This window comes from Phocoena sinus, chromosome 1 (assembly GCF_008692025.1).
Source record: "Phocoena sinus isolate mPhoSin1 chromosome 1, mPhoSin1.pri, whole genome shotgun sequence".
NCBI classification, from domain to species: Eukaryota; Metazoa; Chordata; class Mammalia; order Artiodactyla; family Phocoenidae; genus Phocoena; species Phocoena sinus.
In genome coordinates this window covers 23,355,459-23,427,547 of record NC_045763.1, presented here as the reverse complement: position 1 = coordinate 23,427,547, position 72,089 = coordinate 23,355,459, and the positions used below count along the sequence as shown (strand labels likewise).

Below are 72,089 nucleotides of genomic sequence, written 5' to 3'. Positions count from 1 at the left end.
GACCAGGCAGGCCCAGGCCCAGGGCAGGTAGCAGCTGCCTAAACACCCACCAAGCCTGGCACAGAAGAGCCTGAGCTCAGGGTATATATCCTGGTGGGGGGAGGAGGGTAAAACATTTACTGGCTGATAACAGAGTTTATTCCCACAGGCAAGTGTTGTCAAGGAGAAGGGCAGGTGCCTGAGATGGGTGACAGGGCTTGATACGGTCCCAGGTGAGGTTGGGGGAGCCTTCTTGAAGGAGGTGACATTTGATCGGAGACTGAAGGATGCAGTGAGGTAAGTAGAGGCAGAGGTGTGGCAGGCAGAAGGAGCAGCGTGGATGTCCTCTCCTGAGGTGGGAGGGGTAGGGCCGGTCTAAGGAGCTGAAGGAAGACCCCCAGGCTGCTACCCAGAAAGGGAAGCAGGAGGGCTTTATTTGAGGCTGGGAGGGTAGCCAGAGCCTGGGGTGGAGGCTTAGGCCCTCCTCGGAAATCCTGTACAGCTTGAAGGTATCTGTGGGATGGGACGAGGGGCTGAGTCTCAGCCCTGGAAGGTCTGGGGTCTCAGGAGAAGGAGCAAAGCAGCAGCTCAGATGCTGAAATCTAGAACAATAAGGATAAGAGCAAATCCTCACACACCACGTACTACTACAGGCCAGGTCGGTGCTACATGTACTCACTTAATCCTTACAACAACCCAATGAGGCGTGGTGTCCTATTGTTCCTATTGAACAGATGAGAAAACTGAGGCACAGGGAGACTGAGCAGCTTGACCAGGGTCACACAGCTAAGAAAGTGGTGGAGCTGGGCTTCAAACACAGATCATGTCACTGCAAAGCTTGTGCTCTTACCCACTATCCTCGCCTGCCTTGTTATTTGACAGTCATTCAACAAGCATTCATTAATCATATAACACAAGCAGACACTGCCCTTGGTGCTGAGGATATGGCAAGGGACAAGAGACACCTGATCTTGGTCTCTTGGCACTGACGCTTCAGCTGGGCAAAGAAGTAGAGCAGCAAATGTCAGATAGCAATAGAGGCTGTGATGCAAATAAAACAGGGCAATGCAATAGAAATTATGGCTGGGTAGGGTATGGGGGCAAAGTTGGGTGAGTGAATGGAGAGTCCCCAGAGGAGGTGACATTTGTGCCAAGACCTCAATGCCATGAATGGATGAGGAAGAAGAGCGCCTCCCAGGGAGAGGAAACAGCAAGTGCAAAGGCCCTGAGACAGGAGTGAGTTCCGTGTATTTGAGAAGCTGAACAAAGGTCAGTGTGGTGGAAACAGGGTGAGTGAGGGACAGAGGGCAGAGGATGAGATCCGAGGGGCAGGCAGGGCAGATCTGGTTGGGTCTCAGGGGCCACATGTGTTGCTGTCCTCTGTGTGCACTCCAGATTCACCCTCACCCTCCTCCCCTGCTCTGTACCTGGAACACTGACCTGCAGGGGCAACACCAACAGGGCCCTGCACCCTCCTGGGCCCCAGCTTCTTTTGGGTCCTGGAGGTAACAGAGGAGACCGGGGGAGGAGGAGAGAGGTCAGGTGTTCATTCGCAGTTCTTCCCGCTAAGCCATGTTTGGCAGTGGCTGCATCTCTCTCCTGTAGCCCCAGCTCCATCAGGTAGCCCCTCTCCCATGGCTGCAGCTCTCTCTGGAGTCTGATAACCACCCCTCCTTTGGCCCCGTCAGCACTGAGATGGACACAGCTCCCCACTGTTGCTCATCCCAGGGGCCCCACCATCCCTTGTTGGTTTCCTGTATCCTGTCTATACCTTGGTGAATCATTCCTCCATCAAGCTCCCTTCAATCACCCTCCCTCATTAGTCATTTGCTCCCTGAAAAGACCATACTTGGTTCTCCATGATGAGTTCAGATTTTATGTGAAGTTCAATGGGGAAGCCACTAGTGAGGGGATAGACTTATTCTGACTCACTTTTAGAAAGATTCCCCCATGGCTGCTGTGGAAATGGATGAGAAGAGGAGGCAAGGATGGATGGGGGGCACATTAGGGTCCAGGCAGATTTAATGAAGTTGGTCCAAGGTGGACACATTAGAGACAGGACCCCGGCCAGACAGGACCAGTTGCATCATCTACTGAACCCATGGCTCCCAAGCTCCTTGCCCAGTGTCCTGAAATCCCCAGTGAAGGGGAACTGGAGGGTGTAGAACCAAGGACCCTGCTGAGTCTGGGGCAGGGGCAGGGGAGCTCAGTGTGGGAGTGCCCCCTGGGGCCAGCCCTCTAGGATTTAAGAAGGAAGGCAGGAGTGGGGGCATGAGTGGGAGCCAGGAGCTGCTCTGGGCCTTGAGGAAGAGCTGCCTTGAGCTGGGATGTCAGGAAGCCTGTATATTCCTGCAGCTCCATGCAGCGTGCATCTAGACAAGGGACCATTAAGGCACTAAACCAGCAGCCATAAGCCTCATTTTTTCTCTCCATCTAATTGTTTCAGTCTTGGGAAGGGGGGACAGCATGGGGCAGGGCAGTGATGCAACTGACCCTCCATCATCTCCTAATGAGCAGAACCCAGATGCATCTCAGACTCTAGCAAAGGTCCCTGGTCCTAACCTGCATCTTTCCCTCTATGCTCCGTCCCTGGACGACAGGAAGTGGAAGTGTTGGGGGATCTTTGGTTGGTGCAAAAGCCAGGAAGGTCAGGTGTCTTTTCCCAACTGGTCAGTTTTGTGTTTAGGCGGGATGTGCTGTGGGGCACTGACCAAGTCACTTAATCTCTGTGAGCCTTACTTACCTCATCTGGGAAATGGGATAATACTTGCATCACAGGGCTGATGTGAACCCTGAGTGAGGTAACCCCGGTGCTGTGCCTGGCCCTCAGCTGGGGCCCATGTGGGTGAGCCCCGTCCCTACTGCGGAGAGCTTAGCACTAAAGATGCTCCTAAAATGCAGCCCCTGTACCATTCTCCCTTCAACATCCCCATGTCTGCCTTCGTCCCCCATCTGGACAGTCAAGGCATTGGGTGGATGGTCACCAAGGCCCTTTTCAGCTTGGACAATATGGGGCCCTTTATTTCTTTTTGGTTTTTTTGGGGTTTTGGGGTTTTTTTGCGGTACGCGGGCCTCTCACTGTTGTGGCCTCTCCCGTTGCGGAGCACAGGCTCCGGACACGCAGGCTCAGCAGCCATGGCTCACGGGCCCAGCCGCTCTGCGGCGTGTGGGATCTTCCCAGGCCGGGGCACGAACCCATGTCCCCTGCATCGGCAGGCGGACTCCCAACCACTGCGCCACCAGGGAAGCGAGCCCCTTATTTCTTTACCTAGCAAGAGCCTCGCAGCCTGAGCCCTAAACCGCTGCACCCCCGGCCTCAGGAGCCTGTCGAGGGCATTCAGGAGACCCTGAAACCTCCCCTGCTGGGCCCCTACAGCTGCAGGCAGGAGAAGACAGCCCCGCTGAGTAAGGACCCGCTGTGTCCAGGTCCTGGGCTCACAGGGAAGCCCTCTTCCCGCTGAGGTCACATGCCTGTCGGCAGGAGGGAGCAGAAACCACAGGGACGGACCCTGGGCCCCCAGGCACCCCTGGGAGCAGGGCGCTCACCCGGAGACCCAGGAATAGACACACTGGGTGCCTGCGTGAATGCTGGGTGGCGGCGGCAGCTCTGGCCCTGCAGCCTGTCAGCACCGGGAACAATTAGAATCCTGAAAAAGCCCTCATTATTTCTCCCAGGGCCGAGGCACCCTTTGGAAAAAGGAATGTTTCCTGCCAGATCGTCCCCTGAAGATGAGCTTGTCACAGGCTATTGTGTAAATCCGCGTTTGCCCCATTTGAAAAGACGTGACTTAGCCACTTGACTGGCCTTAAGGCTCCTTCTCCAAACCCTCAAAATGCGGCAGAGAGTCACCCCCTGGGCTCTGAGCCCCTCTTCCTCATGCTGCACAGGAACTGGGACACTTTAGGACACAGGTTTGTCCTCAAGGAGACAACCTGGGATGCCAGACAAAGGCCCAATGTCAAGTTCACTCATGGCACCACCAGGCTTATTGAGGCCCTACTGTGTGCCAGCCCAGATGGGGGTGAGGGTGCAGCAGCGAACAGACGAGGTCCCTGCCCCCAGGATCCAACGTCTGGAGTGGGGAGGCAGGAAGGAACAGGTAGACCATCATCCACGAGTATCCCAGGTGGGAAGAGGCTGGAAGAAGGTAAACAGGGTGACGTTATAGAGTCTCGCTCTGGTGTGGACGATGAACTGTGCCCGTCAGATGGGCAGGTCAGTGAAGGTCTTTCTTTTTTTTTTTTTTTTTTTTGTGGTACGCGGGCCTCTCACCGCTGTGGCCTCCCCCGTTGCGGAGCACAGGCTCCGGACGCGCAGGCTCAGCGGCCATGGCTCATGGGCCCAGCCACTCTGCGGCATGTGGAATCCTCCCGGACCGGGGCACGAACCCATGTCCCCTGCATCGGCAGGCGGACTCCCAACCACTGCGCCACCAGGGAAGCCCAAGTGAAGGTCTTTCTGAGAAGGGAATCCAAGATGAGACGTCAGTGAGAGGATGGAGGACAGAGTGGTTAGTCCTGCCTGTGGGAAGGGGAAGGCTCTAGGGAGGAGAAGACATCTGGTCTACTCTTAATGGATGCTTAGAATGGCACCAAGTGGGAGAGAGGAAGAGAATCCAGACATGGAGACAGGAGCAGAGGCCCAGAGCAGTGCAGGTTCACAATATGTTGGGGAAGCATTTATTGTGGCCAGAAGTGGGGCTGGAAGTGTCCTGAGGGCTGCACGAGACAGACCTCAAATCTGTGCTAAAGAGATGGGATGCTATCCTGAGGCAAGGGACTCTTCGGACGTGTTTATCAGCGAGCGAGTCCCACCTCTGAAGCGGATACACTCTGTGGCTTCTAAGGTCCCTTCCGGTTCTAAATCTCCATGAGCCAGAAGGGCAAAGACTTTAGTTGAATGAACATTGAATGCTAATAGACTTGTACGCAAATAATCTTGAGTGTCTGGGGTTCCCAGAGACCAGAGCTGGTGGGCAAGACCCAAGCCTCAGTAACCAAGGCTCTCTTGCATGGGGACCTCACACAGATGGACACAGCCGAGGGCAGGGACTCCCACCCTCCTCCAAACAGCCTCTCCACTCAGCTCTATGGCCCAGAAGCGCCAGCAGCACCTGGACCGCCCACTGCCCCTCACCCAGCACCCTCGGGAGCAGCCCGCAAGGCCTGCCCCAAATAACCGGCCCCAAACCAGGTCAACCTCCCTCCCCTTCTATTTTAGATCAACCCAGTCAGGCTCCCCTTGGGGAGCAGCAGACTCTCATTTCTCTCCCGGGCTCACTAAATTGGTAAGACCCTGTGCCTGGCCCAGCAAGCAACAGAGGGAAAAGTTTCCCAGAATTTCAGGCCCTTTGATGGAGAAAGTCTGCTTAATACATAATTGAGAGGTACCTCGGCTTCCCGAGAACAATGCCAAGCAGTGAAGGTGTCCGTCCCAGTTCCCCCAGCAAAGTGGAGCTTCTGAGCACTCCAGCAGAGGTGAGGAAAAGCCTTTACTTAAGGATGAGTCAGGAAAGGCAAGAGGGCTGGGGTGGAGAGAGGCTGGAGGCACCAGGACAGGGTAGGGGCAGGGAGGGGGCTGCTTCAGGGAAGGATGCAACCAGGTAGACCACACTCAGACGGAGGTAGAAGAGCCATTTAGGCAGCATAACGCAGGTCAGAAGCCCAGCTCATCCTTTCTTCCAAATGGCCAGATGCATGGAGAGGACAGGGTGGAAAGACACCACCAGGCTTACCGTGGCCCAGAGGAAAGAGACCTTGCCCTGCCCAGCATCCATTCATCAATCCCTAGAGAAGAGCTCTGATTGGCCTGGCTTGAGCCATGTGCCTATCCCTGCACCAATCACAGTAGCCACTTGGGTTGGGTACTGTGATTGGTCACTTCTGAGTCACATGCCCCTTCCTTTGTCGGGAGGGAGGTGGTTGATTGACAACCAGTCCAGAACCACAGAGAGTGGGGAAGGGGCAAACAAGAAGGAAATGAAAGGCTGTTAGCAGAAGGATGGAGAGAGGAGGGAGTGTTGCTGGGCACTTGACCAGATACTCAAATCCTTTCATGATCTGGCCCCAGGCTACCTGTCCAGCCCCTTCCAGACACACTCCTCCTGCACTGTGTACTCACCTGAATATTTGCAGGGTCCTCGTGCCACACTCTCTGTCACCTTACCTCCATGCCTTGGCCGTGTGTTCCCTCTGCCTCTGATTGCTTCCCTTCCACCACCTGCACAGAAAACACTCACTTCTTTAAGTTTCAGGTGTCACCTCCTCTGCTAAACCTTCAGTTCTGCCTCCTGACAAACTGCTCCATTCCCACCACACCCTGTAAAACTGTGATGATGCTCATGATGGCGACAATGACTATGAAGAGGAGGATGCGATGTTTTCTGGTTGGTCTGCCTCTGCTCCCACTCCAACTCGACTTGAGAACAGAGATTTCACCTTATTATCCTCTATTTTCCTCGTTCTTGCTCATTATTGGGCACATGGTAGCCGTCAGTGGATGTCTTTGGAAGGAATCAATTAATGAATCAATTGCAGTTATCGGCAGAACTGGTCCTTTGCACACCTGGGAAGGGCAGCTGCTCTCCATGTGCTGTGGGTTAAGGGGTTTGTGGGAGATATCCTTGTCCCAGATCATATTCCCAGTAGACACCCTGGAGAAGTCTCTTCTCTCTGACCTTGGTTTCCTCATCTGTGAAATGAAGGGCTGGGCTCCTCAGCCTTTAGCTCTGCTTCCAGTCCTGTGAGTCATTGAAAGGAACCTCCTTGGGAAACACAGGGCCAAGCTGGGGGCCCCTGGACATCCAGGAGGGCCCGGGGAGACTGACTTTCTGGGGAGCATAGGGCAAGGGGCCAAGACAAGAGAATTTTCCAAGTGCATAAAAGAAATTTTGTGGAACTTACAGTTTTACTAATATTAGACTACTGTCAGATATTTCCAAAACTCAAAAAAAAAAAAGGAATTCTGAGTCTTGAATTAGCCTTTGCATTTTAAAGGGGAAATTTAGACATGTCTTTGAAAATACAAGAAAATGTCACTAACACAAGCTGATCATAATTCCAGGGAAGGAACAAAATATATTTTGTGAAGCCATTTAATATTATAAAAAGGACTGGAAGTAAGAGTATTTACCCTACTAAAATTAGCAAATTGTTTTCAAGCCTCTTAGTCACAAATTCTTGGGTTTGGAAAGGACCTCAAGATTCTCTCACTGGTCTCCTCTCTCTCCTCCCACTCATGTTATCTGTAGCCAGGTGAGCTCTCAGAAGTAGGGAAAGGTTATAAAGGACGTACTGTGTGCTAGCGACTGAGCTAAACACTTTTAATCCTTGCAATTCTATTTCTGCTTCTCTGACCTCATCTCCTACTGCTCTCCCCTCCCTCATTCTGCTCCGGCCACACTGGCCTTTCCTCAGGGCCTAGAACATAGCCAGCTAGTGTGCACCTCCAGCCCTTTACACATGCTGTTCCCTCTGCCTGGAGCTCTCTGCCCCCTGATCTCCACATGACTGGATCCTTCTTATTGTTAAGTCCTGAGTCCAAATATCATCTCCCTCGAGAAGCCCTCCCTGATCATCTGATCATGCATTTCCGTCCTCCTGTCCCACAGCATCCCCTGTTCAAGCACATCACCCTCAGTTACTACCTGCATCGCCTTCATCATGGTCTGAAGTCAATCTACTTATTGAGATACTTGTATATTTACCTGCTTCCCCTTCCAGAATGTGAGTTCCTGCAGGGTGGAGCCCTTGTCTATCTTTTTCATGGTTGTATTCCCAGTGCCCAGAACAGTGATTGTCACAGTGCTGGGATTCCATAACCGTGTGTTCAGTGAGTGGATGAATAAATGATTGAAGGGTTTCCATTTCCCCAAACCCTAACCTTGCCCATGGTGCTTTCCAATAAACGCTTATTAAACTAACAAATGGATGTAGGAAGTAGAGTAGACCCAAATAACTCAGAATATATCATGATCCAGGCATGAGTTTATCTCTACTTCATCAACAAGTTTTCCTGAGTCATTTGAAAGATTGTAAAAGGCATATCTGTCCTATTTTTGAAAGTTCCTCGTTTTCCAGCTATCTGTATTCACAAATTCATCACCTGAATAGGATTTCAGTGATCACATAGACCATGGCTAATTTAACAGATGAAAGAACTGACACTCAGAAAGAGGGACGAGGGTTCAGCAAGATTATATGTGTCAGATGAAGACCCAGGTAAAGAAGCCAGCTCTCTCCATCCTGCCCTTTCCACGTCTAAAACACTCAAGAGGTGATGTCAGTCACTAAAATTAGAACAGCATTTCTGGAGGCCCTCTAAGAATAATAATAATAAAAAAATAGTAGTAGCTATAATTTCTTGAGTGTTTTCTTCAGTGGAGAGTGTAGTAAACACTTTAATTTTTCACAACAGCCCTAGGAGGGGTGGGTACTGTTATCATCCCCATTTTTCAGATGAGGAGACGGAGGCACAGAGAGAGGAAGTAGTCTGCATACTGTCACATAGAGGATAGATGGTGGAGCCAAGGCATTCTGGCAAAGTGCCTCAAAAGCATCTGTCTTGACAAGTCCACCCCTGGATACTTCTCTTAAGGAAATGATCATGGTCCAGGGAATGATGCATATTTAAAATGAGTGACCCTCTCTGGTGTGCCCCCTTTACATGGACTTCAAGGCTGCCCATGAGGAGAGGGAAGGAGTGAGCCTCACGGCCTATCACTGGGGGAGACCTTTGTGAGGAGGGCCAAGCTCCTCCCCCTGCAACACCCCTCCCCCCAAGACAGGGACTCTTGGGGGAGATCCTGGCACACTTTCTATCATCTCACTCACCTGGACTCATTTATGGAGACATTAAGACACACTAAACGCTGAGTTCACTGAGATCTCTCCATCCTACAGTTTCAACTGAAAATTATATCTCTCGCTTTCTTTTTTTCCTTCTCCTTCATGTCAAATGGGTCTTTTCTAGAAGCACTGAATGGAAATAAAGGGGCTTAGAGGATAATTTTATCCCATTTAAATGTAACCTGCAGCGAGTGGGAGTAAACAGACCCACTTGGCAGCCACACCTCATCCCCCTTCTCCCTCCAGGCCCCTGCCTTCCTGCCCCCACTTCCCACCTCCTCAAAGGTGCCCTGGGAGCTCCTGATACAGGGAGGATTCAGGCCTTCACTGGGGCCCTTGCCAAGGCCTGCCTTCCAGAAGTCCAGTTCCCATATTCACCTCGTGTGAGGCAGGTTGCCAGTGAAAGGCTGTGGTCTTCTGGAAAAGTAAAGGGAGGAGTCTCCTGGGGAGAAAGAAGGAGCCCCTCAAGCCTTGGCCTGGGATGACTTTGCCAACACTCCGCTCCCACTCTCAACCTCCCCTCCCGCTGCTACATCCCCAAGCAGGACTTCCAGATAAAATACAGGGCATCCAGTTACATTTGAATTCCAGATGAACAATGGATTTCTTTTTTATGATGAGTATATCTCAAGCAGAATTAATTGAACCATTCTGTGTAGGAAAACAGAGAGTTGTTAAGGACAGGAGCTCTGAAGACCTGAGCTGGCTTGACATTGATTCCCAGTTGCAGTGCTTATGTTGTGTGTCACTGATAATTTCTCTAAGTCTTAGACGTTATCTATAAAATGGATTTATTACTAGTACGTATCTCATGGGATGGCTGGGAAAATTATTTTTAAAAGTCTAACTCCTGTACCTGGATCTCAATAAATGTATTAATTGAATAAAAAACAGTTAAAAACAGAATAGGTATATCCTAAATATTGTATGGGTCATACTCATACTAAAAAAATATTCATTGTTTAACTGACATTCAAATGTAATGAAGAGTCCGTCTTACAGTTTTATTTGCTAAATCTGGCAATCCAACCTTTGAGCCACCTCAGAGGAAGCAGGCCACAAAACTCTTTGGTCTCCAGAATAGATTTCAAACTCCTTAACCTGGCATTACAAGTCTGGCCTTGGGCAAAGTCTGCAGACTCATTGCCTGCCCCTACTTTTCCATCCCCCGCCCCCATCCATCACCGTCCACCTCAAGCTCCTTCTTGCTTCCTTCCACAGTTCTGTGCCTTTGCCTACACTATTTCCCCTGCCCAGGCCACCTCCACACACCTGCCCACGCTCAGCTTTGCCTCTTGGCCAGTGCTGCAGAGTCACCTCCTACAAGGTATCCGGCTGCAAACACGGCACGTGCAGGCAGGTAAACGGAATCTAGGAAACAACAGATCAGACCTCCTGGCGTAGGTTCATTGTAGACTGTGGCTGATGATGCAGCTCGTCAGCTCTGCCGGTGGAGCATGAACGCAGCCTTAGACAGTACAGGAGAGGATGAGTGGGGCCGTGTTCCAATAAAACTTTATTTGCAAAAACAGACTGTGGGGTCAGATGTGGCCTGTGGGCTGTGGTTTGCTGATCCCTGGCCTAGACCGTTGGGCACCCTCAGGGCCAGCTGAAGGAAACTGTGTTCTTTCCCCTGCCATCCATAAAATCTCTTTCTGCCACTGATTTATAGAGGGATCGAGAAACAGGCTGCCTTTCCTTCCCCAGGTCTCAGGGGGCCCACATCTAAGATGAGGTCGTTGGGCCCTCAGGATCTTCCCCAAATCGGAGTTGATGACCTGGTCCTGCCAGAGAACACCTGTCTCCGAAGTGGTAGATGCCTTTCTCCCTGCCTCCTTTCCCAGAACTCCCCACCACCTGGCCAACAGGTTGCAAGATAAGACACCCATTTCTTATTCTGTCCACTTCCACCCTTAAGGACTAGGGCTTCTGACTTCCAGGGACTCCAGAACCTCTGGCAACCCTCCACCTCTGGCGCCTCCTCAGTCACTTAGCTGGATGGAATACCCCAGAACAGGAGCACTGATTCAACCACCCACCAACTCCCCTCCTGCAAATAAATAGGTGCTAACTCACTGCGAGTTGCCAAGGGCCCTCATCACAGGGAGCTTGCACATAACCGGAAATATCTTTAACACCCTATTGATGGTTCCCCACCCAACCCCCCCCATTGCTCTGTGACAAAGTTGAAACAGTGAAAGGCATCGATTTTCCAGGTCCGAGCTGTGAGCCCAAGATCAAAGCAGGGAAGAGGTGGGAGGGACACGGTACAAGAGGGCATGTTTTACAATGAAATGATGGTTATCATTGACCTGGGGGCGCTTCTTCTGTGCCGCCACGGCAGACAGCTCTCTGAGTAACTGCAGGTTTGTGTTTCATAGGATACTTTAGTCAAAAGATCAATGATACTCTCAGAACGGCTCTGTCAGTCCACAGGGGTGGATGAGCCTGGTGAGAAGCCTGCAAAGATCCAGCTAAACTTGGCAGCTGCTGACAGACACTGGATTTGCAATCATAGCCAATCGATTTCCAAAGTGATGCTGAATCCAAGTGACTCTCATCAGCCTCCGTGTTGTGTCTTTGTGGAGGGGGGCCTTTCATAATGAAGTGGGTCCCTCTCTGGGGAAATGGAGTTTTTAAAGGCAGGCTTGGGTTTGGCAGAGTGAGGGGGTAGGAGAAGGTGGTCAGCAGGTTGGGAGCTGTACATGCTCTTTTAACCCAAAGCTTGGTTGTCAGGCTCTGGGGCTCATAAGGAAGAGCAGAGGGGTGCAGGTGGCAAGAGAGAGCTCAGCTTCTGACCAGCTGAGTGAACTCCGGCATCAACTTTTCTGGCCTCCATCTTCCTCATCTGGAAAATGGTACCTTATTCATTGGTGCTGTCCAATGGTACCTCATCACGGGGTTGTTCTGAGAATTCAGTGATCGAATTGGTGCAGAGCGATTGGCAGGGCGCCTGGCACAGAGGAACAGCTCACTATCCAGAGGCTGTCATCGATGCCTCTTACTAAGCAAGCACCCTCAGCCCCACACACTGTACCTTGTATTTTCCTCACCCACCTGGATGTGACCCCTCCAGACCCTCCTGGGTTCTGAGGCTCTTGGTGGCCTGTGGCACTGCCTGCACCCCAGCATTCATCCCGGCCTCTCCACTGCTCTGCCAATTTCCTGATCGTTTTGAGGAACACCACGGTTCAGGGAGAAGAGGATTGGGCTTTGAGCCAGACAAACCTGGATTCCAGTCCCAGCCCAGTCGCTTCCAAGCTCTGTGATCACTCTCAACTCATTTACCTGCTGAATCTCAGACTCTTGGGATAATTATGTCCACAGACCCCTGGGATTGAATGGGAGGAAAATCAGCACGGTCACCCTGCCAAAGCCGTAAGCCCCCTGGGGTGGTGTGCAGGGTGGGAGGTGGTATGAAGGGGGAGGTGGGGGCAGGATCACCACCCTTCACAACCCCCTGGTGCCTGGGGTAGTCATACGTTCTGCAAAATATTTTCACGTCTCTCCCTTCCAGGTGTGTGATGGTATTGAACTTCCTGTCCCCTGTGGCTCAGTGAGACCATGTGACTTGTTCTGGTCAATGAGCTGTGTGAACGAAGTAATGCATGTCATTCCCCTGCTGAGCATTTAATGGCTAGTGTAAACCCACCAGGACTCTCTCCATCTCTGGCTTGATAGCTACTTTGTCACCTGCGGTCCGTGAATGGCCCTGATGAGCAGAGCAACCTCACCCAACTCACGACGGGCAGGTAGGATTAGCAAGAAATAAACACGTGGGGTTTTATATGTGGAATCCAAAAAAATAAAACAACAAAATGTGTGTAACAAATGTACCTAACAAAACAGAAACAGATTCACAGCTATAGAGAATAACTAGTGGTTACCAGTGGGGAGAGGGAAGGGGGGAGGGGAAAGATAGAGGTACGGGATTAAGAGACACTCTACTATATGTAAATTAAATAAGCAACAGGGATATATTGAACAGCACAGGGAAATATAACAATTATTTTGTAATAACTTTAAATGGAGTATAATCTATAAAAATACTGAATCACTATGTTGTAACCTGAAACTAATACAATATTGTAAATCAACTATACTTCAATTTCAAAATAAACTAATAAAGAAACAAATAACTAAAATATCAGTAACATATATATATATATATATTTTTTTTTTTTTTTTTTTTTTTTTTTTTTTAAGCCACTGGGGACTGTTTGCTACTAAGTAAAGCCTCACCTATGCTGACTGATACAGTACTCCCACAGGCAAGGCCTCAAACTAGGTGTCCTCCATGATTGGCTATTGAATTACATGCACAAGCTGCCCCTCTGATGCTGCTCCAGTAGGGCCAGGGATGGGGGCAGCAGTGACTGGAGGCATTGGTCTAACCATTGAGAAGAAGGGACAGTGATGATCAAGTCCCTCCCCCCCACCCCACCCCCACTGTGGAGACTGTCAGAGTCCTGGTAAAGGTGGCCCTAAGTGACACAAAGCATCTGGGTTGGCAAATCAAAGCCAGAGCCCTTTAACCACAGAGGCCATAATTCAGGGCAGAACAGCCACCCAGGCTGCAGCCAGCACAGGAGCTCAGCCCATCCATCCTCAAAACAGCCTGAAGGTGACATAGAGCTTTGGGCTCCTGGTTTCTGGCCACCAGAACCGAGGACAAGTTTGTTCTTGCTCCTCTGTTTTCCCCTTACAGAAGTCAGACTCAGAGGACTCCCCCTGCTCAGGAGTTCAGAACAAGGGCTCTAGTCAGTTGTTGACGCCAGGCGCTGCCTAGCTGTGTGACCTTGGACAAGTCCCTTTGCGTCTCTGAGTTACATTGCTCTCAGCTGGAAAACAGAGATAACTAAACTGGCCTCTTGGAGTTGGGGGCAGTTAGGAGGACTAGAGGAGATCTTTGTAGAGGGCTTAGTATAGGGCCAGCACAGGGAAGCATTCAGTACCTGGGAGTCACAGCTGAATAGATGCCATCCTCTGTGCTCAGGGAGGCCAGGAACAAGGAAGGATATGACAGTCCAGCTTCTTAAATAGTTATTTATTTTTTTTACATGTTGGAATGGTTTAGTAGAAAAGTTCAGAGAATAATGAGTACCACAAAAGAGGCAGCCGGTGATACAGCACCACTGTTAAAGCACAGACCTGGGACATGGGAATGACGTCAAACCTTGGTCATGGGAATGCTGTGAGGGTGACATGAGGGGTGACATGCACAGTGCGAGAAGAGGGGCTGGCTCACGGTAAGAGCACACAGACATCAGTTTTGTAGAACTGCAGTTATTAAATCTTACCTATTTTTATCGATGACCTGGAGGGTGACTAGAGGCATAATGAGGACTGAGGATGGGAAGGGTTGCAGCACCCTGTCTTTAAACCTGAGAAGAGAGGCATCCATGGGCGGAGCCAAGGCCACTTGCAGGTGTCTCTGGCTGTCCCGGAGAGACACACAAATACATCCTGTCCTATGGGGCTCAGGAGAAAAGCTGAAACAAAAGAGGGCAAGCTGGGACAAAGTAAGAGAGTGGCACGGACATATATACACTACCAAATGTAAAATAGATAGCTAACGGGAAGCAGCCGCATAGCACAGGGAGATCAGCTCGGTGCTTTGTGACAGCCTGGAGGGGTGGGATAGGGAGGGTGGGAGGGAGGGAGACGAAAGAGGGAAGAGATATGGGAACATATGTATATGTATAACTGATTCACTGTGTTATAAAGCAGAAACTAACACACAATTGTAAAGCAATTATACTCCAATAAAGATGTTAAAATGTTTTAATTTAATTTAATTTTTAAAATAAATAAATAAATAAAATAAAACAAAAGAGTGGGGCTGAAGGGGGCCAGGTTCAGCCCACCACATGGAAGAGCTTTCTGAAATCCACAAGTTCTCTGACTGCTGAGCCCAAGCTTCCTGGCTTTGCATCCAAGGCCCCGCAGGATCAGGCCTCCTCTCCAGCATCCTCTCCCAGCCAGCCCTTTGCCTCCAGCCCCAGGGACCCACCTGCAAGTCCCTCCCCTCGCCTGCCTTTGCCCCTGCTGTTCACCCAACTGGAACCCCCTCTCCCTTCATGCCTGCCTGGTGAACAGCGCTCAGGGCTCTCCAGGACCCAGCTCAGAGAGCCCCTCCTCTCCAAGTCCACCTCCCCAGGCACTGGAGGGGCTCCGTAAATGCTCCGTGTTATTATTTTTAATCTGTTAGCTCCAGGCTCTGCCACTTCCTGGCTGTGCATTCTCACGTAAGTGACTCAGCCCCCCTGAAATGCTACTTCACGGGGATGCTGCGGAGAGAGTCAAGTCCACATGTGGAGCTCTTGGGCCAGCGCTTGGAGACACTGGGGTCCACTGAAAGAAAACCTCTCCGCAGCCTCCCAGGGCCTGAGGGGCCTGCAGGGCACGAGGCATTTATTTGCAAGAGAGATGGTTGGTTATTCCAGAAAGGAAGTGGGGGAGGGAAAAAGAAATTACATCCCTCCCGCCCAACTTTGTAAGCATTATTGATTGGAGGCAGAAGTCACCAGCGTTGCAGGTTCATTGATTGACTGGGCTGGGCTGGGCTCTTCAGGGTAATGGGAGCTGCTTACACAATCAGTTCTGTCCCTGCCCTCCTGGCACATTGATTGTGGATTAAAGGTGCTGCGCCCCACCCCCTTTTCCAGGAGGGATGCAGGGGCAGAGGCCAGGGGACCCACAGAGGAGGGAGCAGCAGTAAAGAAAAGGAACTCCCTGCCCCCGTAGCTTCCATTCTCTCCATTACAGTGACGTTTTCATATTTCATGAGTGAATTTCCTCTCTCTAGATCTGTTCTTTGAGGCCAAGAAATGGATCCGCTTCCTTGGGACACAGCCTTGTGCCTGGCACAGAGTAGGCCCATATATGTTTCGTAAATAAAGTCTTTGAGCTCCCCTTTGCCTGGAACCTCACACTCCTGGAACATTCAGACTCTAAATATCAGAGTTGATGAAGGAGATGCTGAGACCCAGAGAGAGGGAACAACTCTCCCAAAGCTGCACAAGCTCTCAGCGCATCCAGGACTGATTCTCCGCGCAGGGCCTCTTCCAGCTCCTGTTCACATCCGCTGGGCATGTCTGAGGCTGCAGAACGGTCACTTTACGAGAATGTAAAGAATTTATTTTCCCCGAAAAATAAGTGACTGAAGAAGATACCCAAATGCTTATAAATGTGCTAAAACCACCTTATCAGCACATCAACTGCAGAAGCATACAGGGGAAGAAGGCCCCCGCCCGCCAGGCAACAACAGGCCCATTCAGTGTGCCCTTGATGGCACCAGCTCTATAGGCACCCACTAAAACCCAGCGGGAAATTCTGTGCACAAGGGCAGCCGGACCCCCAGAAAGTGAGTTTCAGATGGCTTCACTATTCCAACTTCACAGCAGAAAGAGCAGAAGACAAAATCTACATTGTCATATAAAAGTACCAACCAACCTAGCACCTTGCACAGAAAATCACAAACTACTTTTACTTGTCTAAGGGGGAAAGCTGGCTACTTCTCATGGAGAATTCGATGGGTTCTGACAAAGAAAAGAAAATGTGGTATAGAACAAGAAGGAGAAAAAGCATATCATTTATTGCGGTCCTACTGTGTGTGACACAGAGACGGGCACTTTTAACTCATTTTCTAAATTCACCCACAAACCCTGTGGAACGGGTATTATTATTCCCAAAGCCCAGATCTGCACCTGCTCCACAAATATCTGCTGACATCAAACACCCACTGTTGGACCTGTTCAATTCACCTGATGGCAGAACAGAGCCACTCTACCCAGTGGCACCCATCAGCCAAGCATGACAGTGTCTGTTTCAGCAGCTACCTGCTTTCTCAGCTCTGTATCCCAGCATCTGGGGGCAGGCACTGAGGTTTCTCTCTCTCTCTCTCTCTCTCTCTCTCTCCCTCACTCAGTCTGGACATCTCTTCTCTGCCTCTCACCCTGGCCCTCCTTCACCTCTACGCCCTCCTTTCTCTCCCCCTTCCCTCCTTCCCTTCCTTGCCAATGTTTATTTTCAGAACCTCAAAATCCTTCCCAAGCCTCTGACATTTACTCTTTAGAATTAGAAAAGTTTCCAGTTCTCTTTCCCAGAGCAAAACTGGTGGATAAGGTTTCCCCAGGGATCTTGCCTGCCCTTCTGGAGGTGAAGTTCTGGAGGCAGAGGTGGCTTATGTCAGCCCAGCACCGATTGTGTCAACCAGCAGTTATTAGGCACCCACTGTGCACCAAGCCCTTCTCGTGAACATTCAATCCATTCAATCCATTTAAGAAGCCTGTGGGGCTGGCATTACCATCTGCACGTGCAGGATAAATGAACCGAGGCTTAGAGCAGTTAGATAACAAGTCTAAGGGGCAGGGAGAGGAAGGAGGAGGAAGAAGAAGGGTGGGGAGGGGGAGTAACAGATCACCAGAATGAGCCGGTGGTGAGGGCTCTACACACACTAACTCATTTATCCTCAAAACAACGGCATGAGATACATATTATCATGATCTCCAGTTTATAGATGAAGAAACCGAGGTGCTAAGAAATTAAGTAACTCGTTCAGGGCCACGGCCACGCCAAGATTTTGACCAGGGTAGCCTGGCTTCAAAGTTGGGGTCTTAACCACTGCACGGCACAGCCTCCCTGCAGGACTGTTAATGGGCTCAATCAAGGTCAGCCTCACCTGCAGAGCTGAGTGGCTTCCTTTGGTAGGAGAGGAAGAACCCTGGAATATTCCTAAGCAGGGAGGGGGCTGGCATGGTCAGGGCTGTGCCTGAGACACAGCACATGGCAACTGGGTGACGGTAGGTCTGGGGCAGGGCAGTGGGGAGGACTGGGTAGTGTCCAGGCAGGGCCGGTGAAGACCTGATACAGGCAGGGCAGTGTGGAATTGGGGGGAGGGGGGCGGGGCTCTGAGATGCCCATTCATCTCCCCTTGGCCATTTGCCTTTGTGCCTGCGAGCATGGGGTGGGGCCTTGTTGACGGTATACAGCCTGGATCTGAAAGTGTGCCTGCCTGGGTAGGCGTCCTTTCACAGTGCTCCTTGCCTCACAAAGGAAGCAGCCAGTGCCAGACTCTGCAAACCCTCCCCGTTGTTGGGCCACAGGAACAGGCCTGGCTACACGGAGGGCGTCTCAGCCAGCTCTGCTCAAGATGGATGAAAGCACCTCAGCTGCGGCCCTGCCACAATGGGATTCCGTGGGGATCCAGCAGGAGTCAGGGACACAGCCTGTCTCCATTGGGTTGTGTTCTGGGCATTTGGCAGAAAAGCTGGTTGACTCCAGGTAAGATGGATGGAACCATGCCTCACAGGGTAACTGACTTTGCCAGAGAAGGAAACAGGCAAGGAGACAAACCATCCATCACCTGCTTTTCCATTTGAGGGATGGAGGGAAGCAGAGAGTAGAGCCGGGCTCTGGAGAGAGCAGAGGTTACTCTGCTCCGCGGCCAGTGTGGAGGGCAGCAGTGCACTGGCATCCTTCCTCATTGGCATCCACTGGGGAACACCAGGGAGGCTCTGATTTGCTAAGACCAATAGGGACCATCAGACCAGTGATATCCCTTTCCTCGGCCCCCATATGGCCCACTTAGCTGTTCTGCTGGACCCAGCTGTCTTTCTTTTCAGGCCTTGCCTCAACTCTAAACCCATCATCAAAGGAATGAAAAATAAACCACCCCGGCACTCGAGATCTCCATTCCACGGTCCCAAGAGTCCCGACCTGTCCTCTGGGCTGCAGCCAAATCAGAGACTTTGTTTGTTGATTTTTCCATTCATTCATGACCATTAATTGAGTATCTGCTATGTCCTGGGCTCCGGCTGTTGGTGTTAGGGGTGCAGAAGTGACAAGACAGGCACGACTGCCCCTGCCTGTGGAGGATACAGATGTTATACAAGTAAAAACTGTCCCCTACTATAAACTTCCCGCCTCTGAGCATTTGCACTTGCTGTGCCCTTTGACTAATTCATCCAGCTATTGATCCATCACCTACGTCTGTAATTCTGGACACAGGACTGCAATTGGGAAAACTGAGGCCAGGGCCAGAACAGAGACACTGTCCAAGTCCTGGATCCCCATATCTCAGCGATGGCGCCACCATCCCCAGGCGTGAAACCTACACTCCATCCTTTATCCCTCCCTTTCCCTCACCCTCCCTCGAAATCCATCACCAAGGCCTGTTGACTCTAAATCCTGAATTCCCCTAAAAGCCACTCCCATGTCCTCTGCCTCAGTTCTGCCCCTGCGCTTTCTCCCAGTGCACTGGGCCAGCCTCCCTCCCGGTCTTGCCGCCTTCCATCTTTCCTTCTCCAATCCAGCCCACACTGGGAGCCAGAGGGCCCTTTCAAATGCATGAGTGTGACCATGTGGTCACATGGTCCTTCTGCTAAAAAGCATTCAGTAGCCACCCTGCAGGGACACAGCAGGCTTCCCAAAGTCCCCCACGTGGCACTGAGCCTACCCAGGACCCAGCTCCCATTCACCTCTCTGCCTTGGGGTCTCCTCTCTCCCCATCACAGGATATACCCTAACCACACAAACTACTGGAGGTCCCCAGGGCTCAGCTTCTCTCCCCTGGGCCTCTGCACATGCTGTCTCCTCTGCCTGGTGCACTTTGCCCCTTCCCACTGGTCATTTACTTTTTCAAGGCCGTGCACAGGTTATCACCTCCTCTGGGTTAAATCTGCCCCACGTTCTCAGAGCTCTGACACTGCCAGCCAGCAGGCGGCTTTCCTCCCTGCGGTGATTTAGGGCCCAGGCTCCTTCCACCTCATGGTTCCGCCTTCCTCCAAGGCCTCAAATTGCTCTGCTTCCAGCTTGCAGAGGGGAAAGAGAGAGTGGAGAAGACACACCTGCTTCTTAATCACCTCAGCCAGAAGTGACAATCACATCACTTCTTCCAACCCACTGGTGAGAGCTGATCCTATGGCTCCACCTACATGCAGGGGGTGCTGGGAAAGGTAGTCCCAGGCAGCCCCTTCCCAGCAATGTCTCTACACAGCCCCTCACATGCATCGCCACCTTGTCATCATCTCTGCATTAGTTTACTAGGGCTGCTGTAACAAGATACAACAAACTGGGTGGCTTAGAACAACAGAAATTTACTTCTCACAGTTCTGGAGGCCAGAACTCTGTATCAAGGTGTCAGCAGGGCCGTGCTGCCTCAGAAGGCTCTGGAGGAGGACCTGGTCCTGAGGCCTCCGCAGGCTCGGGCGTTCCTTGGCTCACAGCCATCTTCTCCCTGTGCCTCCTGACATCGTCTCCTGTGTCTGTCTCTGTGTCCAAATTTCCCCTTTTTATAAGGACACCAGTCATACTGGACAAGGACCCACCCTAACAATTCCATTTAACTTGATTACCTCTGGCAAGATCCAGTTTCCAAGCAAGGTTACATTCTGAGGAATTGGGGGTAGGACTTGCATGTATCTTTTTGGAGAAACACAATTCAACTTACAGCAATCATCAGCTCGCTTCATCTGCAACACCTGGACCATTTTTACCACCACCATCGTCTACATCTGGGGGCCTGCAGGAGGGTGGAGTAGGCTGTCAAGAGGCTTTGAGGCAGACAGAAGTGGATTCAAGCCCTTCTTTCCAAGGGAGCAACAATCAGCAGGAGACCAGCCCACTGAGGGGCGGGGCGGAGAAGCAGGAAAGTGCTGGGAATGGACCGCTCCAAACGGCATCCCAGCTGGTCTTTAAGGCTGCAGGTTCTGAAACGTGATGCACAGAAAGAAAACAGACTCAACTGAAATGGAAATGCCTTATGATGGGCAAGAGGGGGAGGAAATGGAAACTGTGCTTCCTTTCAGGAAATGTTTTATGTCACTCCTGAAAGGAGATCTCCTAATAAAAGCAGCCCTGATGCTAATTGAGACAATGGAGATGAGAGAGCATGGAGCCCCCGGGGAAAGATGCCAACAGTAACTGTGGTCACAGTAAAGCTTGTCTGCTCTGGACACAGCCCAGAGAAGAGGGTCTGGCGCTGACGATGGGGAGCCTGGAAGGAGCTGGGAGCCCCAGTGGCACTGACTTGCCGAGTGACCCTGGGGAGGTCACATAAGGACTCCTCCCTCCCCACCCACCTCCAGCAGCCACAATGGCCTGCAACCTCCTTCGGGGTCAGAAGGTCAAAGGCCATGGGCAGGCCAAGTACTCTGCAGGGGAAGAAGAGGCTCTGGGTTTAGCTACGCCGCGCGGGAGCCTGGGAGGCATTCAGATACTCCATCTGCACAGGCATGAGTTACAGATTCACCACTTTCCTGCAGGAGCCGGGCCAGAGGGGGGCCCCAGGGCCCAGTGCTCACCCCTGACCTTGCCACCTGGCAGGCAGCTTTCATTCCTCCTGGGCAGAGGTTCAGGGCCCAGGGATGAGGGCAGCCCCCTCCTGCCTCTCAGGAGCTGACCATCCCTGTGCAGGACAGACGGTGGCAAGTCTGTGGGGTCATTCAGAGGTGGATTGGGGGAAGGTGAGGACAGGAGACTCACAGCCCTGCAGGAATCACCCTGGGCTATTTCTTCATGTAGGGCAGCCCATCTAAGCCTCATAGCAAACCACAGTGGCCCCATTTTGCAGATGAGGAAACTGAGGTCGGAGGGATATGCCCAAGTCACACAGCAGGAGAGTGGTAGAGCTGAGGCTTGAACCCAGGCCTCCTGGCTCCAGAGCTGGTGGCTTGCCCAGCCTCACACTGAAGCTCTTTACAAGTGGGCATCTCCCCTCTAGCCCCTGTGCCCCATCACTCATCTCTACGTCCCTGTTGTGCTGATTCCCATACCCCAGACTAAGGAACCCCTTCATCAGCCTCCTCTGGGAAGCTCATTAAAGATGCAGGTTCCTGGACCCCATCCACAGCTGCTGTATCAGCATCTCTGGCGCTAGGGGGCCTGAACCTGCAGTTTCGTAAAAACTTCCCTGGGGAGTTATGTCCAAGGAGTACTGCCCCAAGCCCTAAGTGCCACTCTCTCTGTGCCTTTGGGCCTGGGGGGCAGACACCGTGTTAAATGCTTTACATCTAGTGATTCAGCCAAACCTCACTGCAACCTATGAGGTCTCCACCATTATGTCCCCATTCTATGTCCCTAGAGAGTTGACCTCAGTGCCTGGCATATAGGTGTCACTCAAAACACACCTCTTGACGAACTCGCTTCATATATGTGAACTCATTTAAGGCCCAACAGGAGTATGAAGTGGATTTAGTTCCCATTTCACAGAAAGGGAGACTGAGGCTCAGAGAGGTTAAGCGATTGGAAGAGATAGGGTCAGGATTCAACAGGGCCAGAGCTGGCTGGTTTGCAGAGCACTGTCCAGGGCAAACTGGGCTCTCTCCCTCCCCCCGCGCACTGAGTGGCAGCAAGGGCTGGGCGAAGGGAGAATTGATCCTATGGCCCAGTGGCTTTGCTGAGGCCTGAGGCCAGGAGCCACAGGGTGCCAGCTGGGCAAGGAGTCCAGTTGAACCCAGAGAGGCTATTTTCATGTCCCGTGTGTGCTCAGAAGCTGTAACTGCGCTGTCTGCTTCCATCACTGGTTTATCCCCCAGAACGCCCCCAACCCAAGCTAGAAGCACTGGAGGCAGGGCGGCCTGAGTCCCTGCCACAGGGTCTCCCTCCAGGCCTGACCTGGTTGTGCCTGACCTCTGGGGAGGGGCGCTGTCCACTGCCCTGTGCTGAGCGGCTCACCTGATCAGAAGGTCCCTTCTCCTGAGCTGAACTCCGCCGCCTGGTGGTTCCCCTTGAAGATCCCAGCTCCACATCCAGGGACGACACAGAACAAGCGGAATCACCCACCCGACAGCCTTCACACAGCATCAACCACGGCAATAGCGCCGGCAACAAGAGCTATTTACTGAGTGCTCACCACCTACCAGGCGCCACACAAAGGGATTCACTCGGATCATCTCATGACAACCTGTGAGGTGGGGGCAGTTACTGACCAACTGTGCACATGGGGACTGAGGCTCATTGAGGCAGAAGATCCTGCAACATGAGTGCTCGAGAAATAGTTCGCTCGCCCCCTTTCCCCTCCCTTGCATCCTGCTGAAACCTTGCTGGTGGCCCTTTCTGAACTCTGCTAAAATCCTAGAATAGCCCTCAGGCTGTCAATTCAACCAAATCTGTAACCTCATCCACCCCTGGATTCTCTTCACGTGAAATAATGTATGTCATTATGATGCGAGCCACTTTGATTGGGGTTTTATTGATTTGGAGTCTGAGCAATATTATAGACACAAGTTTCACGATAATGCAAAGGGCTGACATGACTGTTAGAAGAGATTATCAATGAAGTAGACACAGAGCCAGGAGACGGAGACACCGGGGTAATTCTGACCTCTTGCGCCAATGCCCCCTGCTGTCTGCATTCCCTTTCACAGCTCTCCGAGCACATTTTGCTCTGGACAACCCCACTCACCCTTTACAGGTGATGCTCAGAGAGGTGAGGTCACCTAAGGTGACTCAGCTAGTGAGGGGCAGAGCCTGGGAGTGGACCCACTTTGGTGACAAATAGGGAGCATTTCCCTGCACCATGGTCCTCAACTGGGCCCATATTGCTGGTCCAATTAGATCGGTTCAGTCTAATTGTGTGGATTACAGAATGACAATGCCAGTTGAATGCACTCATCAGACAAGCCCCTGCTTCTCCCTTAAATAAGAGAAAGTGAGAGGTGGAAACTGAGGCAAATGCTTTTGGACAAGAGGGCAGTGGCTCCTACTTTAAGAGTCAGTAGGAAAATTGGAAGGGGGAGATGGTGATGCCTTCATTACCCCAACTATTAATATTACATCATTCGTGGTCACTGACCACAGGCCATGGTACAGGTGAGGTGGACTAAACTTCTACCCAAGCCCCTAGCCAGCTGTAAGCCCACCCCTTCCCTCTATTCGAGAGAGCATGGGAACACAAGGGAACAGGCAAGGGAGACAGAGTTAATGCTGCTCCCAAGATCACCCACTCAGACCTTCCTGGAATGGGTTGAGCGGTTTCCCCAAATAGGAAGTGCTTTGGCTCTCTGTGTCCTGAAAGGATTGATCTTTCCCTGTTTATGCTGAGGCTCAAAGGGCCAAGTTTAATCCAGAGAAGCCTTTACACTTGGTTATTAGACAAGAGTGAGGTCAACAAGGGCTAATGGGGACTCTTTCCATCCAGGCACATGGTCACTGCAGCCGCCAAGAAAAGGGTGTTCGCAGCCAAGGTCTGTCCGGGACTCGGGCCTCAACACCAGCGGCGGGAACCAGGGGCGTCACCGCAGCCAGTGTTCTGCTCTGGATTCTTTCTTTCCCTCACAGACTGCAGTGAATCTGGCTCTGACATAAGCGAATCCAGATGTGTGGGAGCGCAGTTGGTTGAAGACAGCAAAAGAATCGCAGTGGCCTCAGCTCTCTCCGGAAGTGGAGGATGTTTTAGGAGACTGCCTGACTAGGGCTCACACTTCCCTGTTCAAATGCCTCCAAAGGCTTCCTGCAGCCCTGACTGGAGAGACAGCCTGGGCCAGTGTTGCCCCAGCCCCACCTTACCCCGCTCCCCTCACTTTATCTGCTCCAGCCACATTTGCCTCCTGGTCATGCTAACCTGCCCACCCCAGAGCCTTTGCACATGCTGTTCTTTTTGCCTAGAATGATTTTTTCTTCCCACTTACCTGAGAAACTCGCATTCATCACTTGCTCAAGACAGCCTTCCCTGACCCTTTACTAGAGCTATAACTGTACATAGATGATTTACTTTTTATACTGTCTGCTCCCACTGTAGTCTAAGCTCCAGGAGGGCAGGAACCATATCTGATTCTTCTCTCTCTTGTATCCCCAACCCCTAGCACAGATCCTGTCACAGAGCAAGTAGCCAGTAAGTACTGAGTGAGTGAGTGAGTGAGTGTGTGAATAAACAAGGAGTTTCAGCAGTGGTCACCATAGCTGTATAAGGCTCTGTCAGTGTAAACGTTACCTAATTATCCAAATGTTCAGGGGGGTCTCCCTAGTTTGAGGGATCCCAGAGCTAAGCGATGATCCAGAAGGCGCTTTGAGAGATCCAAATTAAGGCAACAAAAGAACCACGCGTCAGTGTCAAGTTTGAGAAACATGGAGTGGAAAGCAGGTCTTGGGGGAGGGAAAGAAGGTGGAGAGGACAGAATGGACCCAGCTCCTTCCTCTCCCACTACCAGCTCCACCCCAACTCCCAGAAACACCCCTCATCGACATGCCTGAGTGGGACGGGTCTGCCAGTGCCCCCCAGCATATTCTCCCATCTTCCTTTAATAACTGAACCTCAAATTTCGGCTTTGTCCCTGGCTGCTCAGACTACATCCCCCAAGGCTAAGAAAACCTTTGCCTCAGCCCATTACTGCCGCCTTGACTCGGACACAGTCAGCCCACAGAACAAGGGAAAGGGAAGGAAGGAAAATGTATGGCACCACTGATGGGGATGATAGTTATGAATGGGTGGATGTCCAGCCACACACCCATCGCACCCGCCGATTGAAGCCTCGGGCAGGCAGGCTCAGGGGCCGAGTGTCCTCCTCACTGCAGGGCTCGCTCTGGCCCCCAACACCAGTCCTAGTGGAGTCATCAAATAAATCCAACATTAAGAAAAGGGGGGACTCAGCAGACACTTTCCTGAAATTCAATGGTAATAAAAGAGAAAAATGAACCCGCTCGCTCTAGACAACCAGTGCCAGAAAAGTAATTATCCCACTTTCTGGTCTTCTGCGAGGATGCCGGTGGCAGAGGCACCTGCCCAGGTAATTCATCAGCCTCAGGTTTATGGACTCCCTGGGAGCCTAATGTACAAAGACTCCTCTCCAGCTCACTTGAAACCATGCTATGTACATTTTGTCAAGATTATTGCTCTTCTCTGCCATCCCTGAGTGGGGAGGCAGCCACCATAATGGGTGGCACAAGTGAATATCGATTTGCCAGCACCAACCCTGAAGAAAAATCACTACAAATGAGCCAGTTGTTGCCAACTGCCCAAGCCCTCCGCCGTGGAGGGCCGTGGTTTCCCCGTGAGTCACTAAGCTGCCGCTGTCACACCAGGCAGACAGAGAGCCCAGCTGCGTGATCATAGGGGAATAAGGTGTTGTATAGAAAGTACCTCAGTTTCCTCATCTGTGGAATGGGAATCACAGCACGTGCTGATGAGGGCTCTCATCTTCTTTATTGCTTAAAAGAGTTTTTAAGATGAGCATATATTTCTTTTGTATGGAGAAAACTAAGCACAACGAAACATAGATAAAATGAGGGTGTAGTACATACCCCCCCGATATGCAGTGAGAGCTGAATTAGATGATACTCACGGCGCCCACCGCACAGGGCTGGGCAGGTGCTAAGCGCACAATGCCTGGGGCTGCCAGGCCGCTCTGATGACTGTGGCGGATGCTGGATGTGCCTGTCGCAAATCAAGGCTATTGGCAGGGTGCTGCCTTTGACACTGGACAGGGAGGGTGACTTCTCTGATTCATCCATCAAATAAGAAAGACACTGGCTTCCAGCCTAGAGGCAGGGACATGGACTGCAGACCTTCTCATGCCATTTCCAGTCCCTGAAACCCCTGTCTGAGTCAACGAGGGGTTGGTGACCTTTGATGTCAACCCTTCAGGAGAACAAGACATGACCGCCGGGGTCTCTTCACTTTTCCATGGTCCAAAGCCTTCACTCACCTGATCACTCATTCATCCATTCAGGTGCCCAGAAGCACTTATTTAACACTTTATAAGCCATACCCTGGTCCTCCGGGAGCTCTAAGCCTGGTGGGTGAGGAATACAGGAGCAGGAGAGTCTGGTGCAGTCGGGAGGGCTGGCTGCAGGGATGTGTGGGACCTGGGGGAGCTCCGAGCAGGGCTTGTGTGAATCTGCCTGGGGAGGTCGGGCAAGCTTCACAGAGTGACATTGAACTAAGTGGAGGCGGGGAGTTTGTTGGGATGTCATGGTGGGAAGGGCACACCAGACAGAGGGAACAGCATGTGCAGAGGTTCAGAGGCTGGGAAGCATTTGGCCTGTTCAAGGAGGAGCACACGGTCTGGAATGGCTGGAGGATGGGCTGTAACTTTAAGGGGTGGAGCAGAGGTGAGAGATGAGGCTGGAGAGGCTGGTGCCTGGCAGACAGTTATGTCACCTCTCAGAGCCTCAGTTTCCTCATCTGTAAAATAAAGGCAATAACAGCTCCATCTTCATAGAGTTAAATGAGAAGCATAGCATTGTGCGAAGCACACAGTAGGCCCTCATAGTTGGTCCCCATCACTGGTCTGACAGGTATTGAGCTCCCCCTCAGCTCCTCTCAGGTCCTCCCTCTGGCTGCCCTGTCTCCCCATCCTGGAACCCACCCCTGCTTGTGCCCCAGGCCTGATGTCGCCCCAAGGTTCTGAGTAGTTCTAGCCCAGCTCCAGGCTAGGCCACAAGCTCAGCACCTGGCACAGGGCGGGCATTTGTGCACGTGGGTGAGCAGTCCTGTCGGGACAGCGTCCTCCTCCCACTGCCCAGAGCTGCCCATGCCTCAGCCACTGCCCTTTTCTGTGGCCAACCCCACCCCCTGCCCTCCCACACCACACCCCTCTCCCCGCCCAGGGCACCATCCCAGCCTGCAGCCCTGCTCATGGTTCCTGGGACCCACATATGGGATCTGCTACATCCCAAAGGCCCCTATGAAGGGCACACCCATGAGATCCACTTCCTGTGGCTCTCACCTTTCTAAACTCTCTTGTCTGACAGGACAGCCTTGTCATCTCTCTGGGGCCTCCAATGTTAACTGTACTCTGAGCTGCAATCAGCTGGTCTGGGCTTGGGGAAACCTGGGTCTTCTGAAGGCAGGCTGGGGGCACAGACATGCCAAAGTGAAGCCCTCCTGATTTCCTGATTCTGCCCGGTCTTAGAATGAGGTCATTTCCAGGAAAAAGAAACTGAGAGAAAGAATTAACAGCCAGACTGGTAAAACTAAAACATAAACATATGGCCATTCACAATAACATCATAAATAAGAAAATACTTAGGAATACATTTAACAAATGAAGGGCAAGATTGTGCACTGAACACTATGAAACATGGCTGAGATCAATTAAAGAACATCTAAATAAATGGAGAGATATTTCATGTTCATGGGCTACAAGACTCCATATTGTCAAGTTGGCAATTCTCCCCAAGTGGACCTACATATTAAATGCAATCCTTATAAAAATCTCAGCAAGCTTTTTTTTTAATAGAAATTGACAAACTGACTCTAAAATTTATATGGAAATTCTAAGGACAGAGAATAGACCAAACTATTCGGAAAAAGAACGAAGTTGGAGGACTGATACTACCTGACCTTGAAACATATTATAAAGCCATAATAATCAAGATAGTGTGGCATTGGTGCAAGATAGATATATAGATCAAAGAAAAGAAACTGAGTCCTAAAGTAAGCCATTAAATTTTTTTTTTTTTCAGTACGCGGGCCTCTCACTGTTGTGGCCTCTCCCACTGCGGAGCACAGACTCCAGACGTGCAAGCTCAGCGGCCATGGCTCATGGGCCCAGCCGCTCCACAGCATGTGGGATCTTCCCAGACCGAGGCACGAACCCGTGTCCCCCCGCATCAGCAGGCGGACTCTCAACCGCTGCGCCACCAGGGAAGCCCTAGTAAGCCATTAAATTTATGGTGAATTGTTTTTTAACTAAGGTCCAAAGACAATTCAATGTCTTGTTGAATTGTCAAGGCATGTTTGACCATTTGTTCAAACTTGTCAACTAATGATGCTGGGGCAGTTGGCTACCCACGTGAACTTAAACCCTCACCTCATTCCATACACAAAAATTAACCCCAAATGGATTAAAGACTTAAATATAAGAGCTAAAACCATAAAACTCCCAGAAGAAAACAAAGGAATACATCTTCATGACGTTGTGTTAGGCGAAGAATTTTTCGCCTTTTTGGAAGAGACCAAAAAGAAGATCTATAAAAGAAAAAAAAATCAGCAAATTTACTTTATCAAAATTTTAAAAATTTGTTTCAAAGGACACCATTCAGAAAATGAAAAGACAAGCCCACAGACTGGGAGGAAATATTTGTAAATCGCATACTGATTAAGGTATTGTATCCAAAATATATCAAGAACACTTATAATTCAATAATAATAAGACAAACAACTCAATTTAAAAATAGGCTAAAGACTTGTGTAGACATTTCACCAAAGAAAATATATGGACGGCTAATTAGCTCATAAAAACATGCTTAACATATTCAACTAGTGAGATTAGTCATTAGGTAAATGCAAACTAAAACCAGCAGTGAGATACCAATTCACACCCACTTAAAGAAGTAGAGAGGGCTTCCCTGGTGGCGCGGTGGTTGAGAGTCCGCCTGCCGATGCAGGGGACACGGGTTCGTGCCCCGGTCCGGGAAGATCCCACATGCCGCGGAGCGGCTGGGCCCGTGAGCCATGGCCGCTGAGCCTGCGCGTCCGGAGCCTGTGCTCCACAACGAGAGAGGCCACAGCAGTGAGAGGCCCGCGTACCGCAAAAAAAAAAAAAAAAAAAAAAAAAAAAAAAAAGAAGTAGAGAAATAGAAACTCTCTCATACTGCAGGTAGAAATGTAAAATAGTATAATTACTCTCGGGAAACAGTATGGCAGTTTCTTAAAAAGCTAAACATAAACTTACCATAATACCCAGCAATTCCATTCCCAGGAATCTCCCTAAAAGAAATAAAAAACCTATGTTCACAAAAAGATTCAGATGCAGACGTTCACAGCAGCATTATTCATGACAACCAAAATGCAGAACAGCCCAAACGTCCATCAAATTTGAGTGGATACATAAATGTGCGTATCCATCCAGTGGATACCACTCAGCAATAAAAAGGAAGAGCTACTGACACATATTACACATGAATGACCTCGAATATATTATGCAAAGAAGCCAGATGCAAAAGACTACATACAGTAAGACTCCCTTTATATGAAGAGTCCACAAAAGGCAAACTTACAGAGACAGAAATCAGACCTCGAATGCCTGGGACATTATGTGTGTTTGGAGGGGAGGGGAAGGTGGGGATTAACTGTAAGCAATCATATCTTTAGAAGGGGAAAACAGTGACAGCCCTTGCTGAACCAGAATTACTATCAAAATTCAAAAAGCTGATCATCGTTTAGCCACAAGCCAATCCTATTTAAATCAGGACTGTCCAACAGAAATATTCTAGCAGCCATTCATCATCTGAATTCTGGTATATGAGATCAGTTTAGATACGGTATGCATAAAAAGGCCATAGACATTTCTGTGCCGTAATAAATAGGGCAGTAGCCATCTGTTACTCATTAGTAGCTTTTCTGAGAGAAGTTACTAAGTCTACGCTTTCTGCCTTCTTAATGCCAGTGAAGATTACTTTTGTTCCAGGGATGTACTACTTAGGATTCTCCAAATAGTCCCCAGTGATGCCTTTGTTCTTTTATTTTTTTTTTGATAATTTCTTCTTTATTTGTTGGCTGTAACTCTTCTACAAGGAAGAAACCTCTGTTCAGCTGTTTGTTTACTCTGAATTACAATTTTCACAGGAATGGCAGGAGACACACACGATTCTGCTTACTTTAGCAATGTTTAAATCAGAACCTCAACAGATTTCTCTTTTTTTTTTGGTATGCGGGCCTCTCACTGCTGTGGCCTCTCCCGTTGCGGAGCACAGGCTCCGGACGCGCAGGCTCAGCGGCCATGGCTCACGGGCCCAGCCACTCTGCGGCATGTGAGATCTTCCTAGACCGGGGCACGAACCCGCGTCCCCTGCATCGGCAGGTGGACTCTCAACCACTGCGCCACCAGGGAAGCCCCATGCCTTTGTTCTTGATGACATCTGTGTAAGAGAATCCAGGGTCCTGAACTGTTTTTCGCCCAAATAGAGCATGGAGGTTTGGTCCAGTCTTGTGCTTGCCTCCCTTTTCCACGGTAGGGCACTGGACACACTGCTGAAAAATCGTCTTGCCCCTCTCCACATCACCCACTTTGAAATTGTTCCTTTGTCATATGTGATACGAAAGTTCCAATACAAGTTGGATGTCCACTTTCTCCGCAACTCTTGAAGTTTACTAAAAATCACTGAATCATATTCTTAAAATGGGTGAATTTTATTATAACTTATATGTCAATAAAACTATTTAAAAGAAACAACTACATGAGAATGCCCCACAGAGCTGGCTAAATGAGGAAGACAATAGGTGATGAACACAGTTCTCTGCCAGCTCCCATTTCCTTCTGAGAAAAGAAGAGGGAGCTGGAGAGTGGTCTTAGTGTTTTGGACCAGTCTTAGCAGGAACAACTCCCACAACTCTTAGAATAAAGGCCCAACTCCATCCTGGCCAGGCCTTGCCCTCTCCAGCATCAGTTCCCAACACTCTTCAATGCCTTATGTCCTCCCCAAATACACTGGCCTTCTTTCAAGACTTAATATTGATGTAGTCCTTCTCACCTCAGGGCCCCTGCATGTGCTATCACCCCTACAGAAACACATTTCACTTTCTGCCTAGGTACCTTCTACTCAATCTTGAGACCTCAGCTCCATTGTCTCTTCCTTGCGGAAGCCTTCCTTGATTTCCTGAGCTTGGTCAAATTCCTCTATGAATTGGTATCATAGACCCTTTCTCCCTATATAATTTATCCCAGTAGCAACTTTTTATTTATTTGTGATATCATGACTCATGTTAGACCAGTCACCATGAAGATAGGAAACATGTCTAATTTGCTCACCATTGTATCCCAGGGCCCAGCACAGTGCCTGCCACATAGTAGATGCTCAGTTAATTGTTAATGACTTGCTGAAAGTTAAAATTCCAAACTTCTTAAGATCAGGGGGTTGTAGTATTCAAAACTTCTGTCATTTTGAGATATGACAACTCAATACATTATGCAATTATTATGTTCCTGAAACATTTCATGTGCCAGAGAGCAAAAAAATCTACAAAAAACTAGTAAAACCTGACCTTGAAGTTTATGGTTTCATCATTTAAGGAGCTTTTTTCTCTTCTCTAGCCAGGCTGAACAAGAAAACAGGAGAGAATGTACAAATTACCAATATCAGAAATGAAAAAATGGTCATCAGTACTGATCCCATGGACATCAAAAAGATACTAAGGGAATAATAAGGGAACAACTTTATGCACACAAATTTGATAACTTAGCTGAAATGGACCAGCTCCTTGAAAGACACAAACTACCAACACTCACAGAAAGGCAAATAGATAACCTGCATAGCCCTTCAGCTATTAAAGAAATCAAATCAATAATTCTTTTAAAGTCTTCCAAAAAAGCAAACAACAGATGGTTTTGCTGGTGAATTCTACCAAACATTTAAAGAAGAAATATTGCCAATTCTCTACAAACTTTTCCAAAAAATAGAAACAGAGGGAACACATCTTAATTCATCCTATGAAGTCAATAGTATCCCAATACCTAAAAAAAAGACATTATAACAAAAGAAAAGTACAGATCAATATCTCTTACGAACAGACACAAAAATTATCAAGAAAGTATTAGCGAATCAAATCTGACAACATATAACAAGGATGAATATGTCAAACAAGTGGATTTTATTCCAGGTTTATGGGCTAGAAGACTCTGTATTGTCAAGAACTGTTAACATTTGAAAATGCAAGGATAGTTCAACATTTGAAAATCAGTCAGTGTAATCCACCATAGCAAAAGGCTAAAGAAGAAAAATCATATCAATTGATGCAGTAAAAGCATTTAACAAAATCTAATACCTATTCATCATCATTCAAAAAAAAACAAACACAGAAACCTCTCAGCAAACTAGGAATAGAGGAAAACTTATTCAACACAATAAAGAACATCTACAAAAAACCTACAGCCAACATCATATCAATACTTAATCATGAGATTAGGATCAAGAATAAAGTAAGGATATCTTCTTTCTTATCACTCCTATTCAACATCATACTGGAAATCCTAACTAGTGCAATGAGACATGAAAAAAAATTAAAAGCGTATATATCACTGTCTTCATTCATAGTTGGCATGGTTTTTTACAGAAAATCACCAAAATTCTGCAAAAAAAAAAAACCTAAAATAAGTATAGCAAGGCCACAGGATACAAGGTTAATATACAAAAGTCTGTTGCTTTTCTACATACCAGCAATGAACAAATGGAATTTGAATTTTTTAAATATCACTTACAATAGCACCAAAAAACCAAAGAACTTAGGTATATATATAACAAAATATGTTCAGGATCTATATACTAAAAAACAGAGATAAAAGAAATTTTTGCAGGTCTAAGTAGAAGAGACAGTCCATATTCATGAACTGAGGTTCAATATTGTTAAGACATCAATTCTTTTCAACTTGACATATAGACTCAATGCAATACCAGTCAAAATCCCAGTAAGTTATTTTGTAGATATCAACAAGCTGATTTATGTGGAAATATAATACTGAAAAAGAACAGAGTTGGAAGACTCACATTATCCAATTTCAAGATTAACTATAAAGCTACAGTTTTCAAGACAATGAAAGTTAGACACTTAGATCAGTGGAACAGAATAGAGAGCCCCAAAATAGACCCACATAAAAATAGTCAACTGGTTTTTTACAAAAGGGCGTGGCAAGTCAATGGAAAAATAATAGTGTTTGCAACAAATGGTGCTGGAATAATTGTATAACTATTTGCAAAAACAAATGAACCCAGGCACAGACCTTAACATCTTTCACAAAAATTAACACAAAATTGATCATAGACCTAAATGTAAAATGCAAACTATAAAATTTCTAGAAGAAAACATAGGAGAAAATCTAGGTGACTTTGGCAGCTGTTCCCCCTGCCATCCCTCAGCTACCCTTCTGTGTATAGTTATGCCCCTTCTGGCTGCCCCACCAGCCTGAGAGATGTTGAAGATAAACACAGCCAGACATTAGTTACAGCAGTGAAAACAGAATTTATTCAATAACTACTGACACTAAGGGCAAGAGCTGAGCTCTACCCCAATCTGTGCAGAGGTGATTGAGTGTTTTAAAGGGAGAATGATGAGGAAGAGAGGCAATGGCAGGGTCTCGAGCAGAGTCAGGAAAGTGAAAAATTACAAAGAGTGGGAAGGAAGATTGGTCCACGTAAAACCCATCTGGGTTTGCTAAGTGGCACTCACTGAGTTAGGCTCCTGCCCTCCCATGAAGGTTGGGAGACAGCAGCCATATCTTCAGGTGTTGGCTGGAAGAAACAAAACTTCTTTGGGCATCCTTGAGCTTCGTCAGGCAGGCTCTTTAAGAGGGGCTAAGGACATCCTAGGGATGTGGCCTTGAGCTGTTAGAAACTGTTAGTGTTTTGTTCAATTCTTTAGAGCTAAGGTTAGGCTTAGTCAAACGGAGGGTTCAGAGGAACCAGGCTAGTGTCCAATCAAGGAAAGAATTTTTGTCAGAAACCAGGGGCATTTATTCATTGTTTTGTTACATTTCCTGTGGCATCAGCTGCCCAGGTAAGTTCTTCTTAAAAGCCTTCTCTGTAAGAGAGTTGACAGTGTCAGTTTCCCTTGGAACATGGATCTTATTCATCTCTGTCCCCCCACAGTGCCAAGCACAGCACCCAGCTCTTAGTAAGAACATGGGAAAATACTGGTTGAATTGGACAGAACTTGAAACAGAAATTGAGAAGGTTTTTAAGGGTTGCATTGGAGCATAAAAGAAACGGGTTTATAAATCAAAATCATTTTCTGTAGCTCTCTGGAGAGTGTAGCATTTCAAGGAAGGCTCTGGAAATCTTTTTCGTAAAGCGTGGAATTGCTTTCTATTAGAAATAGTTCTTGCTTGTAAGGGTGTTTCACACACACGCATGAGCTTGCGTGCACAAATTATAGAGATAATATATGATTTTTGGTAGAAAGAAAGAGAGGGAGAAGAAGGAGGTAGGTAGGAAGAAAGAAAGGGAAGAAGGGAGGCTGGAGGCCAGGAAGGTAGGGAGGAAGGAATGAATAGACACCTGGATGTATAAGCTTAGAGTTCAGGGAGAGGTCCAGGTTGAGATGTACATTTGGGAGCCATCAGCATATGAATGGCATGTAAAGGCCACAAGTCTGGTGAAGTCCCCAAGGGGGTGAGGGAGGATAAGGAGAAGAGAACCAACGGCAGAACTCTAGAATAACTCAAGGGTTACAGGTTGAGAAGCCAAGAAAGAACGAGCAAAGGAGATGGAGGAGGAGTAACCAGGGAAGCAGGGAAAACCAAGAGAGGGTGGGATCCCAGAGCGGAGAGGAGGGAAGGTTTGAGAGCCATGAGCAACTATTCCAAATACTGATAGGTCAAATGTCATTGAAAGTTGACCATTGGATTTATCGGTGCATAGGTAATTGATGACCTTGACAAGGGCAGTTACGGTGGAGTATGAAGGGATGAAATCCAATTCGAGTGCAGTGAAAAGAAACTAGGAGGAGGGGAATTAAAGATAGTAATAATCGTGACTTTTGTTTTATTGTAAAGGGAAACAAAAGTAGCAGAAGAGGTTGAATATTGACTTGTTTTTATTTGGGGAGGATTAGAGAATTAATGGTGTGTTTGTACACTAATTGGAATGATCCAGAAGAGATGGGGACATTACTGATGTAGGCAAAAAGGGAAGGGATCTCAGGCACAAATGGCTTGGATAAGGGACATAGAGTTCATGTAATGAGAGGGCCTCAATGCATGAGGAATTTTCCTGAGAGTCTCCCACACAGGCACATATCCTTCCAGATACTCACTTATCTGTATACAAACCAAGATGATTAGAATCTTTATAATGCTATTTGTATTTTTCATCAGTCTACTTTCTTTATTCAAAAACACATCATGGGGCTTCCCTGGTGGCGCAGTGGTTGAGAGTCCGCCTGCCGATGCAGGGGACACGGGTTCGTGTCCCGGTCCGGGAAGATCCCGCGTGCCGTGGAGCGGCTGGGCCCGTGAGCCATGGCCGCTGAGCCTGCGAGTCCGGAGCCTGTGCTCTGCAGCGGGAAAGGCCGCAACAGTGAGAGGCCCGCATACAGCAAAAAACCAAACCAAAACAAAACAAAAACACATCATGGACATTCTCCCAAGTCAGATCATAGAGGCCAAATTCAATCATTTTAATGGCTGCTCCGTACTCAGTGGTATGGATGTGCCATAATTTAAGTAACCAGTCTCCTACTGATAGACATTTAGATTTCTCCAATTTTGCTATTACAAATAACATTGTAGTGAAGGTCCTTACATAGCTTTGTACTCTAGCGTATTTCAGAATGATCAACTCCTAGCAGTTAAATTGCTGAGACAAAGGACATGTGCATTTTGAATTTTATTTTATTTTTTATTTATTTATTTATTTTCTTTTTTTTTTTTTGCGGTACGCGGGCCTCTCACTCTTGTGGCCTCTCCCGTTGCGGAGCACAGGCTCCGGACGTGCAGGCTCAGCGGCCATGACTCACGGGCCCAGCCGCTCCGCGGCATGTGGGATCCTCCCAGACGGGGGCACGAACCCATGTTCCCTGCAGTGGCAGGCGGACTCTCAATCACTGCGCCACCAGGGAAGCCCTGCATTTTGAATTTTGATGGACACTACCCAACTGTCTTCCGCTAAGGTTACCCCAGTGAATATCCCACCAGCAGGGTGTGAGAGAGGGAGTGTAACGCCAGGGGGTTGGTCTGAGTTTGGACTTTCCACAGCAGACCTGCTCAAGGTAGTTCAGGCTGAAAGCATGTCTGTGTCAGAACCAGAAGCGATAAACAATTGGCCTCTCATCTTCAGCCTGCAGGAATGTGCTGACCCCAGCTGGTCTGGGGAGCTGGAGAAGCGGAGAATTGGGATGGCGAGAGAGGAGAGAGCAGACAACGCGGGGCCGGAGGGCAGATCTGGGGAGCTGCAGGGAGCCGCGCTCTAGCCTGTTTCCTCAGGCCACTCCTGTGGGGTCCCAGGCAAGTGGCTCAGCCTCTCACTGCCTGATCACAACAAACATGCTTGTGTGGATCCAGGGAGGTAGCAAACATGAAAATGAGTTTGTAAATGTTGGGGCAGAGACGGCAGGCTGCCCACCAATAGTCACCCTCCTCTTCTTTCCTCCTGACACGATCCCTATTTTGTCCAGGACAACAATTTCCCCTACTTAAAAACATTACATTTCCCATCCTTCTGCAGGCTGTCACGTGACACAGCTCCCGCCAATGAGACGGGGCAGAGGTGGCTGTGGGGCATTCTGGGAAATTCCCTGGAAGGGCAGGGGCCTCTGGCTTCTCCCAGAGGACCGCCAGCTGCCCAGCCTGAAAGGGGGCCCAGGTGGAGGAGCCACGCTGTGACCCCAAGGGCGTCCGCACACCCTGAGGACACTGAGGGGAGATACAGGAGGAAGCTGGCCAGATGGTATCTTGGAGCTGCTGGGCTTTCACCACCTCCCAGCCCAGTGATTCACTGAGTGAATCCCGCCTCACTGAGTGAGAAAAATAACCCCTGACTTGTCTAGAGCTCCACTGATCAGGTTCCAGTTACTCTCAGGAAGGCCAGTCCCAGCTGTACAAGTGGCAGTGTGCAGGGTGACAGGGTACCAGACTGGACTCCAGGCACACGGGCCCAACCCCCATCACCACTGACCAGCTGTGTGAGGGAGCCCGGAGGGCTGGGCCCCTCTGAGCCCCATTATTTCATCTATAACCAGGGCAACAGTTACAGGGACTCCAGCCTTGCAGGGATCAAGGAGGGTAAGTGACACAAACTCTTTAAAGGCTTCTGTCCTGAGACACAGGGGGTTGGCCCTGACCTCTGACTGCTGGCAGCTGACCTTGGACAACCCCCAACTGCTTTCTGGCCCTCATTTGTTTCATGTTTAACACACCTTGCAAAGTGTGATACTGTTTAAGGGAGAGAAGTTGTCCGTGTGTAAATATGTGGCTGGTTGATAGTCCCCATCAGAGGCCACAAGAAGGGCAGCTCAGGGCTCATGCAACCAGCAAGGCCAGCGGGGTGGTGGGAAAGCATCGGACTGGGAGCCAGGAGCCCTTCTACCCGGATCGCTCTGCCTGCCTTGGAATGCCCCTCCTCTTCTGAGCCTAAGTTTGCCTCCTATAAAATGCAGGGTTTTGGCTAGATGACCATGAAGAGTCTCACCATTTTTCATACTCTTGGAGTTAATTTTTCTGCTTTCACAGACCTGCAGGGAGGCAGGGTGAGGTGGCAGAGGTTGGGGTCAGCTACCAATCAGGAGTGTGAAACGTGAAGAGCCCCAGGATCCTCTGAGAGAGTCTCCAGCAGGGCGCAGCTGGGTGTATCTACTGAGACACCGGCCCATGCTGGGGGGTTGGGGGCAGGGAGGTGGTGAGGGACCCGTTTTTCCACTCACCCAAGGCAGGATGTACTCTAGCCCATGTAGGCTGACCTGCCTGGTTTGCGTGAGAGCCAGGCTTGCCTTGCACCGCGTGGCCTTGCACCCCTTGCACCGCGTTCACTGTAATTCAGCAGCACCTCTGAGGAGATGGGCACCGGCTGGACCGACCTGTCTGGGAAGACCTGAGTCTTCTACTAATGAACCATGTGACCCTGAGGGAGTCACTTAACGTTTCTGGGTCTGTTGCCTCATCTCTAAACACAAGGATGTCAGACCAGGTGCTTTTGAAGATCCTTCCAACACTAAAATATAGGATTCTGGATTTAGGATAATAGTACTCACACTCTAATTAGACTATTGGGAAGATGAATTAAGATCAGCCATGCTTCAAGGATATTAGGCTTTTCTCCCACTATTCCTCTTGATTTTATGCATTAGCTATTCTTGCCCTCTACCCTAACCCAGTGGAGGATATCTGTAGGCTGTTGCCATCCAGTATCCTGTCACCCTTTTACTAGTAAAGCTGTAATTTCCCCCAGAATTTCCCCCTCCCCTACTCTCAGCCCATCCCAGGCTTAGGCTGGATCAACCCCTCCTCCAGATTGCAGGATCTTTCTTGATTGGATTAAGCCAATCACCACATTCCTTCCCACTGACCCAGATCAGTTCAGGGATAGGTGTGTGACCCTTGGAGCCAATGGGAATCGGCCCAGGACTTTTGATTAGTTGTTGAGGAAGCTCTCTCTTCTCTGCTGGACTCCAGTCTGGATGGAAAACCATCTGGCCTCCAAGAAGTGAGATCTGAGCATGGCCTTGCATGGGGGAGAGACGTTAAAAGATGGAGAACATCCTGGTGGCATCATTTGAGCCCCTGCAACAAGGTGGAACTAAATAAAGGTTCATCCCTGAGCTTGTCAGTGGCATAAAACCAATAAATCCCTTCTGAGCCCAAGCCAGGTTTACGCACTGAGGTTCCTGTCACAGGAGATGAAAGAGCCTAATGGCTGCCTCCCCTCCAGCATCTAAGTCTCCAAGCTGAGACCAGCATAAAACTTTGCCATGTCAGCCTCTCCCCCAGGGGTGTGAGTCAGGTTCATCTCCCGCTGCCCCTTCTCCCCGTTCTCTTCCCTCCCAAGGAGGAAGCTGCAGAAACCACCCCGTAATGGCATCTCCAAGGGCGAGGGCACATTATCCCCAGATTTTAATGAACCGAGCAGCTTTGTCACTGCCAGACCTGCATCACGCAGCGACCGTGAGGGCTGCTGACTCACCCTGTGGGTTCCTGGTGCTGACTGGCCTTCTGGCAGGAGGCGGGTTTGAGCTGGGAAGCTACGGGTCATATTTAAGGTGGGGGTTGGACGGGAGCATTCACATAGAACTCTTTAGAGTCAAGGCTCTGGGAGGGCTCTTAGAAGCGCCTTGTTCTGCAGATGTGCAGAGAGGTCATGTGACTTGCCTCAGGTCACACAGTGATCTGGAGACTGAGTTGGGCCCAGAACCCAGATCTCGCTGTTCTGAGTCCAGTTGCTCCTTTCACTCTGCCATGGCTTCTTCCCAGGATGAGATCTGTTTCCTCCCCGGGTCCTAAGCAGCCCCTCTCATAGAATCCTTGCTATCTCCCAGAGCCTACACTACACTGAACACCCCCAGTTATTCCATCAGCGGTCCCTGCGTCGGTGGGTACAGAGGGGATATGGATGGGTACCGCAGGGTCTGCTGCACTCATTCCCAGGGCCTGAGCTGAGCTCTGGGCTCAGGCACTGCCCCTCTTCTCAGATCTTATGCATGCCCTTCTTCACCCCGAGTCAGGATCTCCCCTCACCACCGGCTCCTGGGCCCCACAGAGGGTGGAGCTCCACCTGCCTGCAGGACACACCCTTGCTCTGTTTTGTTGCTGGAAGGCCTGGGCTGACCTTGCTGGCCATCTCTAACCTGCCCCAGTTTCTCTAAATGCTGTCTGGCCTCCTATCAGCCATGGCTGGGGCTGCCTCCAAAATGCTGCTGTCTCTTTGAGCAGGAAAGTCTATTGCCCACATCCCTGAGTCTCCATGTCTGGTCGGCCTCCATGTAGACCCACTCTCCCACTGCCCAGTGGTGCCCAGAGCCTCCGCAGACCATCAGTGGCGGGACAGGGAGGGCTGGAGGCCAGGGCTCCCCATCACCACTCACCCAGCTCAGCAAGTCATCTGGCACCCAATTCAAGTCAACAGCCACTTATCTGAGCAGCTACTGTGTGCAGACAGCGTGCTCAGAGCTTCCCACAGCCCCTCCTGTGACCCCCGCAAGTGCCCTGTGGAGGAGGGTTCATCAGCTCCACCTGCCAAGTGGGGAAACTGAGGACCTGCCCCAAGGTCACCTGCCTAACCCTAAGACACCCTGAAGGGGATGCACACACATTCCCTCCCTCCCACTGCCCCTGCAGGGATGTGGTTTTCTGTAACCTCCAGGTACAACCCACTCTGCAGTCTCCCTTCTTACATCCTCGGCCATTGTTTACCTGGACTCATCCCATGGATCTCGCTGGGTAAATGTCAGAGACTGTCTCCTGGAACCAGAGGCCAGGACCAAGTGACCAGCAGACCCCACAGCCCTGCTCTGGCGAGGGCCTTCTTCAACCACAGTCACCAGGGTGCTGCATCTGCCAACAGTCACAGGAGGGCTTGTTGTCAGAACTGATTTGTGAGGGTTGGAAGGCTTCGGATGAAGATCTCTGCTGTGGGCCCGCTGGACTCAGGTCAAAAATCCAAGGCCATCATCAGCTGTTTGGGTGAAACATGATGACTGTCGTGAAATTTTAATTAAACTCTTACTGGCATGAATAATTGAGCATGACGGTCAGGTGCACTGACTTCCTCAGGCCCGCTCTGGAAGGAGAGCAGGGGCAACCTCGGTGTCAGGTGCAGGGCTCTGGGGGAATCTGCAGATGCCCCAGGTGCTGAGGGGGCAGCGAGCGACAGGACTTTCACCCTCACCGGCCCCAGGAGCTGCCCCCATTATCTCTCACCTCAGGGGAGTCATTTTTCCCTGTTTCCTGCTCTGCTTGGCCCAGCAGGAAGCGGCAGGTGAGAGGAGCAGATGGGAGGAAGAGACGGAAAAGCCAGAGGTGTTGAGGGTTGCGGTCTGGATTGCAGCTGAACCTCAGGTATAAATCGCGATTACCCAGCTTGCTAGCTGTGCTATCTTTAGCAACTCACTGTACCTCTCTGAGCTTCAATTTCCTTATCTGAAAAATAAGGACCATAACTCCAATCATTTTAGAAATACTGATTCTTTTCTCCTGACCCACTCCTCCCTGCTCAGCCCACAGCCCCGAAGCCCTTCTCCTGCTCCCACACCAGCAACCCTCAGCTGACTAACAGTATTGAGATGGACACCTGGTCCACACTGGCCAAGTCAGCAGATCTCCCCTCTTGGGAATCTCAATTTGGAACATGGAGACGGAGTCATTAAACTGTGGCAGCCGGCTGGAAGAGGGGTAGCTCAGGGCAGGTAGGGGCCACCATTTTGGTGTGGCCACAGTGGGTCAGAGTGGGCAGAGGAGGCCCCACCCCCGGCCGTACCACGTAAACACACATACTCATGAATGAGTACAAGTGAAAAGTGGGGAAATCTGAGTAAGGTGGGTGGGTTGTATCAATGTCAGTCTCCTGATTGTGATATAGTCCTGCAGTTTTAGAGGATGTTACCATTGGGGGGAACTGGACAAAGGGTACACAAGATCTCTCTCATTCCTTTCTTTTTTTAAAATTCAGCTAAATATCAATTCCCCTACAGGATGATGAATGCTTGCCCAGCTGGGGGCTGTGGTAGGATCCATCTGGCCAGTGTCACCTGATAGTGTGGGCAGGGCTCCCGTTAGATCCAGGGAGGAAGGAGCTTACCTGGGTTGCCTTCTGTGGCCAGGTTGGGACTAATAGAGAAACTGGGCCTGGGTCTCCTTCTTCTGTGGGTGGGTGGGATCTGAGACATCCTGCCGCCGTGTTGTTCCTCCAGTCCTGGGGCCCTTAACCCGTCTGCCTTCCTCTGTCCACTTTACAGAGTGCTCCTTTGGTCCTCTTGTCATTTCCAGCAACGATAGTTATGCTTAGTGGGGAAGAACAGGGAAAGACCTCTGTATTATTTCTTATAACTTCACAGGGCTCTTCAATTACCTGCCCCCACAAAAAGGTTAACTTTGGAAACAACCTAAGCGCCCATCATCGGATGAATGGATAAAGAAGATGTGGCACATATACACAATGGAATATTACTCAGCCTTAAAAAGAAATGAAATTGAGCTATTTGTAATGAGATGGATAGACCTAGAGTCTGTCATACAGAGTGAAGTAAGTCAGAAAGAAAAAGACAAATACCGTATGCTAACACATATATATGGAATTTAAGGGAAAAAAATGTCATGAAGAACCTAGGGGTAAGACAGGAATAAAGACGCAGACCTACTGGAGAACGGACTTGAGGATATGGGGAGGGGGAAGGGTGAGTTTTGACAGGGCGAGAGAGTCATGGACATATACACACTAACAAACGTAGTAAGGTAGATAGCTAGGGGGAAGCAGCCGCAAGGCACAGGGATATTAGCTCGGGGCTTTGTGACAGCATGGAGGGGTGGGATGGGGAGAGTGGGAGGGAGGGAGACGCAAGAGGGAAGACATATGGGAACATATGTATATGTATAGCTGATTCACTTTGTTATAAAGCAGAAACTAACACACCATTGTAAAGCAATTATACCCCAATAAAGATGTTTAAAAAAAAAAAAAAAGAAAAGAAATTATATGCCAGAAAAAATAAATAAATAAATAAGACTAATACCACCAATCTCATTGCATCATTGTGAAAATTAAGTAAATTAGCATATGCAAAGAAGTTAGACCATGCCTGGCATGCAGGGGTGCAAGACAGATATTCATTCTTCTCCAAGAATTTAGGAATGTTATGTTTCTAAAGTTTTTTTGAAGTTCAAAATATAATTTTCCCTAAAACTCTGTTATAGACTGGGGTTGGACCAAAAGTCCTAACGGCTTCTACCACTACTAACCATGAAAACAAGGCTTCTTTGGGGAAATGTAGTGCAAACGCCAGACACCAACAACACATTCTCCCTTCCCTGGGCCATTCCCAAGAAATGGGGGAAAAAATTGTATGGGTACCCTAAGCAGAGAGAGCAAAGCAGAGTGAGACCAGGCTCTGTAGACATAAGAAGTCAGAGTCAGGGTCGACGGAGACCAGGAGCATGAATGTGCCTCCGATTCACGTCCCTTTAGAACACCAGTGATACCGCCCACGGTCGGTTGGGGGCTTACTGTGCACCAGGCTGTGTGTGCACCACCTCATTAATTCTCACCACCACTCTCCAAGGAAGGGACTGTGTTAACCTGTTTCACAGCTGAGGAAACTGACACTGAGAAGTTAAGGAATGGAACTTCCCAAGGTCATAGCTTGTATCTAAATCCCAGACCTGTGGCGACTCCACCCCTGGCCCCTGACCACTGCCCTCACTGCCCCTCTACTCCTGGGTGTCCATTTGTATGGCTTTTAGGGCTCATGTCCTCAACCCCCCTGTGAGGGAAGAGCTGTTTAAATCACTGTCCCCCATCTACAGATGAGGAAACTGAGGCCCAGAGAGGGAAGGCAACTTGCCCAAGGTCACACAGCAGGGAGTTGGGGGATCCCCATGTACCTAACTCCTCCTCTAGGGCTACCTTGCCTACCCCCCCCCCGCCCTCCCCACAACAATCCTCAGAGGAAAGCATAGACTGAGGCCCCCTTCTCCCTGGGACGGGGGTGTCGTGGGCTCACAGAAAAGCCTCCATTCGCGGTATCTCCTGTCCTGGTGACCAAACCCCTCTTTCTAAGTCTGCACCACATCCACCTTATCCTCCCCTCCCCCGAGCCCATGACACAATAAAGATGTTTAAAAAAATAAAACCAAAAAAAAAATTTAATGACATCAGCTTCCAGCCACTGGGAAATTGTGCCTGACCCTTTTAGTGTTCTACATGTGTTACTTCAGTTTAGTCTCGTAATACTTTAGTGAAGTATAATATAATTGACATAAACTGCATGTATTTAAAACATACAATTTGGTAAGGTTTTTTGTTTTTTTTTTTTCGGTACGGGGGCCTCTCACTGTTGTGGCCTCTCCCGTTGCGGAGCACAGGCTCCGGACGCGCAGGCTCAGCGGCCATGGCTCACGGGCCCAGCCACTCCGCAGCATGTGGGATCTTCCTGGACCGGGGCACGAACCCGTGTCCCCTGCATCGGCAGGCGGACTCTCAACCACTGCGCCACCAGGGAAGCCCAGTAAGTTTTTTTATATACATCCTTGAAACCATCACTGCAATCAAGATAATCAAAGTACCCATCACCCCCAAAAATCTCCATGTGCTCCTTTATAATCCCTCTCTCCTGTCCGTCTCTGCTCTCCCCCGCCCCCATCCCTGGACAGCCATGGATCCGCTTTTTGTCACTATCAATGAATTGGCATTTTCTAGAATTTTATGTAAATAGAATCATACAGCAATGTGATCCTTTATATCTGGCAACAGTGTAATTATTTCGAGATCCACTCATGTTGCATGTATCGATAGTTATTTTATTGCTAAGTAGTATCACATTATATAAATATGCTGAATTTGTCCATCCATTGACCTGTCAATGGACATTTGGGTTGTTTCTAGTTTGAGGCTATTACATTTAAAGTTGCTATGGACTTTCACGTTCCCCTTTGGTGAATAACTGGGAGTGGAAGAGCTAGATCATATGGTAGGTGTTTAACTTTGTAAGAAACTATCGAACTGTTCTCCAAATTGGCTGTATGATTTTACATTCCCACCAGCAATGTATGAGCATTCCAGTTCTTCCATACCCTGGGCAAAACTTGATATGGTCCATCTTTTAAATTTTAGCCATTGTGATACCCCAGGTCTATAGAGGCATTTCACTGTGGTTCTAATTCGTGCTTTCCTAATCACTAGTGATGTTTGGCATCTTTTCATGTGTTATTTATTTGCCATTCACAGATCTTCTTTGATTATGTGCTCAACTCCTTTGTCTACTGTTTATTAGTTGTTTGTTTTGAGGGTTCTTTATATACTCTGGATATAAATCTTTTATCAGATATATGCTTTGCAAATATTTTCTCTGAGTCCATGGCTTGTATTTTAATTCTCTGACTATCTTTCAAAGAGTAAATGTTTTTTTTAACTTTCATTAACTTCAATTTATCAGTGTTTTCTTTTACAGATCATGCTCTTGGTGTCATCTAAGAAAGTTTGCCTAACCCAAGGTCACAAAGATTTTTTCCTCTGTTTTCTTCTAGAAGTTATACCATTTTAGGATGTATATTTAGATCTGTAATCAATTTTAAATTAAGTTTTTGTGTGATGTAAGGTATGAACTGAAGCTCACTTTTTTGCATAGGGACATCCAATAGTGCCAGGACCATTTGATGAAAAAACAATTTCTCTACTGAATTTCCTTTTCACCTTTGGCAAAATTCAGTTGTGCATATATCTATGGATCTCTTTCTGGGCCCTCTATCTTGCTCTATTGATCTTCTGACAAATATGTCAATATGACACTGTTTTGATTCCTTGAGCCTTATAAGTCTTGAAGTTAAGTAGCATTAATCCTCCAAATATATCCTTTTTCACAGTGTTTTGACTATTCTAGGTCTTTTGCATTTCCCTATGAATTTTAAAAAACAGCTTGTACATTTCCAAAAAAAACAAATGCCTGTTGGACTTTCAATTGGATTGAGTTGACCAAGAGAACTGACGCATCAATATTAGGTCCCCTGACCTTGAACTGTATATGTCTCTTCATATATTCGGATCCTGTTTAATTTCTCACACCGATGCTTTTTTTTAGTCCAGAGTGTATAGGCCTCATGCATCTTTTTTCAGAGTTATCCCTGAGCATTTAAAATTTTTTGATGCTGTTGTAAATGGTAGTTTTTATTTCAATCTCTAATTGTTCGTTACTAGTAAATATACAGTTGATTTTTCTATATTGACCTTGCATCCTGAAACCTTGCTAAGCTCATTTATTAGTTCTAATAACTTAGATTCCTTTGGGTTTTCTACGTAGCTGATCACGTTGTCTGCAACTAAAGTTTTACTTATTCCCTTCCTGTGTGGATGCATTTCATTTCTTTTTCACACCTCATTGTACTGGCTAGACCCTTAAGTACAGTGTTGAACAGAGCAGATTTTGAAAAAGGACATCCTTCTCTTGTTCCCGATCTTAGCGGTAGAATATTCACTCTTTCACCATTAAGTATGTTAGCTGTTGGCTTTCACAGGTTCTCTTTATCAGTTTGCAAAAGTTCCTTTTTACTCCTAGTTTGCTGAGAATTTTCATAAGGAATATAAATGGCGAATAATGAAATGTTAAAACGTGTAAAAACAGATTGGAAAGTGGCCACCATACTTCTTCTCTGTCTGCATCTGTCTCCTGATCTTTGAAATATGACTTTGCTTCTCTTCCCATCAAGAGATGAGGTCTTTTTCCCCAGCTCTTGAATCTGGGATGACCCTGTGACTTGCTTTGGCCCATAGAATGTGGTAGAAGTGATGTGCCAGTTCCCAGCTGTCCTAAAATATGCCCAGGGTTGTTGTCTTTTTGTGTTTTTTTAAACTTTTTATTTTATACTGGAATATAGTGGATTAACTATATGTGTGTTAGTTTCAGGTGTACAGCAAAGTGATTCAGTTATACATATACACGTACCTATTCTTTTTCAAATCCTTTTCCCATTTTAGGTTGTTACATAATATTGAGCAGAGTTCCCTGTGCTACACAGTAGGTCCTTGTTGGTTATCCTGGTTTTTTTTTTTTTTTGGAGTACAATTAGAGGATGGATGTGTGGACACAGAGGGGGAAGGGGAGGGTGGGATGAATTAGGAGATTAGATTTGACATAAATACACTACCATGGGTAAAATAGATAGCTAGTGGGAACCTGCTGTATAGCACAGGGAGATCAACTCAGTGCTCTGTGATGACACAGATGGGTGGGATGGGGGGTGGGAGGAGGGAGGTCCAAGAGGGAGGGGATATATGTATACATATAGCTGATTCACTTCACTGTACAGCAGAAGCTAACACAACATTGTAAAGGGCTGTTGTTTTTTTAAAATCAGGTATGGTAAGACACGCAGACACAGAAATGATTGTCATTAAGGAAGAAGTTTATCCTCACAGATCCCTAGAAGAGGCAGAGCACACTGCACAGGGCCATCTGGGGAAGCACTAGGGTGGGTTAGGAGGCAGAAGGAGAGTAAGGGAGAGCATGGCCCAAAGTCTTTATTAGGATTTTTGTGAGAAAGAATGGGTGGGGCAAGGTAGGTATGCTGAGTAACCTTAGGATTGGACAGTCTGAATAATTTTTGCAGACTATGGACTATTGGAGTCACCCCGAGGTGCCTGGTAACTGGCTCCGGGGTCATTTAGGGCAGGGGAAATATTGGCATGGTGTGTGAGAGTTTGATAAAGAAGAAGAGTGTGGTATGGGCTCTGGCTTGTATCTCTAGGTGAGTAACTTCTTTTCCTTTTTTTTTTTTCATGTCTGTCTTTGACCATAGTTTTCTTTTTTTCCTTTTTCTTTAGGGTGCTTACTAGCTGGACTCTGAGTGGTCCCCAGTGGCCTCTGCTGTGAGCGGTGGCCTCCCTTTCTAGGGCATCCCACTCAAGCTCAGAGGGGCTGGGGTTTACATCTGAGACAGCACCAGTGCTATCAGCTTTCTTTTTCAAGTTTTTTTCTTTTGAGTGTGGAATTCCCTGGTACTGACACGCAGTACTTCAGAGAGCCCTTGCACACTGATTAGATGTTTTACATTTTTTTATTAATTGAACCATATCCTCGGGGAGTGAGGGGTCTGAAGGGAACCAGGACTGGGATGTTCCTTTCCTTTCCCCCTTTTTTTTTTTTGTTTTTTGTTTATTTGTTTGTTTATTTTGCGGTACGCAGGCCTCTCACTGTGGTGGCGTCTCCCTTCGCGGAGCACAGGCTCCGGACGTGCAGGCCCAGCGGCCATGGCTCACGGGCCCAGCCGCTCCGCGGCATGTGGGATCCTCCCGGACCAGGGCACAAACCCATGTCCCCTGCATCGGCGGCAGGTGGACTCTCAACCACTGCACCACCAGGGAAGCCCTCCTTTCCCCTCTTTTATTAAACATTGAGCCTCTGGTGTCCGGGGTGGGGGGGCCCTTCTATATCCCACTGGGTGGGGAAACAAATCGCAACAGCAGCAAGCAGATGACAGCAGAGAAGCTTGCAGCCTGAACCACGAGGATTGCAGGGCATCGCGCTCCCCGGAGGAGGAGGAGAAACTCGCACTGACCCCGCAAATGGGACCCTCGACACATGGCAAAGGTTCAGGTGGCGCACTTCCCGACTACTCTACAGAACAGGCGCAAATGTGACTCCGCAAAGCTCCAAGTGGAAAGGGGAGGTGGTGACCGTCACCAGGAGTATATAACGTCCCAGGTACTAAGCACGTTCATCGAAATGACCCAGATGGCCCCAAGGCTTGTAGGTCCTGCCCAGTCAGCTGGTCAGACTTGTCCCACAGCACCAGAAGTGTGGTCATTCCTTGTCCCCTGCAGAGGGGTCTCTTGGGGAAACTGAAGTAGCTAATCACCTCCACACCCCCGGATGCTCTGTCCTGAACACCTGAAACTCTAGACCACCAACAGCTCCGGGAGGACTCAGCTTTTCGAGCTCCACAATTTGCGGTTGGGAGATCACGGCACCACCCGACAGAAACAGCACAATGCCGTCACCATCAAGCAGCATGCGCCCCAACACCTGGCTGTGCCTCTCAGGGCAGTGGCCGCTGTCTGTGGGGTCCGGTTAGTAAGCAGAGGGCAGTCTGAAGACATAGCATCTCCACCTAGTGTCAAACCACCCCGCTTTGCTGTACCAGTTGTGTTAAAATGTACCCAGTGTTGAGCATCTTTTCATGTGCCTGTTGGCTAGTAAAATAGTACAAAAGAATCTCTATACAAAACAGAAACAGACTCACAGGCATAGAAAACAAACTTATGGTTATCAAAGGGGAAAGGGAGGGGGAGGGGATAAATTAGGGGTGTGGGATTAACAGATACAAACTACTATACATAAAATAGACAAGCAACAAGGATCGACTGTATAGCACAGGGAACTACATTCAATATATTATAACAACTTATAATGAAAAATAATATATATATATATATATATATATATATATATATATATATATATATATATATATAAAACGGCATCTCCTTGCTGTGGAATGCTGAGTAAGTTTAGGATTAGATAATCTGAGTAATTTTGGCAGCTCTGGGCTATAGGGGTGGTCCCTGGTTGCCAGCACCTAGCTTGGGGTGATTTAGGGCAGCAAGAATATTGACTTGGTATGTGAGAGTTAGATAGGGGTGATCAGGGCTGGAGGCTCTGGATTGGTTGGTTTGTACATCAAAGGCATTCTCACAGGGGAGTCACTTGCTATCTCTAGGAACTAACTAGCCCTTCCTGGAGAGAACCAGCCTCTAACACAGAGCATCAAGAATATGGAAAATAAGAATATGTGGTCAATCCGCCAACCCATGTCTCAAAACTACTTTGTGCACTTTCACTCCCTCTTTTGTACCTTTATCTTCACCATGAAGATAGGAACAGGCCCACTGTCAGAGGAGGCCACATGAAAGAGAAATGAGCCATCCCAGCTGAGGCCATGCTAAACCAGGGACTGCCCCCGCCCTGAGCCAGTCCACAGCTGACTGCAGATGCATGAGTGAACCCAACCGAGATCAAGAAGACCCACCCCATCAGCAGAAGCACCCAGCTTACGTACACACTCCTGAGCTAAATAAATGCTTATATCTTAAGCCAATAAGTTGCCGGGTAGTTTGTTATGCAGTATTAGCTAACTGATACACCACATCTCTCTCACTGCAGAGCTGCGGGACTCAATAGCCTTGCAGTGTTTCTTCCAGTGCCTTGGTTCTTCTCAATCGTCTCTTCACCATTATCTTTGTTCCTAAGATTCCACAGGTATTTCACCCTGCCTAAAGAAACTGAGCTGGTAGAACTCACATCCCCCTTTCAGCGCATCCTTTATTCAACCACCCAGCAGATACTTAAAATGTGCCTACTGTATGTGCCAGGCACCAAAGAATAGAAAATGACGAAGATAGTGATAGAACCTGCCACCAAAGAACTTACAGGAGATCTGAAAATTAAATAAATAATTGCAGAAATAATTACAGTGGAGTTAAACATAGCATTTCACGCAGAATTTGTTCCATTCAGCATATAAAGTAGCCCAATGTGCAATTACGTTGCAGCCACAACACTCAGCCAGAGCTGTCAGAGCTGACCTTGCGAGAGAGCAGGTGCCCATAGTGATCGGAACTCACGCCCCTCCGTGAACAGCAGGACTCCCTCTGCAAGGGGGTACACCAGCTCCAGACCAGAGGAGTCCCGCACAGCTGTAATGAAGGAATTACAGGGTCCTGGAGGAGGAGTCTGGACGGCTTTGAAGACAGACCATCAGGAGGGAGAGGCCGGGTGGGTTGGAAGAGGAAGCCTCCACCAGGGTCAGCCAGGCTGGGTCTCGGTCTCAGATCTCCCACCCACTCACTGGTGACCTTGGGCAAGCCCCTTGACTCCTCTGAGCCTCAGTTTCCCTGGGATCCTGTGAGGGTTGCATGAATACAATGCATGTGAATATGCCCAGCACAGCGCTCGGCTCCGAAAAGATGGGCTGGAATGAAATTTCGTCCACTGTGATGAGGAGACCTGGGACCAGGACCCAGTGTTCTGATGTCTGAACTCTGAGCCTTCTGCTTTCCCTCCTGTTCTAGAAGCTAAACCCAGTGTCCCTCCCTTTGGACCCAAGAATGAGTCACTTTACACTTGGTGCCTCCCTTGGCCATGCGCCCCTCACAGCTTTCAAAGATGCAGGGATTCATCAGGGCACCGCTCCCCAGGATGACCACAGCTCCACACCAGCTCCTTTCCCATCTCCCTCCCTCCCTCCCTCGAGATTCCACATCCTTGGGACAATAGCTGAGTGCATTTGCAGAGGGTTTCTAATGGCCGGTTGGGTCCCTCGAGGACTACTGTGCATTCCCTATAATGACATTCATTAGTCTGTCTGACATCAGTGCTGTTCTCAGGTTAATATGTTTAACTTCATGAGGCATTATTTTCAGTTAGAAGACTCCTGAAGCAGCGTCATTTCTCCTGGTGAACGAAGCTGATGAATAGATTAATACCAGGCTTGAAAAGCTGACCAAGAAATTGAGTCTAACCAGCTCCCTTTTCTTCTTCAGGTATGAACTGAGCTTGAATTAATTTGCGGTAAACTTGTCATTTCTTAAAGTAAGAAACAGGAGGAAGATCCCCACTTTGGCTCTGTGATTTGTCTTCCATGTGCCTGCTGTTTCCCTCCTCCCATCCCCAGCCCCAGCTCTAAGACCAAGGACCAGCAAATGATGGGGGGGGAGGGGGACATAGCATCTGAAATTGAGCAGCAGGAGGGGGCAGAGTGTGAAAGGGGAGCCCCCACGTGGCTACAGAGGCCACCAGCACAGTGCGCACAGCGGGATTCCGGCTGGCCCGTCTCTGTCATCGCCCACTCTGTGGGGTTCACTGTGCCCAGAACCTAGTAGGCACTCAATAGACATTTGCTGAATGAGTTCAGTAGGTGATCAACAAACGGCTCTTATGTATTCAAGGAATCACATGATACCAAGAGAGAGAAAGTACTCAATGTCCCAGATACGTCTGGTGGGTGAGTCAGTGTTTACGACTCCTGGCCTAAGGGCCAAGTATGACCCAAAGGCCAATCTCCTTTGATTAATCGACCAGTGGATATTCCCACATCACTTTTCCCAAGGGCACTTAGAGACACTGTCAGCCATAAGATGCCAGCTTCTCCCAGAAACAGGCTTCCAAGTCATACCAATTCAATGTGCTGTGTTTGCACAAAAGTCAGGTGGCAGGAAGGGACTCAGCACCCTTGCTGTACCCACCCTCCCCACTCACTCCAGACAAGTCCAGCCCTGTTTCCATTGCGTTCAGAGTCAGGGGTGGGAGTATTTGCTCTGGAATGAATGAGGGTTTTACAGGCAGACAGAGTTTATTCCAAACGCACTTCTGTCCCCTCCCCAACCTGAGAGAGCTTGGGCAAGTCCCTCCACCACTCTGAGGCTACGTTTACTTAGTTGTAAAGTGGCAATAATGCTGTATTCTTTATTGTGTCACTAAAACGAACTAAATGAAACCACACGTGTAACACAGGGAGTGCTCGGTGAATGTAAAACTAAATTGGAAGGAGATGATTACATCAGGCACTTCCCAGGATTTTACCTTCTGGCCTCCTCAAATCTACCTTCCCTCCTGCAGTTCTCCAGCCCAACTGATTCCAAGTTGTGAGTCTGACCATGGGATCTCCTGCCCTTCCTGGCCCATCTTTTCCACATCCCTGGTCTCCCACTCTGTTGGCTGTAGCTGCTCCTACAGGGTCTTGACAGCCAGCCCATCTAAGGTCTTAGATAATAACCTGACCACAGCTTGTGCGTGTGCCCTTTAGTATATCCGAGAGTGCCCCTCCTCCATCATATGGTATCATGGCTGATGGAGAGAGCTTAGCTTTGGCGTTCTTTTTTCTGGACCACCCAAACCTAGGACAGAGTTTCAGTGTCTCATCAGCGAGAAAACAAAGCTAACATACCATTCACCACTGCTGTTTTCTCTCCAAAGGTCCCTGTCATATACGGTTTCCAAGGCTTAGCTGGGGAGGGCACCGAGAGCCTGGCACGTGGGGGAGCCATGAGATAGTAGAAATAATGATTCTAGGGTGGATGGAATGAGGTTCTGAAGCCAATTGTGCCCTCCTCCCCTTGGCTGTGGGGGCCTGGTTGTAGGGACAGGCTCTCACTCTCCTTTAGAACCTTGGATAGTGGCCATGCTGGCCTAGGTTCTAACCCCAGCTTCCATATGTCTTTCATGACTCAAGGAACAGTAAATTAATATAGTGAGAAGGAATCTTGGAGAGAGAGTTTAACAATCTCTCTCTTCATTTTACAGGTGAAGAAATGCCAGGAGTGTTGGAGTAGTGATGTAAATTGATAAAATGGTCACTGGACTGAAAGGTCAGTGACTTGGATCAGCTTTATAGCCCCTTGGGCAAAATAAATTCCCTCCATGAGCCACAATCCTCTGATTCTAGGATGCCTGGTTTGAGGTACAATGCAGGTGCTATCTCTGAGTTCCACAGCCCTAATTCTGTCCCCATATGGGGAAAACCACCCAACAGGCTGTGAGTCTGCTGATTGCCCACCATATTTTTGTTCTCTAAGTATTTTATCCCTTCTGTTCTCCTATACAGAAGATTCTTGATGAATGGCTAATAAATGTGGCCATATTCATCAACACCAGACTAATTAGATTTTTTTAGAAGTTTCTTTAGCAGACACCTCATGAGACGTTGAAATGTTTTTCAACAGGTCAAGAAAGCAACTCCCAGATTCAGAGAATGTTCTAGCTGGAAGTGTTTTGGCAATTGTTCTATCCAAACTTCTGTATTTTATAGATGAGAAAACTGAGGCCCAGGGAGAGAAAAAGTCCTACCGAGGGTCCCTCTGTGAGTTAGTGGCAGAGCTGGAACCGGAACCAAGATCAGCTCCTGGCCCCAGACAACATCCCTGTCTACTTCCCTCTGCAAGTGCTGCAGAAATCCACCCAAAATATTTCGGTCATGTCCCTGGGCTGAAGACCCTAAAAATCAGCCCTGCTATGATGATAGCTAGCAATAGCAATGATGTCACTGCGTGCTGGCTGCTTTGCACTCATTGTTCCATTGTTCACAGGAGCTCTATGAAGTAATCCCCAGTGTTAGTGGCATTTTAAAGATGAGGAAATTGGGGATAAAGATACTTGGCTGGTTGGTGTGAAATAGGAGATACGTGCTCTTAACCACATGGCTCTTTACTTCTCAAAGGCCCTCTAAGCCAACTGGAGCTTCAGCTTACTCTACCTACTCCAAGACCTCACCCTACCTCTCTACCCGCAAATCTCTGCTTCTCCAGTTGGTGGAGTCCCAGGCACAGCACCTTTTTGAATGATAAGCCAACCCTCCTAGAGCATCAATACTACTCAAAGATTTAGTGGAAGATTTTTTTTTAATTCAAGAAAATACAAATATATAATGGAATACAGTGAAAATTAACATGACTTTTTTCAAGATCAGTGCGCAGTCCTCAAAATGTTCTGTTCCGTGGTGGCTCATTTCTGTCAATGCCCTCAGATGCACAGAGAGCATTCACTACCCCCTGCCCTAAGAGGGTTTTGTAAGAAAAGTTTCAGGAGCATTGCCCTTAGTAATAACTGGCATCCTAAAGATCATCTAAGCCCTCGGTAACCTTAATCCCTAAAGGTCAACTGGATCATAAAAGGTGTGACACATGAGGGTACATGGGGAGAGCACTCCAGGCCACAGGAACCACAACTGTGAGACAGGAAGTGGGAGTGTGCCTGGCATACTCGAGGGTCATCAGGGAGGGTTGGTCCCCATGTGACTGGGGCAGAGTGGGGACGGAGGGTTAGGGGAGGGGGGAGAGAGAGGTCCCAGGCACCTTGGGTGCCCGTGAAGGACTCTTTAATCCGAAGAAGATGGGAGCCATGGAGGGTGTAAGCAGAAAGGACCTGGTTACACTGGCACTTTCAAAGGCTCTATTCTTCTGCTCCATGGAGACAAGACCGTAGAAGGCAAAAATGGAACCAGGGAGGACGTTGAACAGCTCCCGCAATAATCCAGACAGATGTAGCTGTGATAAAGCTGGGAGCTTAAATAAACGTATTTTCCAGGTTTACAGTAAGGATCATGAATAACGAACAATAACTAAACAAACAAGCACCCAACACGGTGCATGGCACATTGTAGGTCCTCTGGAGATGGTAGCTATTATCATCAGTAAATGGAAAGGGCTGATAAATCTGAAATCAAGTCTTGTCGCTGCCTGTCTTCATCTGAGTCGAGTAGGTCCATCTGGTCTCTTGGAGGGAACTAAAGAAACAAACCCTCAGGCTGCAAAGAGAAATTGTTGATGACGCAGTGCAGCAGGGAGTCCCTGGCCTAGGTCTTCCCATCACCGGGGAAAAGCTTAGATAAGTGATAAAACACTCACATTTCACACATTCAACATGTGCTCAAGCGACGTCATCTGGGGTGTTTTCAAGGTGAAGGTAACCTTTTAAAATAATTTGCTGTCTCCTGACTTAAAAATTAAAGTAAAAGTTTGAAAGCAACTTGAGTACCCCCAAATCAAAGCCCTTCACTTGTCATAAACTTTTTTGATGGCATTTTTAATTACATCAATAGCATGCTATGTTCACATAGGCAATAGATCAAGCGTGCTTGCTTTGGAGTGAACCTGACAGCCAGTTCAGATCAGAAAACGTGGTTTTGGGTGAGTCAAAAAGGAAAATAGGGCCCCAAGACAAATTAGCTTCCAGCTTTTCAAAGGCAGCATTCATGCTTGTTGGCTTTGTTCTTTCTGAGAATATCAGTCAGAAAATTCCCAGACGAGGTTGAACATCTCCCTGGAACATAGAGTAGGAGCCACACTGAGCAAAGACATTGATCCTGAGTGGAGCTGGGAGCTGGACCACAGCTGGCTGGGTGACCTCGAGCCCCTTGCTCTACTTCTCCGGGCCTCAGTTTCCCCAATGTGTAAAGCAAGGGGTTGGGCCAGTTGGTCTCTAACAATCTTTTTGAGTCTAAAATTAAAATAAGTCAAAGAAAAACTGAGACAAAGGAAAGTAAGTGAGCAGGGAGTGGAAAGAAGGAGGGAAGTGGAACCCTGCGGGGTGCTGCATAGGACCAAAGTGAGGGAAACACCACCCTCCGAGAGAATGTGATGACCAACCCAGGATGGATTAGGCGGCAGGGTTTGTTAACCCCTTCACCTCCACCGTCTCACTCAATCTCCTGCATAGTCCCAGGAGGCCAGTCTTTTTATCCCCATTTCATGATTGTGGCACCTGAGACACAAACAGGTGAAAGGACTTTCCCAAGGTCACACTGCTGGAGAATCAGAGAAGGAAACAGAAGGAAAAGTGGGTTTGGCTGACTGCAGTCCCTAGAGAGGGTCACAGAGGTGAGACTCTCCAGATCTTCCAGCTCCAACTCCAGGGCCCTTGCCCTCAGTCTCTGGATTCCTAACAGCCCACTGGACATCTCCTCCTGGATGCACTGATGGCACCTCCACATGTTCTAATCACCAAAATTGGTGCTATCACCTTCCAGTCACACAGCTAGACATGAATACATTGGAATTTGAGCCCAGATCAAACTCATTTTAAAGTTCAGGTACTTTCTAGCCTATGACATCCCCACCCCCACCCCACCCCCAGTAAATCAGATGCCAAGTTCTATGATTCTCTCCATGTGAAATTTCCTCTGTCAACTTCTTCCTTTCAAATCTGACTACCCATCTTTGAGTCACAACAAGAGAAACCCCGGCAATATCTCAGACACTACTCTGTGAACTGTGCAAGGGCAAGACCTACACCTGGTTTATCAAAGACCCCCAGTGCTCAGCAGAAGGCCTCAGCCATGGGCCAGTTACCCCAGGAGGTAGGTCAGGATGCCTGGGTACCTCATCCCCCAACAAAGTCCCTAGGGTGGGAAAGGCAGCCAGGCTGGGCCAGGTCCAGATGACCTGGCCTCAAGCCACTCACCCAGAGTGGCTTGAGAACGTGTGCCCAGGACCAGGGCTGGAAGGAACCAACAACAGAATGAGGGAAGAGGAAGACCTTCACTGCAGCCCCAAGGAGGGGCAAGACTGGGAAGGAGAACTGAGCCCCTGGGCCAGGTGTGGTGAGGTGAGGTGAGGTGAGGTCATGGGGAAAGCGAGTGATTCAGGGGCATGTCTGTGGGGGAAGGGTGGGCCTCACACACTGCTGGTGGGAATACAAATTGCAATAACCACTTTGGAACACTGTGTGATGGTATCTTTTATGGCTGAACATACGTATAGTCGTACGTACATATACTCTGTGTGTATATATATATATATATATATATATATATATATATATATCTCAGTATATGTGTAGATTGCTATACATATGTTCATGAAATAGTCCATGAAATCCAGAAATTCCACTCCGAGGTGTCCATCTAGCAGAAATTCATCCATATGTTCCCCAAAAGACACACACAAGAATTCCACAACAGCACTGTTCACAGTAGTCCCAAAGTGGACAGTACTCAATTTCACCTGGAGTTAGATGGGTAAATAAATAGTTGCATATTCAAACAATGTACATATATCAACACGAGCGAACAATGTACAACTCAACGCAGAAACTTGGATAAACCACACAAACATAATGTTGAACAAAGTGGAAACAAGGCCCGTCAGAGCACAAAATAGTTCAAGTCCGCTTGTGTGACGCTCTGGACCAGGCACAGGCAGTATGCAGTGTTAGACATCACGGTACCGATTACCAGTCTAGGCTCGGAAGGATAGAGACAGGCTGGGCTACCGGTAACTTTCTCTTGCTTATCCTGGTGTTTGTCCTACACGTATATTTCGTTTCAGAAAATTCTTCTAGCCATACACTTATGATTTGTGTACTTTGCTCTATGTATATTTTACATTCCATTATCCTATAATAAAAAGTTGGCTTTAAAAAAAGAGAAGCCCAAGGCCCCTTCTACTGAAATGCCTAGAAAATGCCAGAGAGGCGGCATGGCCGCAGTCACACCAGACAGATGCACCCCTCACATTGCATATGAACAAACCGTTCACAGTCAAATGATGAATGAATGACGGGGTGGACAACTACATGAACCGTTGAATAAGTGAGTGAACCAGGGAATAACAAATAAATGAAAGAATGAAGTGACGAATGAAAGAGCACATCCTCGAGTGGTGGAATGAATGACCCAATGAAGTAAAGTGTGAAGGAATGAAGAAGTCGCTGGTTGACTGAGTGAGGAACTGGGTTCATAAATAAACAAGGGAAGAAAGAGTGAATGAAAGTACAATCAATGGAAGGAGGAATGAACAGCAAGGAATAAATGAACACAGGATAAGTGTGTGAATAAATGAATGAAAGAAGCAATAAATGTATGAAAGATAAAACTAGTACTAGAGGTGAAGGAGTGCATGTAAAAAACAATAAGCAAATGCATAGTGGTGCAAAGGTGTAAATGGAACAATGGTTTGATGTGTTCTGGCTGGATGTGAAGGGGAAGTATCAATAACCTTGAGGAAGCATCTCCGCTCAATTGAGACGTAATAAGAATATAATTGCAAATGTCCTCACATTTGCAAATCCTCCCCAGGATTAACTCTGGTTTCAGTGGGAAGAGCTAAATAGCATTCACTACATTATTTTCCCAGTTATGTTCCAGGTAATTACCTATTATGTAGCAAACCCCCAGCATGATTTTAATAATCACTATTTAAATAGCGTACTCTCATTGTCTCCTTGCAAGTCAAACTCTGGTTAGTATAATTACTGTCAGCGTGGGAAAGTTTGCTGTGTGGCCTGGGAATGAGGAAGGGGGTCGCGTCATCACCATGATTGTCCCATAAGCCCCCGAAGCCAGGTGATGCTGGGAACGGAGCTCAGGTTTGGGGAAACCTGGATCCAGGACATAAGGCAAGTCCCTCCTCCATCTGGGCCATCTCTGTCAGCTCCCCTCAGAAGTGAAGATGGTCTCCAAATGCCCAGACTCCCCAGGTTATCGGGGAGCTCTCACTCTAGACCCCAGTCAGGGCCAGAGTTAGTCACCCCCCAACTGTTTCCCCACAGCTCAGGCACATCCTCATCAAGGGGTAATGGGGTCTCCATTTCTCTCCACCTGACTGAGGGTGGGACCCATCTGGTCCTCAGCACGCGCTCAGCTCCCAGTGCAGGGCCTGCACATAGTAGGTGCTCAGCGAACGCTCGAGAAGAACGCATGAATCTTGCTGCACAGTGTGGGTTTGAGAAGCCACTTCAGTCCCTTTCAGAACCACGAGGTTTGATGAGCAGACGGCCACTCACCGCGTCCTCACGGAGCTTCTCACGGTGGCCCCGTCACTGACGCTCTCCCAGGTGTCACTCCTTCCCTGGACTCCGCCTGCGTCTGCCCGTCTCGTCCACTCCCCCACTCCCTGTGCGCTGCCTCTAGTATGTATGGAAACCGGTGCGATTGTACACAGAGTATCAACAGGCTCTGATGTGGGGCCGATGCTCCGCTCTGGTCAAAGCGCATGAGGGTTAACGTGTCTCCGTGTCCCCACACTGACCCTGACCCGGCCCAGGTATTGATGAGAGGTCAGCATGGGGAACGGAGGATGGGGGACGGGGAACGGAGGATGGGGGACGGACAACTGTGGAGTCCCTCATGAGTGCCTGGAGGAGCTGACTCCCTGACAATGACCTGGATGCCACCCCTGCCGTCTGTCGTGTGGATTGAATGCTGTGTCTCCAGTCTGTATCTGTGATTCTAGAATTTCTGCCTCCTTCCAGAGTGAGGGAGAGTTGGAGAAGGACTGTCCAAGAGGGGGACCAGGCTCCTCTTCTTAAGTTTGCTACATTTTTCAAATTGTCCTTGATCATGACAGATTGCTCCTAAGAGAGAAGAGAAATAGACAGAGGTGACCCCTTAGAGATGAAGTCAAGTTTCCTTCTACACAATCGGACATGGGCATTTAAAATTCCCTTTCACATGGTTAGCGTAGATTCTTCAGTAACCGTGTGACTGGAGAGTTTGGATCTTTTAGTGGTATAGGGATCTTGGATTCTCAGCTCAGAAGAGTCTGCCCCTTCACAGGCCAGGAAACAATGTTTGCCCTGGTCTCTAGGTCACAGGGTCCCTTTCTGGTTTCCCTCTTAAGTGGGTAAGGGAAATCAGGATGAAATTCCCAGGGGGATACAGAGATGATTAAGGGGGAAGAGCCAACTTGTCCCACTGGGGGAAGGAATGAAGATGGCACCATGATATTTTTAATTATCTGAATTAATTAATAATAAGTATTATCACTCACGTGGATCGAGAGATTTCCATGTACCAAGCACTGTTCTATGCGTTAACTTATTTAATCCTCATGACAAGCTCACGAGGCTAAGTACCACTGTCATTCCCATTTTACACATGAGAAAACTGAAGCACAGAGGAGTTGAGCGGGTCACAGGAAAGGCAGGTAGGTGGGGTGAGGGCCACAGACTTGGGAGTCAGGCAGGTCAGAGATCACACCTCTCCCCGTTTTGCCACCCGTCACCTGTGCGGCCTCGAATAAGTGACTCCAAGTCTCTGAGCCTCAGTTTCCTCCTCTGTGAAATGGGGAGATAGGGTATGACACCTGCAGAACCTAGAGTGTGGAAGGGGCTGCAGAGATGAGATGCCCCTCTCCTCTCTTGAAGCTGGAGTCAGCACCAGGCCCCCACCCGCTGGATCTGGGCACATTCAGGCCTGGGCATGATCAGAGGAGGATGCTGGTCCCTCAGCAAGAGATGGATTGTCTGAGCCAGGACGGCCACCAGGTCTGTGGGGCAGAGAAGATCTAGGGACACATAATCCCAGTGCCGTTTCTTGGCGGAGCCCCATCCCAGCAAAGGGCCTGTGGACACTCAACATCTATTCTGAAAAGCTTTCCAGCGGGAGAGCGGAGTTCCCACAGCCAAGCCCAGAGTTTTGGGTAAATGGAGTGGAACAGCTGGATTGTGGGGTGGATGCAGTCAAGTTTTTAAGAAACCACCAGACTGTTCTCCATTGTCATTGTAACATTTCGTATTCCCACCAGCAATGCATAAGGGCTCCGTTCTTCCACATCCTCACCAATACTTGTTATTTTCAGTCTTTTTAACTTCAGCCACTCTAGTAGGTGTGTAATGCCCTCTCGTTGTGGCTTTAATTGGCATTTCCTTGATGACTAGCAATGTTGAGCATCTCTTCTTGTGCTTATTGGCCATTCACAGATCTTCTTTGATTACTTTTTAATGAAAAACACATTTGCATCCAAACTGAAATTATACTGTCAGCAGTTAATTATCACTTGTCAAGCAAGTGTGTGCCCAGATTGTGGATTTAATTTTCATACAGGTTTGCAAAAGCCTCGTTCCTCATGTTTGACGAGGCCTCTGTGAGCGGGAGACATTCATTGCTGGACATGGTGCTTTTTTTAAAGCAGTTTTAAAAGTAAATAGGTCTTCTTGGTGTCCAAGTTAGGGCTCTTTGCAAAAAACAGAAAACCAGTCTAGCTTAGGCAAGAGGGAATTGTGTGTGGATAGAGTACCAGGCTTGGGGTGGGGGGGAGCGTCTCATGGAAGACCCTGCCTCACTACAGCCTGAAACCAGGGCCTGCAGCCCCTGCTGGGACCCTAGACCGCGGCCCACTGCCCACTCCACCCTGGGGGCTCATCTCAGCTTCTCTCTGGGCACCTGTTCATCCTTCTCTCTACAGCTGGTTTCCCTGCTCCTCTCCTCTCATTGCCAGAATCACCTCCCTCCTCCCCTGAAACCACACATCCTCAGGTCAAGGGCCAGCAGAGACGGACATGACTGGTGTGTCTCATCCTGCCGGCGCCCTGAGAATCCTCAGCCTCTCGGATCTGTAAGTGTCACCAGGTTGACCTGTATCGTGTGTGTTGCTTGTCATCACGCAAGTAGAGCTCTTTCCTCAGCCGGGCAAGGAGCCAGAGCAGGAGGTGTCTCTGCCTGGCAGTGGTGGGGCCGGGGGCCCGAGGAAGGGGGCTCAGGGTAGGGGGCTCATCAGAGCTGGGAGCAGAATCTATTCCTGACTCCTGAGAGGGTGAGGGTCGCCACCCACTCCACCCTCTTCATCCTCTCCCTCCTAAGGGGAGTTGGGTGGAGCGTGGGAGATGGGAATGACACTCACAGCCCCCGCTCCCCTCTGCCTTGGGGGCTCACCTTCCCCTGCCTCTGACCTTGGCCAAACGAACACCTCTGTGTGTCACGTGAATGGGTGAGCGTGTGTGCGTGGGGGATGTGTGTATGTGTATCCGGGGGGGAATACATGCCTGTGTCTACCTGTATCTGCCTCTGTCTCTGCCTGTGTGTATCTGTGTCTCCGTGTATGTCCATGTGTGTGCTGAGCATATCTGCACACCCGTCTACACATACAGAGGTTCTGGATGGAGCCCACAGGGGTCTGACTCCAGGCCCCCGGGACTCCCAGTCCAGTGCTATCTCCACTTCCCACGCTGCCCCCCCATTACTGAGGAGAGCGTAATGCACCCCAACCCCACCTCCACACAGACCACCTTTCTCTCCATCCCCAGCTGTAACTGACATAAATGCCGTTCTAATTTCTAATAATTTTGTGCAATTTGTAAAATGGTTTCTTTGGTTCCTGCAAAAAGAGCTACACAGTCGGCTCTGCTGTGCTTCTCCCTGGAGGATTTTGATGAAAATGACGTGGCAAAAAGTGTTGTCTTATAGTTAAGCAAAAGGAAGGAAAAAATAATAGAGCATCCTGAGGGGGAGGGAGTGCGGAGAGAAGACAGGTGGTCAGGGAGCATGCGGTGATCACAGGAAGAAGATGGGAAGCCTGTTATTTCAACAAATCATTTCTTAACTAAGGGTTAGTTCCATTCATGAACTAACAGGCCAGCCTCGCCATCTCCTGTGATGGGAGTTTTTTTCCTTCCTTTCCTCCATCCAGCCCCACGGCCCTCAGCCCTCACCACTCCCTCCCAGGAACATGGGGCTGACACCAGTGGAAAACTCAGGGATGGTTTAGCATAAAAACAGATGTGTTCGGAAGAATCTTCCATACAGGCTGGGAGCAGAGATGCAGGTGTGGGCCATGCAGGTGGAAGAGACTGAGGTCAGATATCTGACCCTGGGCCGCCCACTTCCCTGCTCCGCCCTCCTGCCCCTGGACACTGGCAGCTCCCACAGTGTTTCTCTCAGGAAAGAGGGTAGATGGCCTTTCTTGCTTTTATTTTTATTTTCAGAGTAGCATTTTCACATAGATAACTATCACAACTTTCATTCCAATTTGATAAACGTCTGGGAATCTGGTAAGAACTCTTTCCTCCGCTGCTGCGAAGCAGCCGGCTCCCTCCACGTGTCCCTGAGATGCCAGGAGTGAGCAGTGAGGCACGTGAGCGAGGAGAGGCCTGAGCAGGACCGGGAGGCTCGCCCTGCCCCGCCCCTGCCCTCTGCCTTCTCCCGCCCTGAATGAGGGTCCTACTGGTAACAGGTAACCCGGACAACCTCTGCATTGTCCCAGGCCCCTCACAGACCTGGTTGCCGAAGAGTGAGTAGAACAGAGCATCACAGCCCCATTCTGCCCAAGAGGCGAGCTGCCCAGCCCGCGTCACGGCCAGTGCACGCACGAGCAGTGACGTTCCTGACCCCAGGGCAGAGACGCCCCTCGCTAGGCCAGCGGAGCTTCTGTGAGAGACGTTCCTGGTGGCTCCAGTGGCCTTGCCCAGTAAGGAAAGCAGGTGACCTGACTACCCACCGCCACCCACTAACCTGTCCAGGTGCCAGGCCTCGTCTGCAGGGGGCCGTGGTTCTGGTTCCGTCCTCATGGTTCAGGCAGCTGCGAGCAGAGCAGGCAGACCCTGCCCGCATCCTGTAGCACCTGCGGGGCTTGTCCCACACCGGCCCACGCCCCCTGTCCGGTCATTCCCTCTGGCCTCCCTGGTGAGGATGCTCCAGGCAGAGGGAACAACACGTGCCAAGGCTCAGACGTTTGGGTGGCAGAAGTAAGACCAGTGTGCCTGGACCATCTTGAATGGGGGGATCAGAGGCGGACAGAGTCAGACTTCCCTGGGCCTTGGCGGCTGCATCAGGGATTCAGAACTTGAGCTTAAATGCCACAGTAAGTCACTGAAGTATATTAAAGTTGTATTTCTAAAGCTGCCTCTGGCTCCTTTTGCTTAGAGGCGATGGGGATGAGACCTCAGGGCCCAGGGCCACTATCAGCGTGGACGGTGCCCCCATGAGGCAGGAGCCCTGGGGTGTAGAGCAGAGCAGGGACGGGTCTGCCCCGAGTCTTACAGGGTCACCCAGCTCCTGCAGGGAGAGTGACGGGAGCATGGCCAGGGCAGAGGCAGGGACGGGGCAGAAGCCCACTGCACTGGTCCAGGCATGATGGTGGTAGGACCAGGGCGAGAGCCTGGACAGTGGGAGACGATCTCGGTTCTGGGGTTAAGTGACAGTCAAGCAAATAAAAATTATTCGCTCCCTATATATTAGGCATTATCAGCTCTTAAAACTTCATACTACTTTATCTAACATCTCCTTCCTTATAGAAAGCTATTCTAACAAAACAGAAGCTTAGAGGAAGATTGAAGAATGAAAATATTAATCGCAGTGTTACTCATAATAGTAAAAAATGAAGCTATCTAAACTACCTAAATAGCATGTTAAATAAATTATGAAATATTAGTCAAATGGACTATTTCCAAGAACATATGAGATGGAAAACTGGTCAGAGGCGAGTGTCAGGCAAGAAGGACCCAAATCGGTGTGTGCAGAGTGGAGGGCACAGCTGGGGTTCTCCAAGACCCAGTTCTCCTGAGCCGCCCGCCCTCACAGTGGGGGAGTGGCACGCCCCCATCACCCTCATGTCAGTCTTCATGCCCATGGACTTGCTTTGGCCAAGGAAACATGAATGGAGGTGGGGAGTGTCCCTTCCAGGAGGGAGCACCTAAGGGTCAGAGCTCAACATTCCAATATTCCTTGTCACAGTTGAGAGACACACGTGGAGATGCTGACATCCTGAAACAGTGGCGCCTCCATCAGTGAGGGTCCCTGGTGATGAGCAAAGCCCTCCCCGCTGACTGCAGTGGGCACAGGACAGGAGCGAGGATAATCTCGGTTGTTTTGGAGGGTTGTTCATTATTGCATCATATCTGAGCTTATCCTGACAGTCACATAAAAATGAAAATGTGCACGGACAAACAGAAGAATAAAGATATCAATAATTTACCGGCCACTATCTTTGGGAGATGCGGCATCAGGTGATTTACGTACCCTCATATTTACCATTTTACACTCCAAACGCTTCACCGGAAGTAGGCATCACTTATTTTAAGGGGAAAGGTCAGTGTTATTAACAAGAGTGCTGGGCCCTGGCGAGGCTGTCCCCATCTCAGGCTGCATCTCAGGCTCCGGGCGCACCGCGCGGCTGTCCGGCCCAATTAGCCCTTTATTACAGATGGTTTTGTTCTCTAATTGTCTGCCCTGCATAACTTAGCAGGTCATCTACTGTCTTGTTCTCAAATGTTTAATTTAGTGTCTCTTGGCCTCGGTTTCTCATCTCTGAGTGCAGCAGTGGCAGAAAGGGACATCTTTTTTTTTTAATTAATTTTTATTAGAGTCTAGTTGCTTTACAACGTTGTGTTATTTTCTGCTGTACAGCAAAGTGAATCAGCTATACGTATACATACATCCCCTCTTTTTTGGATTTCCTTCCCATTTAGATCACCACAGAGCACTGAGTTCCCTATGCTATACAGTAGGTTCTCATTAGTTACCTATTTTATACATAGTGTATATATGTCAATCCCAATCTCCCAATCATCCCACCCCTCCCCTTCCCACCTTGGTATCCATATGTTTGTTCTCTACATCTGTGTCTCTATTTCTGCTTTGCAAATAAGTTCAACCATATCATTTCTCTAGATTCCGTGTATAAGCGATATTATACAATATTTGTTTTTCTCTTTCTGACTTATTTCACTCTGTATGACAATCTCTAGGTCCATCCACGACTCTACAAATGACCCAGTTTCGTTCCTTTTTATGGCTGAGTCATATTCCATTGTATATGTGTACCACATCTTCTTTATCCATTCATCTGTTGATGGACATTTAAGTTGCTTCCATGTCCTGGCTATTGTAAATAGTGCTGCAATGAACATTGTGGTACATGACTCTTTTTGAATTATGGTTTTCTCTGGGTATATGTCCAGTAATGGGATTGCTGGGTCGTATGGTAGTTCTAATTTTAGTTTTTTAAGGATCCTCCATACTGTTTCCATAGTGGCTGTATCAATTTACATTCCCACCACCAGTGCAAGAGGGTTACCTTTTCCACACAGAAAGGGAGATCTTTAGAGGCCCCTCAATGCCAACACTCCCTCGGGGCCTGGAATAATAAAGGCTGACTCTATGCCAGGCCTGGTGCTCAGCCCTTCATGTGCATTAGTTCACTTAATCGTTTCAACAGTCCTATGAGGGAGGCACTGTTGCTATGCTCCCATTTTAAAGCTGAAGATACTGAAGCACAGAGAGGTTTAGGAACTCATCCAAGGTCACACAGCTCAGAAGTGCTGGAGCTGGACCTTGAACCCCAGCAGTCTGCTCCCCAGTCCCTGCTCTTCCTGCTGTACTGAGCGTCGACCTCTACTGTGCCCAGACCCTGTGCCGGGGCTGGGCTTGATGCCCATTGTCAAGATGGCGGCATCCACCTGCAAGCTGATCAATGATCGTCATCATAATAATGATGACCATGCCAGTGAACATGCATTCGGGGCTCATCGTGTACCAGGCATTTAACACACATCAGTGGGTGGAGTCTCCACAACATCCTTCCCAACAGAGACCGTCACAATCACTGTGTTACAGATGAGAATCTGAGGCACAGAGAGGCCCTGGGTTTGCCCAGAGTCCCACCTCCAAGTGCTGCCTGGAAGTGCCATGTCAGCCCAGGAATCTGCCTCCCGCTGAGGTAGCCTCATCAAATCCTCACAGTAACCATATGTGGTCAGTATTATTGTGCCCATTTTACAGAGGGGAAAAGTGATGAGGCTCATAGAGGTTAAGCCACTTGTCCAAGTCACACAGCGAGTGAGCACTGGAGACTGAATCTGAAGCCAGGTCTGTAGGATCCAAGGCCAGTCTCTTCTCACTGCGTCAATGGTGAGAGGCCCAGGTGGAGCCAGCATCCTCCAGGTGCAGGGGGAGCTGCCCACCTCCGGGGGCTTGGGGCCAAAGAGATCACAGCCATGACACAACACAGGAGTAATACTAACAGAGTCTGTCACTGAGTGTGTCACATGTGTTAGCACATCTAAGTCTGGCCCCACCCATAAGGCAGATGCTTTTATTATCTTCAACTCACACATGAGGGGGCTGAGCTCAGAAAGGTTAAGTAATTTTCCTGAGGTCCCACAGCAAGCAAGTGGCTAGAAACCAGGGTTGGCCAGAGCTTGTGGTCTAACAAGTAGGCCACACTGCCTCCCTCTACCACAGGGACCATTAACCGAGACTGACTCTCCACTATTGGTGTTTGGAATCATAATATAAAACCCTTCAGGAGAGGCCCCCAAGGGTCTATATTCAGATGCTGTCCTAAGAACAGGGAGGGGGAAAGTCCCTGGTGACCCAGGGCAGCTGGAGAGGGGCAGGGGCTTAAAGGAAAGAGCTTCAGAAGAGATCCAAATTCAGGCCTTTCTATCCCCCTAGCCATCTAAATAGCTACCATCTATTTACTCAGGGCTGGAAGGACGTCTGGAAGACCACCCAGACCAAGGGTCTCATTCCAGGACCATTAGAGTCACCGGCTTTAAAACAAGCCTGATGCCCACACACCCTCACCCACCCATTGTACAGACAGGGAAACAGAGGCTCTGGGAGCTGAAGAAGAAAGTGTCGGTGTGAGGACTGAGCTCAGGCCTGTCCGGGTCCACCCTCTGCTTCTCTCATCTCCTGAGACATCCCCCGGCTCTGTGCCCTGAACACTATGGACTGTCGTCATTTATCTAAATCCCCCTCCATCCCTGAGAACAGGGACCCTTCCTTGCTTCTCTCTGCTCCCTTCGCCCTCAGCATGGGGCCCCCACCGGTGACCCAGAGACATACACATTTGCAGAACCCACAAGTGGGTGGAGGGCCATCCTCCCTGGGTGAGCTCGGTCCCCCGCCGGCCAAGCCCATGCACATTTTATCCCTCAGGGGCTAGAACAGCTCCGCCCTCACTTCCTTCAGTTCTCCGCTCAAGGTCACCCTCTCAGCGAGTTCTTCTGGGACCCCCACCAACCACTTCAGTTCTCTGCACGTGGCCCGTTACCACCCGGCACTGTCGTGTCTCCCCGCACAGGGACACCAGCACAATCCCGGTGCCCAGAACAGAGCCCGGCACGTCGTGGGCACTCAGCAAACTGTTGGGTGAGAGAGTGAAGGGTGAAGCCTCAGTTTCCCCGTCTAGAAAAAGGGAAGTTCACTCTCGGTGGTCTTCAGGGTCTCTCCCACACCCATCCCCCACAAGGTCTGTCTCTCTGGGAGCTGAGAGGACCAGGAAGGCTGGAAACGGTGGGGATGGGCACAGGTCCGAGTGGCGGGCCGGCAGGGGAGACAGCCAAGGCATCCCACAGGGCTGGGCTGCAGTCTCATTTCACACTTGGTGTCCAAGTTTGCATCACGGTGCTGGCCAGGATCTTCAAGTGCAATTATTAAATGTGATGTGCCATAGGTGTATAATTGTCAGAATGGTTTTGCATATTTTGATAGATCTATATATATGTGTTGTAATTATCCATCATTAGCATATGCTTATGTTCTCATAAGTGTACATTTTTTCCCCAAGGATGCAAGTTGCCAATTCACGACCAAGACACGGGGACCCCAGCTTGGTGCTCATGTGTCCCCATCACGCAGGACATGGAACGTGTCCATTCATCCTCCTGCGGACGAGGGGCAGTAGGGAAGGCGGACAAATCTCCCCACACCACAGGCAGGTCTTGGGGTCCTGGAGCTCCGGAAGGACAGAGAGCAGGGTCAGGAGAGAGGTCAGCCCCAGCCACCAGCCAGGACCACGTGACAGTCGGTGGGGGGAGGGGTTACCTGAGCACCTGCCTGTGGCTCCACCCAGGGCTCTGCAGGGGGTCAGAGCTGGAGCCCCGGCTGCCCTCACTCACCTGGCGACACCCCTGAGCCTCAGTTTCCTTGGCTGTAAAATGGGGATGAAAGCAGCTCCCTCCTCGCAGGGTGGCTGTGAGGATTAAGGGAGTGTGTGCAAATGGGCGCCCAGCAGACGCAGGAAGTGCTCACTTGGATGAAATGCTGCTCCAGCTGTTGTCACCCCAGGACTGAGACAGAGGAGGCACCCGGGCCCATTTCACAGATGGGGATAATGGCTGCGATGGTTCCCAGCTGCTGACACCCCCTTGGGCCAGGCGCCTGCTCCCATGACCCCACATCCCCTTCACAAGCGCCCTAAGGGGGGAGGTTATGCCCCGGGCCTGTCAAGTACCTCCGGAATCACACAGCCCGCATGGGGCAGAGGCTCAGAGCAGGGCTTTCTGCCCCCAGGGCCCAGGCTGGGCCACCACCCAGACCCCACACTGACCAGAACACTCAGTCACAGCACTGATGAGAAGGTGGCAGACGCTCGTGGCTGCCCGCCCAGCTGCCCACCCCTCCTTCCTCACTCACAGAGCCCTGGGTTTGTTCTGCAGCAATGGGTTCAGGCCTGGTGGGCCCCCCCAGCCCGGGGGAGAAGCCAAGCCTGGCAGCCCACTTCCCTTCTCCAGACATTGTTTTAGGGGTGAGAGTGCCACCCAGAGCTGGCCATTGAGATATAAGGGAAAATCTGGTAGAGGGACTTCTGGGAATTACTTTTTCTGCCTCACTCCACTCCCTCCCTTCTTCTCAACTTGAATGTTTTAGTGTGGGACAAGATGTTTGGAGCTGCAGTAGCCATCATGCAACCATGGGGCAACAAGCAAGGAAAAAGGCCAGTATGGTCAAGGATGATAATCAGGAAAGAGGGAAAGACCTTGGCTTTTTGGCATCACTGAGTGTCTGACCAACCCCAGAACCACCTCCCTCCAGACATCTTTTTATGCCCGATCATTACATGTCTCAATAACTTGAGCCACTGTTGTTGGATTTTCTGTTACTTGATACCCAACACATCCCAACTGATGGAACCACTTACCCTGTGCCCAGTCCATGTCTCTCATAACCTTCAACACGCAGAGTCAGGGCTACTTGTCTACACCGCTGACTCCCGTATCAGACCCTAGACCACGACGGCCAAGGATGGTAAAGAAGAGAGAGAGAAAGTGTCTGGGTTTGCTGACACCCCTGAGCTTCTGACCAGCCTGGGAGCCCCTCCAGACATCTGTTTATGCGAGATCATTTCACATCTCAATGGCATGAGCTACTGTTGTTGAATTTTTTTATTAGTTGCTGCTCAGAAAATCTGAACTGATGGCAGCACCCCACTACGTGCCAAGCACCCAGCTATTTGTTTACAACTTCGTCTCCCTCACCAATTCTTGACCTATGAGAGGGCAGAAGTTGTGTCTTGCTGAACTCTGTACCTTCCCTGCCCTAAGGGCAAACAGGGCATGACACACAGTCTACCCAACTCCACAAGTAGTGTAACAGGGTAAATGATGAGCAAATGAATGGATGAATAAAGCAATGAGTGAATGGGTGAGCATAATGGATGTGCAAATGCTTTGCAAACTGTAAAGTGCTGAGCCCAAATGCAGGATTAAGATCTGGAAGGTGGACAGAGATGTGGGATGGAAGAGGGGCAGGGCGCAGATCAGGGATTAGAGGAGAAGCAGCAGTCCCTTCGCTCCAGCAGGAATGAGGCACCGCTGTCTTCCCAGGCGTCCCCCTGCCTCTCCATCCTGCTGGCACAGACGTCAGGTCTAAAATCCCTACCCCACGTGCAGCCACTCCCCTGGGCTGCGGGAGCCTTTGACAGCCAGCGCCTGCTTCCCCAAGCCGGAGAGACAGGCTTTGTGCTCTGCAATTTTCTCCCTAAAAAATTGTTTCAAGAAACCAAATGGCTATCATTACACCAGGTGCAATTCTTTGCTGCATTATTTTGTAAGAGACGGAGGACAGGGCACTGGGAGAGGAGGTGGCGGGAGAAGTGAGGAAAACCATTTAGGGTGAACAGGCTCTAAAATTTCAGCTCCTGGTTCTGCAGGGAAACTGGATTAAAGAATCAAATCAAATGAATTTTGCCATCAGAGTAAGAGATCTGTCTCCCCTAAAATGCTTTAATTTGACAGTTGGCTTCAAGGGGATTGGCAGAATTCGTTTTGTGAGCAGACAAGATCAAAGAAGGAAGCAAAACACAGCCCGCCATGAGAACTTTGTTAACTACTTGACATCACTGTGTTTCACTCAGAGTTGGATTTTTGGCAAAACGGAGAAGTCATTTTCTTTCCACTGACGTCTGATTTTGTGGTGTCTGGAAAAGGTCCTGTGGGCGGGGGGAGTCAGCAGACGAGGGGTGGGGGGCCTCCCTGCTCTGCCCTCCCGACCTCAGAGTTGCCCAGGGAAAGGTGGCAAAGGAGAGCCCTGAATAGTAACGGGCTCTGGGCCTTGACCTGTCTCTCCACGTCGGAGCTTCCCCAGGGCCTTCAGCCCATGCCCCCGCCCTCACCGTCTCTCTGCCAGAGGATGGATTTGGAGCTGGACATTGACCCCCTGACCCCAACCTGGCTGCTCAGATCAACACCCTTCCCCATGCATGATATATGCACATCTAGCATCACCCTGGCCGCTGGTGGTCCCAAGTGGGGCCTGAGCCCTGCCCCCACCTTCTCATCACGGCATCTCCAGGCCCATTAAATGGGCGATTTACAGGCCTGACACATAGATTTGTATTAGCTGCACCAAGATCAATTTTAATGCCTCCTCTAAGATTATGCCCTTGAACGTCTCCTTCCCCTCGGAGAGATCTGAGTGCTCTCCCCTCACCAATTACCTGGCAGCCACCTCCTCCTATCAGCCTGCCCACCTCCCTGCCAACATACAGAGTGACTGTACATTCATTCATTCACTCACCAGTTACCATGGACGTACCAAGACGAATAAAACTCCCTTGCCCTCTGAAGGTTTATAATCTGTTTCTTACTCTACCATAGCCGGTCAGGGTGGAGGAACTGGGTTGGACCTCAAGAAGCACGTCTTGTGGGGAGGGGCAGTGCAGTGCAGTGGTTACAGGCACAGACTCTGAGGGTGACAGACCTG

At 49.2% G+C, this 72,089-nt stretch overlaps 1 pseudogene; it reads right to left on the bottom strand.

Annotated features, from left to right (window-relative positions):
* Positions 1-30,093: 30,093 nt before the first annotated feature.
* On the bottom strand, positions 30,094-63,667 carry LOC116755095 (annotated as a pseudogene).
* Between the last annotated feature and the right edge of the window lie 8,422 nt (positions 63,668-72,089).